Source organism: Apteryx rowi, unplaced genomic scaffold (genome assembly GCF_003343035.1).
Source record: "Apteryx rowi isolate R43461 unplaced genomic scaffold, aptRow1 scaffold_1136, whole genome shotgun sequence".
NCBI classification, from domain to species: Eukaryota; Metazoa; Chordata; class Aves; order Apterygiformes; family Apterygidae; genus Apteryx; species Apteryx rowi.
The window spans coordinates 7,652-78,872 of NW_020447349.1; the positions used below are offsets into that span (position 1 = coordinate 7,652).

The 71,221-nt window shown below is 41.1% G+C and overlaps 1 protein-coding gene across 1 annotated transcript; it reads right to left on the reverse strand.

The window, feature by feature from the left end:
• Positions 1–8,524: 8,524 nt before the first annotated feature.
• Positions 8,525–59,331, reverse strand: TPPP (tubulin polymerization promoting protein). Its single transcript, XM_026078926.1, has 3 exons — positions 59,021–59,331; positions 21,245–21,398; positions 8,525–9,637 (listed from the first exon to the last, which is right to left on the reverse strand). Exons 1-3 carry the CDS (start codon positions 59,329–59,331, stop codon positions 9,443–9,445), a joined length of 660 nt encoding a protein of 219 aa, XP_025934711.1. The 3' UTR covers positions 8,525–9,442.
• Positions 59,332–71,221: the final 11,890 nt, after the last annotated feature.

The window sequence follows — 71,221 nt, forward strand, 5'->3', positions numbered from 1 at the left end:
TTTATATTGGGTTGTTTACATTTGACCATTTATGTTTACATTCCAATGTACGTAGTAGTACTTAGTTATGGTACTTAGTTACTTAGTACTTAGGTACTTAGTAGTACTTAGTTATGGCTGGTTGTAGTTGCTAACCCAGTACTGCCACATTTCTAACACATCTCTGCCTGGGCTACTGTCAGATTATTCATTATCCATTACTCAAGCATTCTGGTAGGACTGTGACTTATCTCATGGTATCAGGAAAATAATATTCACTTTTGAACAAGATGCCCTTAAAACAGAAAAGTGTTCCATGTAGCAAATGACTTTCCCTGCAAATAAAACATTTTCAACACCACTCAGAGAATATCGGAGAAGTAGGTTCAGCTTTTGAGACTGATGGCCAATCTGGATTACATGGTTATTTACAAAGAAATTGTTTAACCTCTGATAGATCTCATTTGGTGTTTCACTGCACATTTTGAAAACTCTAGCATATAGTATGAAGATCATGATGAAGATGTTTAGCTTTACTCCTTTTTTTTTTTAAATAGGAAAAGAAATGATAAAAAGAAATCTATTCTGCTCAGAGCCAGAGAACTGGTTGTTCAGAGAGTACATTGATGTAATTTATATATTTATTAGAAATTTGCTTAACATCTAAACTGTAAAATAATTGCTGGTAACAAAGTTTAATAGCAAATGTCATTTACTTCAAGAAATCGAGCAACTGATGTAGTAACACATTTATTGATCACTTTACCAACTATGGATATAATTTTATACAATCAGTCAGCAGTAGTAACATACTTTATGAGAAGCTATGTTTTAAAAAATGGTGTTTATAATATGGATTTCACTACAACTTTTCAAGCCAAGCTTTTACAGTGCTAATCAGACAACTGCTGTACTTGAACTTTTTCTCTAAACATCAAGAGTAAAGTTGTAGAACAAAATAGCTTTTCCATTGTTAATGTGGTTTTAGAATTTAACAAGACAACTTTAAAAGGTTTAAAACATCCATAACATTGTCATTACTTTAACATTCACACTGATAAAGTGATACATTTAATACTTTCTAGCATTAATAAACAGTGTAAAAATATATTGCATATATATATATATATAAATTTGTTTCCTTTTCCTGAAAAAAACTAGTACAAACTAGTAGTATATGATCCCCTTTCAAGTTTCTTTTATTTATTTTAAAGATTGAATAGTAGTAGTTTTAAATTAACAGAAACAAAGATATGGGAATAGGGACTCACTGTCGTGCTCCCCCATAACCTCTGCCATGGTAACCAAGCACATAAACCCCTTGGCAACGGTGGTTCCATTTTTGCTAAAGCCAGTTAATATTTTAGCACAGTGGGGACAGGATTTTGTCCGGTGCACTTTGCACTGCACAATGTTCGGACCCCTTCATCAAGCGGTTAAAAATCTTTGCTTAGGATGTGTTTAGCTATTAGAGTTAAGATTAAGGAGTGCTATGCTCAAGTTGTTCATTCATAATAATGACAAAAGGTTCAGTGATAAATTAGTAGGAAAAAAAAAGTAAACTTGTAAGGTTAAATGATCTCATAAAGGTTTTGACCACATTAAAAATTTCACAGTGAACACAGTATGCTAGTACAGCTGAATGTTAATGTTTGCAATGTCTGCAATTATAAATATTGCAGGTAATTATTAGCACACAGCAGCTTCCTGGTTTTCTGGACCAAGATGAAAGACAAATCAAATAAGAACAAGAAATTGTAAAATTCACTGAAGCTAGTTATCATGCTGTACAGTGCTCCAAGGAAGACTATGTCAAGACCTATATCACATAAAACTATTTAACAGTTAGATTTTTATTAGTGCTGAAGATAACCAAAGACAAAGCAATTTTGCCTCCACACTTCATGATCAGGTCTTGACGGCATGCACATCCAGGTATGTGCAAATAACAGACCAAAAAATCTAAGCCAGACTAGAAGTGTATGTTGGACAGCATGGACAGATAAACAATCTAGTAAAGGAATAAAGCATAATGTGGATAAATAAATGGTTCATGACTGAAGAAAACCAACCTAGAACATTCAAAAATTGCTCTTCTATATAAATATATATATTTTTTCCTGCAATATTTAAATCTGTGATACTTAAAATCTTGCTAAGAAAAACCTTTAAGCTACTTATCCAATATTGATCATTTCTCTGATTTACAGAATGTAAAGACAAATTACTTGGTATTAGAAGCATTACACAAAAAAATATCTTCCCTGCTGCAGTAGTCTGCCAAAGCTGATATATGCTAAGCCCAGCACAGAGATAAACACAAACACACTCTTTTGTTGCATCCTATAACTTGTTTCTGTCTATGACCTTGTCATTTCATGCAATACGTTGCTAGCAAAAGTAGTGTGTCAACAGGTTTTATACATTACATTAGAGGTTAACTGCCCTTACACAAAGCCTTGGTAAAGAGCGAGTACGTATTAGCACGAATATTACAGAAATACAGCATTTCACAACCGCATTAATATAACTCTATTGAACAGAGCCCAAGCCGCATTATTTCACATTATATAATTACTTTGTTTAAAAATAGCACTTGAGCAAGTACAAGCCTACAGAAACTCAACTGATGTAAACTGGAGCTTACAATAATGCACCACTGTGGGGATACAGATTGCCTTCTTCCTTTCTTTTTCTTTTTTGCTAATCATCCATAACATCGCTCCTGATTAAAATGTAAAGATGGATGAAGTATATGAGCATATTTTTTTAGGGCTATATTTTTTAATTAACTTGAACACAACTTTATTCAAATTTGTGACCTATGCTGAAAAAAGTACAAAGTAATAGAAAAAATCTTGTATAGAGCTAACTGCAGGTAAGTGAGGGTTATCTTTAAGACCTTTAAAAATGCTTAGAGGAATTCAAGCTTAGAACAAAACCCACTTCCTTCAAGTGCCATAACTTTACAGTGATTCAAAAAAAGAGATGTTGTATGAATATATTTGAAAATGAGTTAATTGGCTGATTAGCTACAATGGAATGTGGTAAGTGCTTAGCATTTTTTAAGTCAGTTTAGTCAACTGGGAACTTCAATATCAATTTACAAATCTAATGTAAGAAAAAAAAGCCTCTTTTGTAGTTTTGTCACTCATATATATACTTGCCCCAAAATAGTGTGTGTGTTTGTTCACAAAAGACAAAGGGTTGGTCTTTTTATTAATCATTTCATTATTGCAAATATCTTTCAAGGATGCACAGTCAATATACTGCTTTTTTCTTTTATTTGTTATCAAGATTGCTCTGTTATAGCCAAAGCCTATCCAGAGTGTATGATCAATAACTAGTTTGAATGAAACAAGGCAATCCAAACGTTTTCTGAAAACAAAAAAAACCAGTTATGTCTAACTTCTTTTGAAAACCACCATCTCATTATGGGTTTCAAGCAATACAGCTATGGTAATATACTGAAAAACATGAAAAAAATACCAAGTATATTACAGTTATTTATCCCTGCAAAAACAAATCGCTTGGCTAATTAAGATTTGGAGGTTCAGTCTTTTAGCCTCCTGAAGCCCCATTCTTACCTAGGACATCTTTCAAAGYATTGCTTTTGGGGTTTAATGAACAAGCATGAATGCAACTAAAGGTCTCTCACTAGTTTTAGGATTCTGAAGACTTAAAAAGAACATCCCAGTCCATCTTTTCAAGCTTCTTATATTTAGTCAAGCGGGCACTTGGGTGCACAAAATGAGTAACTGAAGGTCTAAATGCTATTTTAGGGGCAAACACTTCAAATACAGGAGATACACATGTCAAGCTGAGGCACTCCAGATTGTGAGCATTTCACACAAGTCTGATATCTCTCATTATGCTTCAGGTATTTCATTTTGTTGATAAAGGTTTATGCAAGACACAAAGCCATAGGCATTGTAGGACACAAAGACTCTTTTTTTCTGTTCATCCTCCACGTACCATGACTTTGTACTTACCTGACTGATGATGAATTCTGTGTGTGACTGTCAACTTGGTTCACAAAGTTGGGCAAAGAAGTAGATAAGGCCCCCACAGGGCATAATTTTAAATGGTCTCCTGAGAGCACTCTGAGGAGCCGTTGCTTTCCCCCTGGCAGTTCTGCTTCCTCAATAGGAGGAATTCTTCTTGCCATAACAAATCTATATTAGAATCACTGAAGGGCACAATCAGATGCTTCCCTCCAAAAAAATAGGTACAAGGTAGACGTGTAAAAACACTAAAGCTCCTTAGAGCTCTACTGTCATGCTGTGGAGGAGTAGGGCAGCATCCCAACTGGCCAAGCTGAACAGCTCTAGCTGCATCAGGACCAGCGTTTGGCCCTACAGGATTTAAGGTTTGGATCAGCATTTATATGGTTTAAATATTTAGCTGGATCCAAAGATTATGTACACAAACACACGCACGTACGCATCTGTACACATCTTGTGTATTATATTACTTATTAACAACTAATAGAAAAGGCAATTACATAGTATTCACACTACAAACTATACACAAAGGTGTAGGTATTTTGGCACTCACTCAAGGCTAACAGTCATTTTAGAGGGCATGTACTAATAGTGCAACACATTACTTTTTCTCCCCTGTGAAAATCTGAGTGGTTTGTTTCTTGGCCAGTGCAGACAGAGACCTCTTGTTCAGGGATGCCACAGGCACATGCCCCAAAATACATGCATCACATCACTGTAAGGCAGGGTGCTGCTTTTCAACAGCTGATCCTTATCATACAGGCAGGCACAAAGAATGAAACTATCCTATAACTATAACAAGCCTTGAGGAAAAAGCACTAAGTTTTCAACTGCGTTTGGAGAAAGATACACAATGGTTTTCTCTACAGATGGCTATAGATGGCTGGGATATCTATCACTTGCAAACCAAACCCATAGGAATCATTTACCTCCTAGTTCTGGGTTATCTACAAAATTCTAGCTGCCATAAAGAGTATATCAATTGACCCAACAGAGGAGAAATATGCATAATTGAAATGTTAATTCATTAAGAAAGCTTTCTATAATTCCAAAAAGCTGCTAGAGGAATTTTTAATTTAGGTAAGGTCAGTAAAATACATGGAAAATACATACTTTAATCCAAAATATCTTCAAAGGAGAATCTCTGTGCTGATGAAAAACACAAGTTGTGACATATGAGTTGTTTGGAAATCTTCCCTCCCCTTCTCCAAAGTAAAAGGTAAAAAAGATATTTGTATCATTGATAAGAAATCTTGTGGTTTAAAAAAAGAGTGGCTTGGTCTTGGCCAGACTGCCCAACATTCAACATTGCCTTTGTTTGTTCTTCCAAATATTTGATTAAAATTAATGACAATTGTTCACATAGAATTGTTGAAACAATGTATTTTTTGTCTGTTTTCAGTAAGGTTATTATGACAGCTTTGATAACCGTAAAGAACAGGATAATACTTTTTGTTACTGATATTTCCATATAGATATGATTGTTGGAAAAATCTCAACAAATAATTACAGCATAGAGAGTGATTAGAGGGCATTACTAAACAAGCACTAATAACAAAACCCATTTGACTTCAGCATATTTTATTTAAAACTTACAAATCACTTTTTTAAAAACTAGGATTATTCCTTTGTTTCAGTTAGCATTTTTATTTCTTGTCCTCATCCTGCAAAGGCTTGACAGTCATGGATAGTGCATAAGGTTAAGCCTCTGTGGAGGCATAGGTAAGACTGGGTTTTGTCCCAGTCTTTAAGGGTTTAATTTTAAGTGAACTGTGTAATTTGAGTTTGTTCTTAAAGGCAATTATTGCTGTCAGCTACCTGAACTATCTGATCACGTTTGTCTCAATCTGATGCACGTTCAACTATAAGTGAAAGCAAAGACATGAGGAACAATAGTTTTTTTAAAAAAGATGTCTCATAAAAGAGTACTGGGTAGTATAAAATGCTGAAAATCAGATTGGATAGTTAGATGGAATGAGCTTAAATGCCCAGGAAAAGGATACAAGCGTAAACCCTTTAGGGAGAGATGTCCTTACTTGGGACATGCCATTAAGGTACAGTCTAGAGCAATGGTGCATGAGAAGAGGATATCCTCTAAAATGCTTCAGAGGGCAAAACGGGTCTCCTCCTACACCTCCTCAGCTACACCCTTCCCATCATCTCTGAGAGACCAGCAGGGCTTGCTGTCCTCAGAGTACAGGAAATGGCAGACAAACAAACAACAAAATGATGGTTACACCACTTTGCGTAGCTCTCCCACAGACCTGAAATGTTAAGCGTGGCTAAAATTCAAGCTTGTACTTCGGCTTTTAACTTCCCACAGATATTAATGGGAAAGTAGGACCTTCGTTGGTGGCTGAAGCCTTAATACATGGCTGCATGTGATGCTTTCATTCCATAGCACATATCCCCCAAGCCAAATGTAGTAAAAAGTAAAAAATCTTTCCAAAGTACTATCTTTCCAGCCACAGCTTCCCTTCTTCACTCTCATATCAGAATGACTTCTTTTCATGCCTCCATTTAATTGGGTTTTAAAACTTTCTAACTGAAGAAAAGAAGAAGGATCAAAGTGTATTCCTTGCAATAAAATACTGCTATCTAAAGGATATTCTGAGGTCTTGATCCAAAGCTTACTTTGTTACCGAAAAACCTTTGCATCAATCAGGTCCATACAAAGTGCTTTGGTTCTAGCAGGGATTTCATATTGTCCAAGTAATGCAAAATAGACTCTGGCAGAACCCCAACTAGTGCCATCAATCTCTTTGTGTCAGCTTGGACCAGTCCCCAATCCCAGCTTTGTTGTATGCCTTCCATCTTACGAGTGTGCTGGTCTCTCCCATACCCTGCACTAGCCACCTGAAAAGTAGTTAAACTTTAAAACCTTCTTCCTGTGTGTGTGTGACTCCCCCCATGTAGCAACAGAGACACTCAGTATTTGGGTACATCAGAAAGCCTGTCACTTGTGCACCTTGGCTTAAGTATCTCCTGATGTGCCAACCAAAGCAGCTGGATCGCAACAAACAGCAAGGTGAACACAGCATTGAAAGGGTTCTGCAGGATCCCGAATTTAGCCCCTCATTTGGGCTGCGCCCAGATCTTTTCAAATACCAGTGAGCTATGAGTCAAGTCTTAAAGTCAATGGGAAGAATAGGGACATTAGCTTTGCCTGTAACTTAGTTAAGGATTTGTCAAGGATTAGAAGCTTAGCCTTTTTATTCATAAAAATCAGGACCATTCTGGAGCCCCTTCCAGGTGCCCAGGCATCTGGGACAGAGCAAAAAGGAGCAAATTCTCTACAGCCAGCCAGTTCCTTTCCCTTCCACCACGAGGCTGGAATAATTCAGCCATCCCTTGTATCACAGTGTGCTATTTTCTGCATTTGAAAGTGTGACAGGTCACCAGTGCAACACAGAAGTGGATAACCCTTCCTTCCCTGGAAATTTTTCTTCAAGAACAACAGGTAACTCATGCAAAGGCTTCGCAAACCTGAAAGCTTCTCACCCTGAGCATCCTCACATACATCAAAACTCTTCCCAGGTAACCAGAGCCACCCATGGGAAAAAACAGCCATTTAAATCCTTATAAGAACATGTGCTGAGTTTTGGCAAACTTCCCTTCCTCCTCAAAACAAAAACCAAAACAAATTATAAACAAACAAAAAATCTCCAAGTCTATGAGGAAGTCCTTGCCTTTGTTTGTTATTGTTGTTTTGGTTTCAGGCTGATCTACGGGCTCACAGGGTCATTAGAGGCAAAGTTACAAGAAAGGCTCCCATTCAATGTCAGAAAAACAAAACATGAACTGTTCAAGCCAGTTCTCTGTCTCTAGACGCGAGCCAAATACAAGCTGCTGACCTGCATGGCACATGACAGCACATGCAACTCACCAAACACTGATTTTGTGCACTCTAAGTGTGAGGCTGATAAGGGCGGGGGGGGGGAGAGCAACAAAGTTATTAACCTTTATCCAGAGTTGAGCATTAAAATCAGTACATGAGCTCGTTTTGAAAGAAAGTAAAGTAGAACTGCTGGCAGCTGTTTTTAAATACTCAAATCCTATCTTTCATAATTTTATAGAAGCAGTGTAATATATTAGGGTGCTTGTTCTGCTCTCTTGAAAATCTGGATCAGCTTTTTCTTTCCTTATAACTAAAAATGAGTGATTTTTATTCCTATTAGCCTGTTTTGGCATTCTGTGCCCCATGCAGGTCATGCTCAGCTGCCTGTACCTTAACTCTATGGAGCTGGTTCTCCTCCTACAGCAGTGGAAAGCCATTCCCATCAATACTCTGAAGTAATTCCAATTACTCTGGAGTCAGGCAGCATAAGTGAAAGGAGAATCGAGTCCCTTGGCTTCAGAAAAAAACTACCAGGCCATGCAGTCCAACTTTAGCAGTATAATTTGGGGGGCAAGTCACACCTAATTACATGGATATTAATTTTAAGTGTCTTTATTCCAAGGAGCCATAAACTTTCATTACACCTACTATACGTTAAAGGGAATATGTTCCAATGTATGTGCATAAGTGTGCATAAGGACATTCACCTAACAATAGCAATCTGACTGGCAGTGTTTAGTCATAATTAATATTTTAAAGCATTATCTTAATGCCCCCTTCATTTCAAATGTGAGGCAGTGCAAACTTGAAAACACACTAAAAAAGGTTTTACAGACTTTCTTAGATATGTCTTGTGCCTCGTCTCCCAGGTTAGTACATAAGCTCCACCCAAATCCAGCCAGTCAGAACCATGCTACAGTACACACAGTAACTAGCAAGAAGTATAGACAGGAGGGAAATAACGGCTGGTATTTTCCACATCCTTCTGCTGACATAAATACATTAGAACCTAAATTGTCTCAGAAGGAGCGCTTTTTTTTCCGTTGTTCATAAATGGTATATGAAATGTACAGGATAGCACCTGTATATTACAACCACTTACTCCCCAATAGTACATTGTTGAATCTTTTAGGGGAGTGCCAGATCCCCTATAAAACATTGAAAAAAMCCCCAAACAGTAGTCAATTTAAACGCCATAAATAAAAGGATGCTTTTCAGAAAGGCTGCTATAGAAAGACCCTCTTTTCAAGAGGTTCTCTTCTACATCTTCAGGGCAGCTGGACACTTAGGAATGTTTGAAATCTTTCCTTAGAATTGACAAAGTGTGGTATAACAGCTCTTGGCTTTGGGGTTTTTGTCTAAAGCTCAACAGAATGGTGGGGTTTTTTGTATTGATACGTTTATTTTTGCCAATATATGCATGAGGAATGTAATGAAGTGGTGTTGTACTGCAAGTAGCTCAGCAGATGTTGAAATCAGTTCCAGTTCCTGAAAACAACTTCTTGACAACATAGTCTTAGCATTCACAATAACTGAAACATGTGGGATTCACCTACATCATTCTTACAAATATATTCTCTCTCCCCCTCTTTTTTTCCCTCTGTATTGTAAACCCTCAGCCTTACTTGCTTCCTTGGACTTTATGATCGTATGTGCCTGCATGCTTATAGCCAGATACATATCCTGAAGCATCCACCAGATCTTCTCGACCCGCTTTGCCTTTTCCTTTCCCACTGGGATCAAACCTCTCTTTGTGAGAACCTGTGAATTTTGATGTATCTGTAAGGCGTGATACAGTTGGAGATGAAATGGCTTTCTATTGGAAGAAAGAAAAGACACACAAAAAAGCACATCAGAAAACAATTACTATTAACAATATAGACATTTGTACATGCTACTGACAATTTAAATCTTTGCTGCTGATGGAGAGCATGTAAATGTCTACTCAGTTCCAGCAAGAAGAAACAAGAAATGCTCGTTTCTTACCATTACATGCAATGACAATGATCATTATATAGCCAAGAACAAAATGGTGCAAGTTACATCAAAAAAGTTTAGAAGAGATTTTCAGTATCAAATATTTCAGATCAATAATCGAGTTCTAACTTTCAAAGATATGAAGAAGCCACAGGGAACAGACATGTTCAAAACCTCTTAACTCATCCAAGCATAAAAGCCAGGCTCCACTAATACAGAACAAACAAACCAATACATCTAGAATTCCTTGCTTTAAGAGACTGAAATTTATTCTAAAATCTAGGAGTCATGAGAGAAGTTACAAACTAGCTGGACTGAAAGTTATTTTCAGTGTTAGCAAATTAGCAGTCTGTGCAAAGCCAAGACTTTCTCCTACATTGTTTCACTAAGTCATAGCAGGCTACTCAAAATCAAGGTTTTGCTATTAGTGAGACAAAGAAAATTTGACTACATAAACAGAATGAAAAATACACTTCACAGAACAATATAGGAGTACACTAACTTGTGTGCTTGGACTGGGAGCAGTCTCTTTGATATTTTTTAATTTACATTTTAAAATCTGAAGAGAAAGGGCACTAAAGGACAAAGAAAAACACATAAAAGATTTTTATATTGTAGTGGAAATGGTCTTAAGATGAACAAAGACTAGTAAAATTTGGTTCTCTTTCTTACATGCATCACCCTATTTTAGCGTGTATTTTGGAGACCAAAGTGCCACTGTTCTCCTTGTGCCAAAGTAAATGCTTTGGTAAACTTGTCCTTCATCAAAAACCTCATTCCCCCTCTACCTATCCTCATCCCAAATGAGAAATGCTCATTAACCAGATCTAACAAACAGGTTTTCAAAATAACACATTGTATAAACAATTGGCAAGTAATTCTTCCATATGACAACATAGCTTGAACGTGTTTTAATGCCGGACATTAAAAGGTCAGAGACCTTGAAAAGATGCTTGCATCTGTACCAAAAGGAACAACATGCTTGGATTCAATTAGACCAAAACTAGTAATGAGCTCTATAATTGACACTTATCCACCATGGAAGCCACATGTCCTTTGCACCATTTAAATAAAGGCTCTTCTGAAGGGATTTTTCGATCCACGTACATAACTACTTAATGAGACTCCCAAGTTATAAGCTTCTCCTCCTCTCCCTCCAAACAAGCCCAAAACATGCTACATACAATAAGAAGTTCTGCAATTTTGCCTTCAGGCTGGGTCTTGAGGGGAAAGCAATTCATGGGCAAGGATTTGGTTACTAGCTGGAAGAACATGACTGTTGGAGCCTTCATTTCTCAAAATAACATTGCGGAAAGTCCTTTGGGAACCTTTTGCTCTGCAGTGTTATTTTTCTAGACTGAAAAACAGAAATGAAGATGATGTCTAGGAAGTAGCAGTCCTTCTTAATAAAAACATGCATTTTTCTTGTCCACTTTGGCTTACTAGCACCTTATAACCAGGAAACCTGTAATCACAGCAGAACTAATTTTAAAAATACACCCTTTGATCAGCAATTGTGTTAGCAGCCCAGCTAGATAAAACAAAAACACAGTAAGAATGTATAAACTGAGACATCATAAGCAGCAGAGTAAACTCCTGGCCTGGTGCCCAACCAGGAATTTATTCTGTCTGTTCTTCAGAGCATTAGTAAATCAAACAGGTTGTACACAAAGTCACATAACAGAACTAACAGATCATCTGGCCACCTGACATTGCTCTGAGATCTCAGGAAAAAAAAAATCACTCCTCCATGCAAGAGTACAGGTCACACACCTCCAGGGAGACAAGGCCCAGCACAACTATTCATTTCACTTTGGGCACAGGCACTAGTAACTCCATGCTGTATTAACTCTTAATTGTGAACTACTATTTTGTTTGGCAAGTGAAGGGAAACATGGGGGCTTGTACCTTTAACAAAAATTCTGGCACAAACCAATTGGAAGAAGCTTTCATACTGTGTAGTGTTTCATATTATGCAGTGTTCATCAAGAACAACTCAGCTGCTACACGAAGACAAGCTGTCAGACTGCTTGACTGAACAAGAGCATCTTCCAACAGCCAAGGACATGCAGTTTGGACAAAGCATCTACAGCAGTGGGCACTGTAGGTGTCTCACCTAACTTGTATAAATACAGGGGTTCTCCATTTCATTTTCATTTTAAAACCTCAATAGGTCACAACAGCTGCAGAAGTGTACTAGCAAAGGCTGACTGTAGGACAAAGTACATATGGGGGAAGTTCTTTATGCTTGATTACAACTAGATCCTCCTCTCTCCAAAAGGACATAGGATGTTTCTTACTGAAAGCATGTTCTTGACTATTAGCACACCACTTCTTCTTTGTTCTTAACATACGTATTAAGAACATCAGGTTTCTGTAAGTGTGCATACACTCTGCATTCTCACACGCAGAGAAAAGTCTCAGGAACTCAAGTGGGCTTCCTTTTCCTTTAGCAAATTCATTTGCAGGACAGACTGCTATTTTGATAAGTTGTAATGGTAAATCTAATTCAACTGGTTGGAAAAAGAAGGGCAAAGGTCCATTTGTTTAAAAAGGGGTGGCATGATCAGTATGAAATTCACCTCCATATCCAAATTACAGTGAAGGTAAATAAGAATTTTGGTACAGTAGGGATTGGTAGCAAAAGTACTAAGACATGTATGAATGCAACCTGAATGTAAATGCATGGGTATGAAAACAACAGCAGAAAGAGCAAAACAAGGATTAACAGAATGGCCTGTGTTGTAACAAAGGATGTTCTCAGGACACTGTTCCCAGGACAGCATTCCCAGTGGCAAAATTGAGGAATGTGTTGTTTATGTCTAGACCAGAAGGCCCGCACTCTGATAAGACCACAACACAGATGACTTATCAGCAAGAGACCCTGCATCCTAACAAGAAGACTGTAGTGACAAGGTTGCAGCACACCACACGTGCCTTTCCTTTTCCTGTTGATCTACCAGGAAAAACAGAGATATTTCAAACCAACACAGGAAAGCAGAGGCTGCACAGCAACCTGGCCTACAATTTATGGCAACTGAACTAAGCAAGATGCTAAAGCAAAGGATGAAACTGTAACAACTATTGACTCTTAAAGCCTATATAAAACATCTATCCAAAAAACTAGTTTCTCAGTGTAAATCATGAAGATCCTAGGAGACATAGTGAGGACTCGATAGTCAGCACCTGTTGTCCTCTGTGTCCCACCTAGGTGATCCTGGCCAGACCACTTTTGCACACAAATCTTGGTGCTTGGGTGCAAGAGTGTGAGTGAATGAAGTCTATGAGAAAATGGATACATGTAGGTGAAAACTGACTGACTTAGAGATTTCATAAATAAATTTCACCTTCCTCTTCTATAAGGTCCTGCACTGAGGTTTTTTACACTAATTTCCTATGGTACTTCTTAACTTGAGTTTACCAGTCATCTGGCTAGAGACTTTTGCCATCCACTACTTTATCCAGGTTTCTATTTTGTAATGCTGTTACTTCCTCAGGAGGAGATTAATGCTAGGACTAACATGAAAGTGTTCTTTTATAACCCATTCTTTATCTGCTGGAGTCAAACCTGTTCCCAATGCAACAGCAATACAGCAAATGGTTGAAATGTGATAAAACAGCTCTATAGTTCAGCACCCCTTTCACATACCTTAAAAAAAAAGGATCACTTATTTAGCAGACAGCTGGGAGTATGGTTCAGATCTTTGGCATTCATATCTACTAATTGAAAGCTTTAAGCTCTGATGGGGGGGGGGGGGAAACAAAGTTCCAAATAAAGGCAATTAACACCACAGCGGGGAAAAAAAATCTGTTTTTCATCCTGAAAAACAGTAAAACAAAATGGAAAGCCCCAGCACAATGACCATCACAAATCCAGAGCAACAAAAACAGTAATCCCACATCATGTGCTCCTTCAGCCCAGGATGGGTCAGAATGCTATCAGCATCACAGGAGTCACAGTATATGGAATAAACAAAAAAGCAGTAGCTGTAAAGCTGAAATAATGAATATATGAATAGATTTTCAAACACCAAATGAACCAATCAAGTGCACTGTCCAAAGTATCAGGATTGCTCTGTCTCCAGGACTGCCCATTCTTCCCTTCACTCAGTTATCTTCATTAACACAAGCTAGCAGCTGTAATTTCAGGGTCTTTGCCTCCCCCAAAAGAGGAGATCTCTGCCCAAACACCTGTTCATTCACCAAGCTTGTATTTTTCACAGATATTTTGCTGGACCAATTTGCTCCCCCAAATCTCAAAGACAGGGAGCTTCACATAATTAAATGGTTGTTCACTGTGGGACTCCAAACCAAAGAGGTGGTTACACAACCTCTGCGCTGGTGGCAATGGCTCTCATGGGTCAGGAAAGGTATGTACATCCCTCTCTTACAAACAATCCTTCTCTCACACCAAAACCTCACTGAGAAGATCAGAAGAGGCTACAGTTTCTGAAGAAGCTAGGAGAGGTAAGAAAGAATTTTCTTTAGGTCATCCTAATTTGCTAATTTAAAATGATAATGTATTTTTTGTTAGTGGTTCAATATTTTTTCCCTTTTTGTCAGTGTGTTCAGAGAAGGGCTGCTAAGGTATTCAGGAGCCCAGAGCACAGGACATACAAAGAGAGGCTGAGGGAAGGGGACCTGTTCAGCCTCAGAAGAGAAGACAAAGGGGGGAGGTAAATCTTATACCAAAAGAGGGGTTACAGAAAAGACAAAGCCAGTTCAGAAGTGCATAGCAAAAAACCACAAACCAGTGAACACAAGTTGGGACATGGGAAAATCCAACTAGACATAAGTGAAAAAATTCTTCACCCCTGAGGCTGGCTAAGCACAGGAGCAGGTTGCTCAGAGAGAGTAGGGATTCTCCACCCAAGAAGACTTTCAAAACTTAGAATTACAAAAATCACATAACAATTAAGGTTGGCAGGAACCTTTGCATATGAGTCTGTACCCAGGGTAAACCCCTGCTCAGGGCAGGTCTCAAAGCAGGGTGCTCAGGGACTTCTCCAGGCAAGCCTTGAACGCCTCCAAGGACAGAGATTCTACAACCTCTCTCCGCAACTTCTTCCAGTATTTGACAACTCACAGGGAAAAAACCCAAACAACTACAACAAATCCTTACATCTCATCTGAATCACTCATGTGCCAACTTCGGTCTGTTGTCTCCCATCCGATCGCTCTGCACTTCCAAGAACAGTCTGGCTCCATCTTCCCCATGTCTTCCGGGCAGGTAGCTGGGGGCAGCAATAAGGTCTCCCCTTCGCCTTCTCTTCGCCAGCCTTCTCTTCTCCAGCCTCTTCTCCCTGCACGTCACATGCTCCAGCCTCCTGAGTGTCCTGGTGGCCTTGCACCTTGCTGCAGTATGTCAAGACCTTTCTGGCACTGGGGAGCCCCAGACTGGACACAGTACTTGGATGTGGTCTCACAACTGCCAAAGAGAAGGGAAAGATCACATCCATGGACCTGCTGCATTGGCCTTCCTTGCTGCAAGGGCACACTGCTAACTCACATTCAACTTCTTGTCCTCCGCAATTCCCAGGTCCTTTGGGACAGAGCTGCTTCCTAGACAGTCAGACACCAGCCTGTAGGGTTATCCCATCCCAGATCCAAGACTCTGCAGTTTCTTTGGTTGAACTTCATGAGGTTCCTGTCAGCCCCTTTTTCCAGCCTGTACAGCTCCCTCTGWATAGCAGCCACCGTCCTCCAGACTATTCCCCCTCAGGTTGCTGTCATCTGCAAACTTGCTGAGAGAGCACTCCGTCCCATCTTCCAGGTCATTAAGGAAGACATTCAATTGTACTGGTCCCACTACTGATCCCCAAGAGACGCCTCTACTTACTGGCTGCCAGCTGGACTTTGCACCACTGATCGCAACTCCAAGCACAGCAGTCCAGCTCATTTTCCACCTGTCTTAGGGTCTACTTAGGCAGCCCAAATCTCACCAATTTGGCAGTAAGGAGACTATGGGAGACTAGCTCCAAGGCTTGCTAAAGGCAAGGTATACTAACTACATCCACTGCCTACCACCCCTTGTCTACAGGGCCAGTCACTTCATCAGAGAAAGTAATGAAGTCGCTCAGGCATGACTTGCCCGTGGGAAATCCATGCTGGCTGCTCCAAACCACCTTCTTGTCCTTCGTGTGTTCAGAAATGGCTTCCAAGACAATTCGCTTCACAGCCTTCCCAGCAACTGAGGTTATGCTGACTGGCCTGGATCCTCCCTCTTTGCCCTTCTTGAAGATGAAGGTGATGGTTGCCTTCTTCCAGTCATCAGTCATTTTTCCTCCAACTGCCATGACCTTTGGAAGATGCTGTTGGCCAGCTCCTTCAGCACACTTGGATGCATCTTCTCTGGTCCCATGGGTTCGTGTACGTCTAAATGGCTTAAGTGAGCCCTAACTCTGTCTTCCCCTACTGTGGGTACTGCTTTACTCGTGGGACAGACTCTGCTAGCAGGCTCGGGGACCTGGGAGCCCTGAGGGCAAGTCCTGCTAGGAAAAAAAAGAGGCAAAATATCTCAGCCTTTTCCATGTCCCTTCTCACTAGGCCCCCTGCCCCACTGACCAAGGGGACCACGCTCTCCATAGCCTTCCTTTTGCTACCAAGGTACTTACAGAAACCTTCCTTGTTCTTCTTCACCTCAAGACTTGCTACTCTCAGCTCCAGATGAACATTGGCTTGCCTAACTCCGCTCCGTCATGCGCGGGCAACACTCCTCCCATGCAGCCTCTCCCTGCTCCCACCTTCTGGCTACTTTCTTTGTGCACTGGAGCTCAGCCAGAAGCCCCAGGTTCATCCAGGCTGGCCTGCTGCCATGCTTGCTCGACTTTCTGTACATTGCAGTGGACTGTTCTTGTGCTCTGAGGCGGCTGTCTTGGATTACCAACCAGCTCTCCCGGGCTCCTTTGCCCTCCAGGGCAGTTTCCCAGGGGATCCTGCCAAGCAGGGGACCCTGAACAAGCCAAACTCTGCTCTTCTCAACTCCAGGGTTGTAATTCTGCTGTTTGCCTTGCTCACTCCTCTCAGGATCTTGAACTCTACAGTCTCCTGGTTGCCCTCAGCCTTCACCTCTTTAACCAGTTCTTCCTTTTGTTTATGAATAGCATGTCCAACAGAGCATCTCATCTAGTTGATTCAGCCATCATCTTCATCAAGAAATTGTCTTCTGAATTGTCTACTCCCAGCCACTTTGACTGTCCAGCAGATTTTGGGATGGTTAAAGTCACCCATGAGTACCAAGGCCTGGGATTGTGAGGCTTTGCCCAGCTGCTGGGTACCAGGTCTGTATTAGGTACCTGCTACAACATGACCTGTGCTGGTCTGTCCTCTGCTCCTTACCTACAAGCTCTCTACTGGTTCATTACCTGCCCCAAGGCAAAACTCCATACATTCAAGCTATGCCTTTGCATAGAGTGCAACCCTTCTACACTGCCTTCCCACCCTGTCTTTCCTGGAGAACCTGCATCCGTCCACTGCAGCACTCCAGTCAGGAGAGCTATCCCACCACGTCTCTGTAATCCCTACGAGGTCATAGTTCTGCAACATGCACAGTCTTCTAATTCCTCCTGCTTGTTCCCCATGTTATGTGCATTTGGGTACAAGCATTTGAGATGGGTCCCAAGCTGTCCTCCATTTACAGAGGAAGAGTGAGATCCTCTGCTCTCAAGCTATTACCCAGGCACATCTGCTCTGCACTTTATGCCCTTTGTTCTCTTTGAGTTATGGTAACCCTCCACCTTCCATCCCTAGTTTAAAGCCCTCCTCACTAGGTTAGCAACCCTAGTTTGCAAAGACACTTTTGCAGCACCTTGTTAGATGTATCCCATCCCTCCTCAGCAGCTCCTCAAAGAGGGTCCCACGGTCATAGAAGCCAAAGCCCTGCCTGCAACACAAGCCATACAGACAGGTGTTGACCTGCTGGATGAGTCCATTTCTACTCAAGCCTTTCCTCCTCACTGGAAAGACTGAGAGGACATGGCCTGGGCCTCCATGTCCTTCACCCTCATCCCAGAGCTCTATAGTCACTCCAGGTTACCTCTGGAATGGTTGTTGGTACTATTGACACCCACAAGGAAGAGCAGCAAGGGGTCCATGTTAGAGGGCTGGACAAACCTTGGCAGTGTGTCTGCAACATCCCAGATCCTGCCACCTGGCAAGCCACAAACCTTCTGAGACATCAGGTCAGGTCAGAAGATAGGTCCTCCGCAGGATGGAGTCTCCAGTAACTCTCACTTGCCCTTTCCCCTTTTTGTGGGCACTAGGTTCAGGCTCAGCTGGCTCCAGTGAATCCCTGACAGTTCTTTTTTGTCCTCACCAGTACCCACAGATTCTGAAGCTGCAGATCTGCAGGTGGAGCAGATCTCCAACTCCTTCCGGCTGCCAGAAGTTACAAGCTTCCAGCCTTTTCCATCTTGACAGAATCCCTTTGCTATGGTCTCCAGCTGTCGCTCCTTCCTTGCCTTGCGTGGCTTGAACTTTCCACAAATATCATGTCAGTCCCCTCTTCACCTTCCCTGATGGTGCACAGCCTGCTGACCTCTTCCACCTTCACCTGGCACCTCAGCGTCTTGACCAGACAACATCTCCCACAGAAGAGGCCACTATTGCCCCCAGCTCCAGAGGTAGCAGGTGCTCTCCACAGCACAAAACCTGGACAGAGTGGGATCCTTCCTCTGGAGTTCCGTCTGGGTCAAGGCCTCTGATGGGCCAAGGGTGTTGGCACCAGTCTTTGAAGCAGGAGGTTGAATGAGATGATCCCAGGTCCCTTCCAACCTAAATTATTCTACAATTCGGTGTCAAGAATCCTGCTGCATATACACTGACATTCAAATGGTTTCATTTTAAGAAGCAGCAAATGTCCAAAGTGAATATCTTTCCACAGGAGGTGCAGGGTACACAGTTACAGCATTTGATACAGGGAAAGAGAGAAACTCAGTCCTGCGGCTCCTTTATGTTGGAGTGAGGGCAACTAAAAGGGCTGAGACCAGGTTTAGATGTCTGATTGTAGTCCTTAAATATGAGGAAATGACTGCCAAAGAAACATGACTTGCACTGTATATTCTACAGCCAGATCATTCCCACATGAGCTCCTAAAGCTATGGCTTAATTAACCCCCATTCCTTGCATGTTGTTTTTCTTCCTGTGTACCCAAGGCAACCATACACCTTCCATTGCAGATAAGAAATGAGCCCAAAATTTTACTCAGTCTCAGTGTCTGGCTGCTGAGCCTTCTCAATCACTTCAAACACAAGCAGTGTTTTTTGTATTTCCACAAAATTCTGAAGAAGAAGAAGAAAAAAAAAGAGAAAGATAAAATCTTTTATCACAGCATACTCTATAGTCTTCACTGCCTTATGTCAAAATAAAGACTTTCAGACCATCATGCTAAAGCAGTGGTTTCCCCAAGCAGTCATTCAGCATAGACATATCCCCTCCCAACAGAGTCCAGCCAAGACCACACATAAGAAGATAAGGTACGAAAACCTCCAAATATTGCTAAAGCCTACTTATCCACAAGTCTCACTTCATCATGCTCTCCACTCCCGTCCAGACATATTAGTGTGTCAGTAATCTCAGTAAAACTTTCTGGCTGAAACCTGACCCACACCTATGTGACCTACAGGAGAGAGCTATACAGAGCAAGGCACGTACTACACAGAATGACTGACTTATCCTAGAACAGCTTAAGAAAAGCTTCATATAACTCTGCCTAATCATGTAGAAAGCAGTGACTGTCCAAATTAAAATTTTCAGTTCATAGGCTTCCCAAAGCAAACAAATCATTAGAATACTTTTTGTAAGACAAATCTGTGAGTATGTATATAGATTTCATATCTGCATTACTGGGTTGCTGGTTTTTTTAATTTTTGTTTCTGTTTTTTACTTTGATGCCTGTAATATCCAAGTGTTAAGGTCATTTTTACCATCCAGGAACTAAATTAGCATGATAAACCCAAAATATTATTTGCTTTTTTCCCCTGCACTTCAGCCTGCAATCTGCCTGCATGAATGCATTTAAGCCCTGCCTCCTGCCCCTTTCCTTGCCAGTGGGCAGGAGAGAATACTGTGACTTGCACCATTTCTTCACATTTAAGAGCTCCCTCCATTTTTGGAAACTTCATTTCATCTCCACCCCTCCTCAGGACTGTTCATGAGCTTGAAGATTCACTGCAGACTACAGGCAAGACTCAGACTGCTGGCGCATATTCCTCCTCCCTTCCTCTCCCCCTGCTGCTGGTGCACTTCTATAGATACTTAGCACTTACATAACACTAGCCTGCATTCACAAAGCCCTCTCAGCACCTTGTCATTCATCTACAAAGAGCCTGTGCTTCTCTTAGCAGCCACTGATCAATCATTTCAGCAACTGACTGCTGAAATATCGAAAAGGAAAAGGAGTCTGGAGTCAGGCCAAAATGAATATGCACAAGTCAAAGGGAGAATCCCTGGATGGATGAACAAGTTATTCAAACTCACTAAAATAAGTGAAGGAGAAAAAAAAAAATGCTCTGTATCAAAACTACCACTTGTTCCAAATGGGAGCACAGAGTAGCAGAGTCAAATCTTGTAAAAATCTGACAAATTGCACAACTCAGAAGAGATGTCTCCAGTTGACATTTCCACTGTTCATTTGTGCAGAACCAAATTCTGGAAAGATTACGTACAAGCAAATTTTCATTCACAGCTCTACGTTTAAATTCAGGGAGACAGCAAATTTTAAGCAGATGAACTGAATTGACAGGACCATTCAACTTCATGGTACACACTCCAGCATCTCCTGAATTACAGAGCAAAAGATTGCCCAACCCGAGCTTTTAAAAAGACAACCAAGGAATAAAATAAATCAAACCTATCTACACTATGCTTTATAAAATTTCTTTTCCATATATAAAGTTTAATGACACCCTGTCAATATTAAAAACAAAAATGAACAATATTACAGTTCCATCAGACATGGAACAAACCAAAACCAAACACCAGACCACAGAAAACTGGTATTTTTTCCTGATGTTCTGGGGTCCACATGGGGTATTAGATGTATTTTAAGTTGTCTTTACTTTAGTCTTTGGGTACTTTACACCAAAGTCTTAGAGCTTCTAAATTTAAATTCCCCTCCCCTACTCTTTTTGATTTGCATACACCTCTCTTCATGAACTTTCTGTGTTTTGACCGCATGCGAAAGCGCTCCTTTGATGGCTCTGATGACCTTGGTGGGTTCCTAGCAGAAGCAATGACAGCGTTGCACAGGATTGCACAGCAGTGCAGTACTCCAGGGGCTGCATAAGCTTTGCTTCCACTTCTAGTTCAGCACAGGCATTTCTTCCAGGCCCCCCAAGACACACTGCTTTGACTTGGGGTTTGCAAAAGGAAACAGGTAAGCACAGCAACATGGGGACAGAAGGTGGACAACAGTTAAAACATTCCAGCCATGAAAACAGTAACATACCGTTACTCCAGATATAATTGGGACTTTGCCTTCAATTAGTTTATGTATTTCTTGAACTGCTTCCTCATCGCTCTTGTCTTTAAACCGCTTCTTGGAGAGTTCCTGAAGAGCTTCCTTAAATTGCTCAAAAGTGATAGTTCTGGAAGACTTTCCCCTGATGAAACACACAGAAATTGAAAGAAATGACAAGAGAGCACAACAACCATTCCAAGAATAGCAGAGCGCTTTCAGTTTACAATGGAAACCCATAACAGAAAAGGAAGAGCCGCTGAGCCTATTTGGGGTGCCAAATAAAACAGCTCCCAGGGACATTGCATTCCTTATGCACATCACTCGGGCAGTGCTTTAGAAACTTTATTTCTCCATCTTCACTAAGGACAGGGGAATGAGAGGGAACTGGCCTGCTATGAGAAGACCTGCAGCTCATCACAGCCCCACAGGCTCACCGCACTGATTACCTGTGAAGCCTGCAGGCGTAAAAGACAGGAATTGAAGCAACTTAGGTGAGTTTAGTTACTGAACAGTTTTTATTCCTCTTTGAATAACTAGTTATGACATACAATTTGTAGGTCACTTTATTCATGTGTTCATAAGTAAATTAAGGAACAATCCTGTTGGATAAAGCAAATCATTAAAAAAAGTCACTAAAATTTGAAATTCCTCCTCCTTTGCTGAACACCGGTAAATTTTAAATGATAAATTTAAATTCAATAGCCATTTCCTCCTTAGACCATTGCCTTCATAAAACATTCACAGGTTTTTGAAAAACACAGTTTAACAATCTGATAAAATCATAAAAGCCCCAAAAATTCAGATCTGAAGACTTCTTTGTCCTTTCAAAACTAATAGGAAGCCCCTGTTCCCACACTGATGGATAGGTTATGTTTACTTCCAGTGGAGAAGCTTTTGCTATAGCAGTGCACAGTGGGAAGCCTGGGAAGCAGAGTGGGAATCAACAGTTTACAAACCACCTCTATTTACAGTCACTCCTGCAGAGGTTTTACACCTGTCAGGCCAGCGGGCTCAACTGATAAAGCACTTACAAATAAACTCAATATTTATTGCAAAGATGTGTTTAGCCAAAAGGAGATTCATGCAAGTCTGTTTTCTAGCATTTAAAAATATTCACTTTAGACAGGAGAGAATGTAGCAGAGCACACAGTTCCTTTCTTTTACCCAATATTAAACTATTTTCAGTGTTCCTCATTTTAAAATTGAGGTACAAGGCCACAGCAGCAGTGAGATTGCCGCACCATAAATACACACACATACACTATATATATGTATGTATAATTTATTTTGGTTGCTATGAATTATATCAAACACAAAACACACGTTTTTTTGTTTGTTAAATTACACATTCCCTGATGCTTAGAAGAAAAGATTTGCCATATGTTTTAAACTAAAATTTAGCAGATCAGATAGAAATGTTTCAAAAAGATGTTCTGATATTTACGCTGCTGTAGCCTTAAATAGTACCATCTTTAATAGCAAAAGATGTTTTCAATTGCTTACGACATTAGGAAACTCTCAAAGTCAAAGAAATATTTGAGGGTCCATGTTGCTGGGAAACGTGCTACTACATCAGTTTTGTTTGCAGCCTAAGCATTTCTTTTTATGCCAATTTAGAGTGTGTCTCAAGCAAATTAGCAAAAAAACCCAGACCAGTCCTTTCACCAGTGACAGCTGTTTATACAGGAATAAACGATAGACTGCAAGGACAGAGAAAGTGTGCACTGGCAACAGAGAGATCAGGCTGGAAAAACTATGCATGGAAATCTCATTTGACTTTACTAACCAAGGGCCACAAAGAGCAACTCATCCACCTCTCTTCAGCTCCTATCTCACACACCTTCAGGAGTCAAATCACCCTGTCCTGCCTCCACTAGCAAAACAGGCAAGTAAGATTTCTCACTTTTAGATAGCAACAATTAGGGAGCAAATCCCAGTTTTTTATACCATAGTGAAATTGGTTATTCATAAGAAAACTCAGCACTAATGTAACACTTTTTATATGGTTCATTTGCATTATCTTTTACTCCAAGACAGCCCAACATGTAGCAAATTCCTATACCCTTCACATTCCCAATTTTAGACAGAAATAAACTTTATTTGTTTTTTTAACCAAACTTTGCTGCTTGCAACTACTTGCCTGCTTTAGGTGAAGCATGTGCTGGAATAGCTCATGGAATTAGCTAGTAGAAGACTACAGTGACAGCAGAAATGAAGAATATAATCCAATAATTCATTAATTAGAGACACATGAAACATACTGCAATTAACTACTTGGAATTTGTCCAGGACTCTCATTAATAGGATTAACATCCCTCTTTGGATGAAGCACACTTGAAGACTTTTACCTAACTCAAGAGATCAGAACTGCATTTTGTTTTGCTTCTCATTAAAAACAAAAAAACAAACAAAAAAAAGAAGCAGCCTGCACTGGCAATCACTGCAGAACTTTAGCATAAGGCCCCACCAAGACCCTTGGTCATTAGAGACTCGCAGCCAAGTCTGACACACAGACCTTTCAAATGCAATTTCAGGTAGGAAACAGGCTACTTGGAAGCCTCCAATCAGGTTTGCTACTGTTTAGCTTGGAGCATCAGTCAGGATCCCAGTGGGAATGGGAATGACCACAGAGAACTAGCAAAACCTGTGGTAGTTCATGCTGACTCCTTTCCAAAGGCTTTACATTCAGGCTTAGCCTCTTTTTTTGCTTTGCCTTTTTCTCCCCCCCCCCCTTTTTTCTTCTTTTTTAACATACATAGAATTCTTACTCCTGCATTTATCAGGTAAAAGATCAAAACATTTTTTTTTTCTGTATTGAAAGAAAAATACATATTAAGGATGGCAAGAGAGAAAAAGAACATCTCTTTCTGGTCAGAGACATGGCCATTCCCACCTCTCAAATTTGATCTGTTCCCTGCCACACTGATGTGGGAAAAGGGAAAGACATTTTTTTCCTGTCCAACTTAAGGTACAACCACAAACTAGATTATGTATGCACATAAAGCAATGTAGTATTGCTGCTGCAGCCAACAGAAAAAAGAAACATGCATCATGCTGCCATGATGCTATTCTACACCAGCAAACACCAGTCATTGGAGTGACAAGGGAAACAGGACTGGGGATGAAAGGAATTTTTGGAGATATACTCCAAATATAAATACCCCAAATGAAACAGCTTTCCTTCTGAAATACATTAACCTTTTCTACACTCCAAAAACTTCCTTCTGTATTACAATACTACCAAAGTCATTTGAAAAGTAGCATAATTCACTAAAAAATTCTACAACTACAATGAATATCAAGTCTCACAGCAAGACTAACTATAACATTGGAAAGCTACAGGAACATAGCACTCAGCTCCCAACATCTGTGGGCACTTGTGGACTGTATGCCAGGTAGCAGAGTACCTGACTCACCATGCAGTGATGCTGCTATCCTGCTGGTGCCTGGCGGCAGCTCTCGCAATCCCTCCAGCAGCTGCCCTCCTTGCGGCTGCCCCGCAGCACAGCACAGGCCGGCCTTCTGCTCTGCCTGTGCACTCACGGGCTCAACGTGGAGCAATCAACAGACCAAGCAGGTAAAATACAAACACTGCATGCTATGCAAGGCAGATACGCCCTCCGCTTATTCCTGCCATTTTTCTTAATGCCGTGTTCACATTAAAGATGAAGCCATTTCCTGACACCAGCCCACCAGGTCATGAAGTTAAACTAAAAAGAAAAAAAAAAAACCTTCTCTTTAGTAACTGCTACAAAGAATCAGCCTCTTTGTGTATGTTTGTAGCTTGTTTTTAGAAGCTCATTATAAATATCTTGTTTCCATGGGAATAACAAAACAAATGTATTAACTTTCATTTTCCAAGTGTTACAAGTTCAAATGGTCTGACTCCAATTAAGTACGCCAAGGATGATGTCTCAGCTATTAGCACTCTTCCCTTAGACTTACTGCTCCAGAGAGTTAATGGAAACCTAGGAAGAAGATAAAATACTGTATATATTATATGTATAAAAAACCCCAAGAGGAATACAATAGTAGGAATGCGTGAACAGCTAAAGAAACACAATGACTAAATCAGATAGTGGAAATGCAGATTAAAACTCTCTGACCAGGGAATAAGACAAAACACAAAATGGTAACAACAGAGGGGAGGTGGAAAAAAAGGCTTTTACAAAAACACAGACAGAGTAAGGGTAGCTACCTCAATGAAAACAGCAAAATATCTGTAAGATGGACATTAATGATACAATTTTTAAAAGCTCTGTGCTTGCTTATGGCATGAAGGAACCTTTACATTTAGGAAAAATACATTCTTATGTGCCATTCTAATTTAAGCTCTGCTTCTTACAACAAGCAGAACCACTCTGATGCATCATCCTTGGGGGGAGGAAACTGTGTACTCATGATACACTCACGAAATTTTGCTTCTGTTCCTACATTTGAGAAGAGACTGAATACATTCAGAAGAATTTTAGGAAGCTTTCCATCATCTCCCCTCTTTGATGGGGCTCTCCACACACCTGCTACAGGTGGAGAGATTCTGAACAGAAGTTTTAATTCCTCAGTTTGCTCTGTGGAGCCCAAGTTCACCTATGTAAAAGCCACAGTTTTGAGCTCGGACATCAACATACTGAACATAAAGTGTAAAGGATGAAGCACTGGCCCAGACTGGACTGTAACTGGAAATGCTGCAGTATTCATTTGCTAATATTCGTACTAACAGGGCATGGTGTTCACACGATGTGAACAATGCAACATGGAAGCTTACTCTTGCAACTTAATCCTTGTATACTAGCTGGACCCTTAAATCATCTCTGACAGCAAATTTTAACGGTCTTCCACAATTTTAGCTGAAAAGAAGAGAGAAGCTAGACAAACACAGTCCACGTATCCCATACACAAAATCCTTTGTCAGTATTAGAAATGTACATCTCTGTGGCCCTTGCGCAGTTCTGTGTAACACAGCTTCCACTTTAAGAGTCTTCCATCTTAACCTCTGAGCTCCCAAAAATCATCCTTTACCAACGCTCGCTTTTCCATTTAATTTTCTTAGATTGAAGAAGGGAAATAAGATGCAAACACAGCCAGAAAAGCTCCCAATTTCTACTCCTGCTATTCACCTCCTCTCCTACCCACTGGGGCACTGGTGTCAGGGAGGATGACAGCAGCATGCACTGGCCAGGGCTCCCCGGCAGTGGGAGCAGTCCTCTGCCCCCAAGCTTGGCTCTGAGAAGTACAGCAAGCCTGGCAATGGCCTGCAGAAAGCACAACTAGAGGAGGGTGCTCAACATGTTTTTGCATAAACTTTTGCACAAGGAGTTTTGTTTGTAAGGTTTACATAGTCTAATTTCACCACTGGGCATCTCAGTTCACCCAGGAATTGCTTAAAACTTGACTGCACTCTCTCATGTGAATCACAGCAATGAGGACCGAGTACTCCCTATATTTACCCTCTTCCCAGAGAGAGAGAAGTATGTTTTTTTCTTAAACATATTTTATTTATTTTCCTTAACTTAAAAAACAGCTGGATCTTGCTTAACCTGTCTGGAAATTTTCATTTCTGAGGAGCAGTCTGCCAGACTGAGAACTCGCTACCACTGAAACTTTTCATTTTCATACAAATAGAATTTTCTGCTTTACAGCTTTAATAATAGCAGCACCTCTATCATCGTTACTGTACTGTTTCCCAAAGTACTGATTCCTGTTCATTTAGCAGCACTAACCTGCCATCTTTTCTTACTACTTGTGCTAAAACGCCAGGCCTTCTTGAGGCACTCTGTGAACACAACGTACATTAGCAGCAGTGCTTAGTAGTACTTGCATTGTACCAGATGGCTGCGAAAAGGTACCAGACAACTTCCTAGAAGCGACAAAGGTTTGTACTGGCCTCTGAAAAACACAGGCACTCATCTAACAGCTGTTTTACTTTTTCCAAGGATGTCTGCACATTACCAGCACAAAGCCCAAAATTAACATGTTTCACCAAGAAGCAGATTACACCATGCCTCATAGTTTCTTTTTTTCTTTCTGGTAGTTTGGTGGGTTTTTTTCCTTTCACTTTCAGCTCTTTTGGGGGTAAATAGCTCAGCATTTGCACAGGCCATCAACCCCACAACTAACAGTAGTCCCAAACTGAAGTGGGATCCTTGGGTAGATAAACCGGGCCGCTGGAGCCCAACAACACTAATGGAATATTGACATATCCTGTGCAGATCCATTTCTTGCCTTTCTTCGGTCAAGAATGAAGCTCCAAAAGTTAGACATTAAATGCAGAAGACTTCCAAATGAGGAGAACAATACACTTCCTGGATAAAATCTGAAGAGTGCACGACTAACCACAAGTGGGGATGTCAGTAAAAGTTTAACAAATATAACTGAAGAGAGAATGAGGAAAAAAGGAAAGCGCAATACAACCCTTCTGGGTTCTTTCATTGCACTGCGTTATCTAATAGCCCTAAAGAAAGGCGCCAGTAATCAATAAAGAAAACAGATCCCAAGGTGTTGTCCTGCATCAGGAACTCCTGCCCCATTAATGGGGCAGAGCTGGGATGCTGAAATCAGACACCTGGATGTTGGTGTAAGCAGGAGATGACTGGCAAACAGCCTTAAGAAAGGAAGGAGGGCACCCTGAAGATATCCTTGGCAAAACGATCCTAGGAAGAAGCTTGTGTTCATAAAGTTCCAAGCAGAGATCTTTGGATAAGGCAGGGAGTGCTTCAGGAGTGCAAGAAGGAGTACCTGCGAGGGCATGGCTCTTCACCCACAGTCCCTTCCCTTGAGGGAAAGATTAGGACCAAACAAACAAGAAATCCAGATGGCCTTCATAATTACTCTATGAACATGCCTGGTTCCAGCACCTTGGCCAAATCAGGCATAAGGAGCTAAACCAAATGGCTTCGTTTACCCCACGATTGCTGGGCAATGCCACCACCAGCTTCCCCAGCACTGCAGGAGAGCAGAGCAACCGGAGCAGCACAGGCAGGAGAGCACAGGAGCAATGGGAGCCTTACTGACGGTGTGGACCCTTATCAGCACCAGAACTTAAATTGCCCATGTTCTCTCTGTACCAGAGTGATAGCTGTAAGAATTATTTTAGGTTCATCTCATGAAAACTTTCTTCTTTTATATTTTGAAGTTAACCATTCTTCTCCTCTTGGCTTCATTTTTGTAGCATTTCCTTCCTGTGTACTTCATTCATATTGAAAATTCATTTCCATTAAAATAAAATCTGATGTTAAAAAAAGCCAACCAAAACACATGAGCCAATCAGAAATATAATTAGGAAGGGAATGAAGAGGGAGACTGGAGAAAGAAAATAACTTGGCAATAACATTTAGTCACTAAAGGCTTCCAAAGGGGGAAAATAAAAAAGAAATAAAACAGAATGAGTTAAAGAGAATAAAAGAGATTAATGGGATTTAGGGAGGACAAGGAAAAGAAGAAAGTCCAGGCAAAAGGTAGGTCTGGTAGGTCCTTTATGCCAAAGGAGTTTGCTAATGCGTTTCCCATGCCAGGCATGTACCTGAGCCTAACAAGTTTGGAAACAGAGCGAGAAATGTGCACTCAGCAGCTGCCCAGCAGTACCAGGCAGTCTGGGAGCACTTCAATGTCTCCTTGTTAACTGGTGGCATCCAAAGAAAAGAGACATTTGTGGATTGACCTGATTGTGGATTTTCTGGACTCGACACAATGAATGGAGTAACTGCACATGCACAAAGCAATAGACAAGTCTCAAAGATATCAAATTTATCACAGGCACATTGCTGTTATGCACAGAGAGCTGTCTAGAGACTGGGAAAGAATCCAGGCCATGACATGCAACTTGCTGCCCACGTCGTTCAGGAACACAAAAACCTGTCGTTGGGAGGTCTGGCACTACTTGTCAGCACCCCTCAGACAAAGTTATTCCTCAGGGGATGCGGCTTGGGTGAGCGACAGCAGCAAGGAAGTTTGTCCAGATGCAGAAAGGTGCAGGAAACGGACAGAAAAGAGGGGCTGGAGGCAGGTCTTGGACAATATGGGCAAGCACAGGCCAGTGCTGCAGCAGGAAGACAGAGCCTGAGAATCGGGCTTCTGCAGACACAGTTTTTCTTCTTCTTCAGAGGGTTCAGCTTATCTGCAGTTCTCTTTGGTTCCTGCTGTATTAATGACAGGTTGGGAACACACACACAGACCACAGGGGAAGCGAGCAAAAACTTGGAAAACCACATGCAATTGCATAGACCTAACAGCCTGATACAGTTGGCAGCTGCCACGGACGCTGCCAAGCACATCCAAAACATGAAAATCCACACGGATGACGTCATGGTGCTCATCAAGTCTGCTCCATACCACTAATACAGGGATGGCTGAAGATTTACAACCAGTCTTCAATAGCTAACATTTTATTTACCAGTCTGCCCTAGGCTGTGACTGGCTTACACAAGCTAGTGTTAAGAAACCCCTTTCTTATAATAATACTTAGCATTTAAATAGCACTTTACCTTTCAAAGTGCTAAAGAAGCTGATAGAGCCACAAAGGCTCTTCCTGCCGACAGAGGCTTATGGCAAAAGGAATTGCAGCTGAAAGGACAGGGTAAAGCATCAATATCACCTGTACTTTTTCTGCCAGTTCAGTAGTGCACATGTCCTTGTTCCTACATAACACAGGGAAATAAAGGTGGAAACTACAAATAAGGCATCTCTCTAGAGCTTACCAACAAGTCCATATGAGCTGACAAATCTCATCCCTGTCACAGATGCATAACGGCAGCTAAATTTATTTTGCTTCTCTCCCCAGCAGTGTGAAAATGTTTGTTTAAAAAGGAGACCAATCTAGATACACTGAAAATATGCTCAGTACAAACACTGCTGAAAGGCAGCTCCAGTACTGTCACATGCTGGATACGGCCAGCGCAGCACAGCCAAACAAGCCCTAAGCAGGAGGGAGCGCATTTGACCCCAAGCATGCAAACCACAGAAAACTGCTGGTGAGTATATGAATGAAAAAAATTCTCAAGGACAGCTTTCAGATAATTTTTTATTTTTCAGGACTTCTGTTATTAATCTTAATTTGTATAAATACATGACAATTGGAGAAAAAAAAAAAAAAAAAGAGTCCTAACCCAATGAACATCAGAAGTGAACTTCACACCCAGCCCTCTCATCCAGCTTTTGGCAGCCAGTCACCTTGCTCACTGCTGTCCCTCCAATACAGTATCTATGTTTTGACTGCGTTGACATTAAAGTAAGGCAAGTCACCTATTTTGACGAGACCAGTTAACCAATTCCAAGAAAAGTACATGGGATTTCAGAAAGGAGAGAAAAATCAAATGTCCACAGTGGAAATCAAACAGTGCTATTTTAATTAATGAGACCCAGAACAGAAAAGCTCAGTACATCACTTAGGACGACTAGATATTATATGGTTATATGATATGACATCTTACATGATTTAGACAAAATTCAAACAGAACTATAGGCAGTCAGACTCAAAAAAAGAACAATAGCATTATTAAATAGGACCTGCCCTAGTAAGATCTTAACTATTTAAGTCTTAAGATATTAAAGCTTAATCCCCAGGTAGGATCTTCACATCCACCAAATGACCATTGCAGGTATGTTGGGCCACTCCACATTAAAGGGGTGTGAAAAGAGCAATGCACAATGGTTGCAAAGGGAAGAGTGTGTGCACGCATGCATGTGTGTACGCATGTGTGTGTGTGTTGGGGGGCAGATTCTTAAATCACTACTGAGCCAAGTAAAACTACAAGTGCAATTCGAATATTTTGTTTGTTCCTATAGGGAAGAGTAATTGGTACACTTGGTTCCAGTGGGGCCTTTGACAAAAACTCCAGTTCTAGCTCAGAAGTTACATAGTTTAGTATTTAAAAAAAAAAAAAAAAAATCACTGACTGAAGACAAAAAATAATGAAGGGAAAGGGAGGGAAAAAGCAACCTTTAATTCACATACAGCATATTCACTGCTGCAGGCACTGCAGCTGTTTGTTAATGAAATACTGCCAACACACAGTGAGTTTATTCATATTTCACAGCCTAGAAATTTAGAAAGCCCTAGCTGAGAGCTCAGGTACCCAGCTCCCCTCCTTCTCCACAGGACATTTCCCCCTCCTCTCCAAGGGAATATTCCCACTTAGAGATAGGTTTGGGGCTTTTTTTTTTTTTTTTTTTTGAAAGAGAGAGAGAGAGAGAAAGAGAGGGAGAGAGATGTATAATATCATTTAATACCATGCATAAACGTCCCTTGGCACAGTCATTTCTGAAACAACGCAAACAAAGCAACGCAGCTTGACGTATTTGGAGACTGTGATGGCAGTTCATTGCTTACAAAAGTGCTACTGTGGAAACGAGAGCATCAATCTGCTCTAATCCAAGGTGAGATTTTCCTTTAGGGTTTAGTGACACAAAACTGAAAACCAACAGACCTTTATCAGACTGGTCCAAATTGCTAATGCAAGAAAACATCATTATCAGATGGTTTTACACCAGCAACATTCTAATTTTTCCACAGGATTCTACAGAGTTGGAAGGTTCTCATTATTTTTTACATCAAATCATATACAAGCACAAAAGCAATTTCTAAACCCAGTGACAGTTCGATGAGAGTGAACCCTCCTGAGAGGTCAGATCGATTCAGGTAAGGAAAAAAAGTGTGTGTGGGGGGGGGGAGCGGGGAATGGAAAGACAGGCAGACCGCAGCCAAAAACAAGTCTCTCCAATGATTTACAATGACAGCAGGAGAATATTTTAAGAGAGATCCAACATGAAATCACCTGCAGCCAGCTGGATTATTTAAAAAAGGAAAACAGGAAACCTATTGTGTTTTGATGTGCAAAGCATTCCTCCTAATCTTAGGCCACAATTGAAGAAAAAAAAAAACACACAGAAAAAAAGATAGGTTTTACACATATTTGAGATGTAGGCAATTAAAATTTCAACACTTTAAAATATGTTCTCACTTTGGGTGATCCACCTGAGCAGATAAAGCAATGTTCGATCAGCTACAAACTTGCAGAAATATCAAGGTGCTTCAACCAGGAACAAAGCCAGTTAGTCCACTCAAAAACTAAATGCACAAAAATTTGCGGAAAAAGTATTTTTCTAGCATTCAGAATGAGGGTGGGCCCCTCTCCCCCAGGAAACCTATGAGTACAACCTAAGTTTTGCTGATATAAAAAAATCAGGAAGCAAGCTGGATTTACACAAGTGTTGTAGGATTTTTTTTTTTAAAAGGCAAGTCTTGCATTATTCCCAGTCAAGTATTTTATTCAATCTTCTTCTTATGACAAAACAAACTAAAACCCAAGTGTACCCTGGTTCCAAGTTTTCCCAAGTAGTCTCTAAATTTGCTCTTACAACTTCACTTCTGTTTATTTGGCAGACAGCATGCTTTTTAGTTCAGATTATACACAAGTCAGCTAGAATAGTATGCACATAAATCCAGGCTTTGGAACAACAAAATTTTAATTTGCTGAACTCAGTATTCTGAAGAGCACATATGCAAAATTGCAAACAGCTAAGAATTTGTGCTGAAAATTGACTCTCGGGGAGGGGGAGGGTCTCAGAGAAATGTCAGAAGGCAAAGTCTATGTCAAGAGCACAAGCTTGTTCAGCTCACCTTTCACTATAGCTTTGACGTGTCCTTACCACAGAGAATGAATAGGGGAATGCAAAACACACTGGAATATAACAAAAGGCCCTCAAATTAACCTGAAACTGAAACATAGTGAAAAACAGCTCAATGCAAACAAACAGGCAGATATTTTTCAGAGAGGTGAAGCTGGAATCAGGTGACAAGAAAACAAAAAACCCAACAAACCAAAACCATAAATAACCATAAACCAAGGCTGCTTCCATTCAAATCAAAGAATAATGTAAGATAATTGCCATGACAACTGGTCCTTACTTAAGCACGGTCCTTTAACTTTTCTGTGTGGATCCAAAGAAGTTAATTTGGCTTTGGGTGGTTTAACTTCATACATATCCTGCACTCTTGGAAAAAGCTCAGTTGCAACACTACCATGAAACAACAAGGCATATATGTATTACAGAATTTTCTTCTCTCTGCTCACTCAAGCATCACTGTGGTTTCCAGAAAAATCTTTTTGTTATTTYGCTGTGAAATAACCTCTGTAAGAGAATACAGAGTGCTGAGTATTTACTGAGTACTGGAAAGTGCACGATTTTTCATGTAGAAGATGAAAGGGCCACTATTTTGCAAACACCTGTAGCTGGTCTTAAAACTTTACTGTCATGTGTGCCATGAAGATAAACACAAAGCAAGAGGGAAAGAGTGGCTTTTCTGCCACTGGTGCCTTCCGGTCAAGTACCAGTTCTCACCTGTTCCCCCCCTTATTAATTCCTCCAGTACCAAATTTCTTTCCTACATACTGAATTGAGGTTAGGCGAAGTTGTCAATGCAGATGGGAAGAAGTCACCAAGCTAAATTGTATAGCAGCAAAAGCTATCTAATACTTGAATATGAGAAAGGTAGAGTCTTATTTCCCCTATAGATGCCCAGAAGCCTAAAGACAATTTCATGTGTATGCTACTGCCAATGTAGAGAATATTCTTTAAGAAGCTCCTCTGCAATGTCGCTATCATTTCTCCTCATTGCAAGTGCCTTGTGCAGATATCCACCTTTGCACAGCTTAGGGGAAAAAAAGCTAATGCATCTGCCTACTTACATATTCCATATATCTCAAGAACCAGCTGGTTCATCTTTATGTGATTCTCAACCCTCACACAAAGCCGCAGTAAGCAATCGGCAAGGCCACCATCAATCTAAATGAATCCTGCAAGTCATAACAAGGAATTTCTTCAGGAAGCACAATGTACCTTGCAAGCCATAAACGCAGGCCCTTGAGCTCTGAGACCAAAACAGTTCAACACAGGAAAAGCAGAGATTGAAAAGAAAGAAACGGAGGGTTTACAAAAAACAGAGTTGTATCCGTTTCCTGATACATTGAGGGCAAACTCTGATGGAATGGATGTAGTTGAAAACCCTAACCTAACCCTAGCAGAGAAAATCTGCCATACAAGCAGATACAATAAAACGAACCCTAAATTTAGCTTCAAAAATAATCCATTCAGGTTCTTATACAGTCCTCAGGGTGATTTTGTATTTTTTTTTTTTTTCTAAAAGGAGAGATCGATCTTCTCTATCTGCCCAAAGAGGGAAACATGTTCTGGTACTGGAAGTCTCCGTTGTACCAGGGATGCTGCAGAACCATCCATGCCAGCAATGTCTTGGCACTTTGTGAAAGTTATAAACCGACAGTGAACAAATTCTGCATGGAAGAGTATCTCTTCCCCTGGATTAAGAACTTGTTTACCGGTCTTTATGGTGCTGAGTGATGTGCATCTGAAGCTAAACCAATCCAAAAGAATTGCAGAAGATTATGACAGTTAACAGCAACACACATATTCTTTCATTTATGTCACAGTCCTCTCAATTCAGAATGAAAGTTTACAGAAAGGTTTACAGTTTTACAAAATGTTTACAGTAAATGGAGGTTTACCCACAAAATTATCCATCTTGAGGACATCACCACCATGAACCAAAATGACAAGAAACACTTGGGAATCCTCCAAGATGATGCTGGAATGAATAGTGAAAGCAGAGAGGAGACTACGAAAGAGCAAGTGTACATTCTTCTGGAAATCTGTGACTTATTTAGATCATCAGCTCCTGAAGGAAGGTATTGAGCCAGTGCTGGGACAGATTCCAACAATTTTTGAGATGTCTGACATAACTTGAGTGAGTGAACTAAGGAAGCAGCTAGAGTTACTGAACTATTAGGAGAAACTTCTGCCAAATTTAGCCTCTTACATCTGCTGCAAAATCTACTGAGGACAAGATCCCCCTTCATGCCAGGATGAAACAGAAGCTGTCTTTAGAAGAGTCCAGTTGAACAATGTTGTTGTGATCAGACACACCTAAATAATTAATAGCATTTAATAAGCTCGAAACTCATTAGAAGTCTTTCTTTCCAAAACAACTCACACAACATAACAAGCCATAGCCATTCCACACATCAAAAACCTTCCTGAAGTGGAAACAAACTCCCTTTCAAGCCTTCTCTTTTTCCCTCTCTGCAAGGCCACATCTCTCCAGCTTTTGAATGCAAACTGCTATATATGTGCTGCCCTCTCTACCTGTGCTCTGTACAAAGGGCACTTTGTTTGATTTCCAAACAGAAATATCATTAGCAATACCTAGCAGTTCTTGGATCCTCATTTGCAAAATTCAGAAACAAAGGCTTCACTTTTTTTTTTTTTTTAATTGTCTCAGCTATGAAGACTGGCATTTTCCTCAAGGCCACTGATTTTATCAGCTAAAGCAAGAAAGCCAAGTATTTCTCCAAACTGTCACTTGCTATTATTTATATGAAAATGTGGTATTTTATAGTGAGAAGGATGTTCAACACGGTACTACCTATTCTTGTAATGCACTAAACCAAAGCACATTGCCATCACAGCTGTTATTAACTCAAATTCCTTAAAAAAAAAAAACAAAGTGATCTTACATATTCAATGAGATATGTTTTTTAAAAAGTTCACTGCCAGGACACATACTGCAAACAGAACGTCAAACCAGACTCAAGGCCAGCAGTAGAAAGTCCACAGAACAACAAAAAGAAAAGAGAAGAAAAGATCATTCAAAATAATAATGCTATTACCTAGGTTCAGAGTAAAAAGATCCATTGCATAAAGGACCACAACAACAGTGGTTTATTTTCCAGAGCAGAGTGTAAAAGCCAATGAACTTCTGTGCAAGAACACTAAGATATAACAGCATTCTACATGCATCCTCCCTATTTCCTCGAAGGCACAGAATCAGGTGTGTAACAATCACTTCCTAATGTGCCTTCAGGAATTACTAAAAATTAGGTTTGGGTTTTTTATGGATGACATAAAAGTTAAAAATACATCAAAGAAAATATCTCCTTATCATCCAAGATGCCAAATTTACTCTTCCAGTGTGAGCATGTATTCAGGTGTAACACTTACTGACCTGATGCCTCTATGTATGCAAATAAAAACCTTTACCATCCTCATGTCCTAAACTGAACTTTGCAGGAGGTAATCCTGGTAAACAAAAAACAGCCACTTCAAAATTCTGAATCCAAGCACTTTTATCTTTTCTGTGGAAATTAACTGTGATTTAAATGCTACACTGGAAAATAGGTTTCTAGCTTTGCAAACTAAACCAATTTCAACAGGCCATAAAGTCTACAGCTGTCTTATGTTCCAATGATAATTTAAGACCAAGACCACCTTTGATGAATTTTACAATTAAAACAAAATGCAATGGCCAAGTAATACAAGGGTTAAGGACAGTTCGTATGGGAAAGAAAATTAGAAATGGTGGTACCGAAGAATACAGATTCACAACTGAGCAAAACAAGATTAAGCCAAGTTCCCAATATAAATGGTACAAGCCTGCAAAGTAACTTTTTGCAGGGAAGCATGGCACTGGGATTCAGTTCAATAGGAGGAATCAGTACAAGACAGTGCCAATATGTTTTCATAATTACAGTAAAACACATTACCTAATCAATAATTACTTTATATTGGATTGCAATGACTCCTGGATTCTCTCAGACTGTCAGTGTCAGCCAGCACGATCTCCAAAAGGAAAAGCCCCCCCTCAGCCCAGCTGACAGCTCCTGTGCCTGCACAGCCATCACATGTGGTCTTGCTGGCACAAATCATGCCTGTTGACTCTCCAGTAAACCATCAGGAAGATCAGAAAGATTTATTTGGGTTAAAAACCCAGGGAGGGGAAGACCTGATGTCAGCTTTATGCTGGTTAAAGCCATTTGCAGAACTACAGTGTTACTTGAATGCTCCATTTTAAGTCTGCAGGTGAGCAATTTTCTAACTTGCGGCCAGTTAATGCTGTAGGTAGTGCTGTAATTCTGTGCTCTTATTCCAGGGCATATGTCAGTAGAATATGGCCTGATGTACCAGATCCTTATATAGCTATTCATTTGGAACATTTGAGTGATAACTGATGGCTTTCTATGGAAGCCTGATTCAACATCCCAGCTCTCATAYTCCACTAGTACTGGCTGTAAGGTAGATTGCTATTTTAGAAGCAAGTTGAAAATATCCTCATAGTCTATGTAGCAAAAGTGCAAAATGACTGCTGCAGGAAAACAATACAACATAAAAATAACAGATTAACACAACATCATGTACATAAACACTGTTAAACTCAGCGTGCTGTGCAGCACATACCAGCCTGTGCAGGTCTAGTGTGGGAACCTCCCGTAACAAGCAGTGGACAAACATCTTTCCAAGGCCACGTGCCAGTCATTTTTATCACAAAGCCTCTATTTGAGGTATGTTTATACTACTAGTTAAAGTAAAACTAGTTTGAGGATTTGACGCAATTATTTCTAGTTGAATTAACTTCTCACAGTAGTGATAGCAAAGCCAGGAGGAGCTCAGCAGCAACTGCTTCAGGCCAGCGCTCTGCTTTAGCTGCTACACCAAGACTAGAGTCAGACACAGCTAAAGCAAGCTCCATGCACTGCTAAACACCTTGTCCTACACCTTTTAGCCCCAAAGGTCAACATAGCTCTGTGTGACCACAGCTATAAATACGAAAATGTGCCTTTCTACCCTGCAACATAGGTTGGGTGTCCACCTATTCAGAGGCATCTGAAGTCAAATCTGCTCAGTCTTCACAGTTCCAAGAAGTCTGACCAAAGGAAGAAGGCTCACAGAAGGAGCTCTACAAAGACGATGAACAGAAATGTCAGCCAGAATTTTTCTGAGTGGGCAAATCAGGCACATTTTATTCACTTTATTTCCTTTAACGACAACTTCTGGCAATAAAGGCAAACTCAACAAAGCTGTTGACAGGGTAGTCAACACTACACTTCCTTGAAAAGTCACCATGTATGCAGGAGATGCGGTGTTGGCCAGTAAATGATTTTTTTCAAAGATTAAGAGGTAGGACTTGCAACAAGCACATATAGGGATCTGATCAACATTTGGCATAAATCATTTAGATAACTGTCTCCAGACAATACATGTTGTCATCTTCTTTATCTCAATGCTTTGACAAACCAAGTTGAAGCACTTCCAAAAAGTGCAAATATCATGGCAGATAACATCAAGCCAAACTTACTTCAGTGTCTCTAACATTAAAGAAATCCAGTTCTCTATAAGTAGTCCCCAAGTCAGACAGCCCTTCATGTACTTATATGATTTTCACTGAAGCACCCCCAGCAAACTTCAGGTTACTGTTTCATGTTAGATGGTCCAGCTCCCCTATGCCTTTCCAGAGTTATTACTGAGTGTCCCTGGAACTTGAGGAAAGCCAAAGACTGAGACACTTTGTAGCAGCTAAAAGGGGAAATCTCCCTTGCACACAAGTACAGTATTGAGGGCCTCAGAACACAGGACCAAATCAGAAAAGAAATGATTAAAGCCAGACCATATTGATTGAAGCTATAGCCAGGTAGATTTGGAGGTCAAACTCAGAAACAGTACAATACTATTAAATCAGCAAACAGACTTCATGTTATCAGTACAGCAGGATGAAAACAAAACAACTTATTTAACTGACTGCTTAGCATCCCTTTAGAAGAAAGTTCTACACACTTTCTTAATTTGGCTGGAAGAGAGACAAGCCACAGTCTGTTGTCTTGACAGAAAAGAAGATCAAGCTAGTTCTGTTCATTTTCTTTCAACTACTTTCCCAGCTACTTCATCCACTTCAGCATAATGAATAGCTTTTCCATTATTCCCATTTGTGGAGAAGTGATGAAAGAAAAGCAACATGCCTGAAAGAGGATACCACAATTCCAGCTTTTCTTCAAAACTAAGTAATTTCTGTTGCAAAAAAATCAATTCATTTTTACTATAAAAGCTTAGAAAACCAACAATGCTATTTGTGGTTATGTTGATAAAGGATGACCTTATATACTATATATATACGCTTTTATATATGTACATATACACACACATATGCACAAAAATATAAATATACATATAAAAAATAATATCAAATAAAGGAACACAGGGCAAATGTATTGGTTCTCTCAATAAAGAATTAACAAACTGAATACTCCTCATTGTTCATTTTCAGCTAGTACCAGCACTTACTGGGAACAAAAATGTTTAATCAGATTATGGTCATTACCCTCAGATTTGCATGTACACCACTCATTATGCTTAATTATTAGAGTAAAAGTGTCCTAGACTCAAATCACAGACACTCTATTACCATATTCATCCAACATCTATTTTTAGTACAATGTTGAAAAAGTTTCAGTGTTCTTGACTTTTGGATACACGTTAAGAATACCATCTAATAGATTGGCTATTAGCTACCATATAGGATATATATTTTCTTTCATCGTAGCTACCTTTCAGTACCTTCTCCTTCCAGTCCAACTGTAATTATTGTTTTCTTAGATTTGAAACTCTACCAACTTACAAAGCACTTCCGATAAAAAAAGTAAGACTCCTGAAATGCCAAGTCACTCCCTTTTTTACTTCCCCACCTATAATTTCTTTAAAGAACATCAATTCATCTGCTAACTTCTTATTAGCCACATATTGCAAAACAAAACAAAAGAGTACAGCTAACAGAGGCAGCAAACAGATGCAGCGGTTTGCGCAGCAGTTTGCACAGAAGGGCGCAAGAAGGCACCTTCGTTTCCAAACCTAGTAGTGTACCCTTCCTCAGATATGGTCATGACATGCCACAGAGCACATTCCCCAGTAGCTGTTGGAGTTGCTGCATCAGCTGTGTCAGAGGCTTGGACCCAGACAGACCCTCTGACAGCAGATGCAGCTCTACAGGTCTCAGGCTGCAGGGAGCACCTGGGGCCTTTCTGTGAGGCCTGGGCTGACAGTCAGCTCTCCTGCAGAAGGTGTGCTGTTGTTGGTAAGTTGTGTTGTCAGGTAAGGGAGTTACAGGAGGAGATCAGTAGGCTGCGTAGCATCCAAGAGGATGAGCAAGAGATAGACGGGGTATTCTCAGAGACCATACAACTCTGGGAGTCCCAACCTCCCACAGCAATGGAGTTGCCGGAGGGCTCTGTGCCATGTGAAACGGTACATCATAACACTGTAGAAGAAGGCTGGAAACTGGTCACTTCTTGTAGGAGGAGAAAGGCTCTTACTCCTCCTGAAGGCTTGCAGTTGAGGAACAGGTTTAGTGCCCTCCAGGATGAGGAGGAACTGGGCATGGCTTCAAGGGAAACAACTGGGCTGACAGACCCTGTGCCATGTGGGAACACCCGGAAGAAGCGGCAAGTGATTGTCGTGGGTGACTCCCTGCTGCAGGGGAAGGAGGCACCTATCTGCCGACCTGACCCCTTGTCTAGAGAGGTTTGTTGCTTACCAGGGGCTTGAATACGAGATGTCATACAAAGACTGCCAAGGCTTGTCCACGCATCTGACTATTACTCTCTGCTGCTCTTCCACGTGGGCACTAATGATACCAAGGGCAAACTGGAAACCATCAAACAGGATCTCAGAACTCTGGGGATGGTGATCAAAGGTCTGGGAGCCCAGGTCATTTTCTTCTCAATCCTGCCAGTGAGGGGGAAGAATGGGAGGAGCAGGAGACGGATTTTCCAAGTTAACAACTGGCTGTGCTGCTGGTGTTGGCAACAGGGTTTTTGTTTCTATGACCATAGGACCCTGCTTGAAGATCAACAACTGATGGGGGGAGATGGGATCCACCTCACTAAGTGGGGCACCCGTGTCTTTGCCAGCAGGTTGGCCAGCCTGGTAAGGAGGGCTTTAAACTAGGAAAGATGCAGGAAGGGGGGAAGTTATACAGACAGTGCAGTCAGCAAAATGTGGCTCAAGTTGGGATGCCACCAGCGGGTGCATGCAGCCAGGGAAGTGCGCACAGGACATGACTATGGAGGATCCTCTTGCACCCCTCCTGGGAAACCTGCATGCTTGATTACCTCTCTGAAGCACCTGTACACCAATGCATGCAACATGGGGAATAAACAGGAAGAACTAGAGATCTGTGTGCAGTCGCAGGGCCATGATCTCATTGCAGTTACAGAGACATGGTGGGATAGCTTGCATGACTGGAGTGCTGTCATGGATGGCTACATGTTTTTTTAGGAAAGACAGGCCAGGAAGGTGAGGTGGTGGAGTTGCTCTTTACGTGAGAGCGCAACTGGAATGTATCAAGCTCTGCCTAGGGGTGGATGAAGAGCAAGTTGAGAGCTTATGGGGAAGGATTAAAGGGCAGGCTAGCATGGGGGACACTGTTGTGGGTGTTTACTACAGGCCACCTGATCAGGATGAGGAAGTTGATGAGGCCTTCTACAGACAGCTGGAAGTAGCCTCACAATCACAGGCCCTGGTTCTCATGGGGGACTTCAGCCATTCTGATATCTGCTGGAGAGACAACACAGCTAGGCACAAATAGTCCCAGAGGTTCCTGCAGAGCACTGATGATAACTTCTTGACACAGGTGGTGGAGGAGCCAACAAGGAGAGGTGTGCTGTTGGACCTTGTACTAACAAACAAAGAAGGACTGGTGGAAGATGTGAAGGTTCAGGGCAGCCTTGTCTGCAGTGACCATGAGATGGTGGAGTTCAGGATGCTGCAAGGAGGAGGCAGGGCACTAAGTAGGATCGCAACCCTGGATTTCAGGAGAGCAAACTTTGGCCTCTTCAGGGACCTACTTGGAGGAATTCCATGGGGTAGGGCCCTAGAAGGAAGGGGGGTCCAAGAGAGCTGGTTAATATTCAAGCATCACTTCCTCCAAGTTCAAGAGCGGTGCATCCCTATCAGCAAGAACTCAAGCAAAGGAGGCAGGAGACCTGCATGGATGAGCAAGGAGCTCCTGGCAAAACTCAACCAGAAGGAGGAAGTATACAGAATGTGGAAAGGGGGACAGGCCACTTGGGAGGAATATAGTAAGGTTGTCAGAGTATGCAGAGATGCGACGAGGAAGGCCAAGACCCATTTGGCATTAAATCTGGCAAGGGATGTCAAGGACAACAAGAAGGGCTTCTTCAAATACATCAGTAGCAAGAGGAAGACTAGKGAAAGCGTGGGCCCGCTGCTGAATGGGGTGGGTGCCCTGGTGACGAAGGATGCAGAGAAGGCAGAGTTACTGAATGCCTTCTTTGCTTCAGTCTTTRCTGSTMAGGCCAGCCCTCAGGAATCCCAGACCCTGGAGGCAAGAGAGAAAGTCTGGAGAAAGGAAGACTTTCCCTTGGTGGAGGAGGATCGGGTTAGAGATCACTTAAGCAAGTTTGATACCCATAAATCCATGGGCCCCAAWGGGATGCACCCACGAGTGCTGAGGGAGCTGGTGGACATTATTGCTAAGCCACTCTCCATCTTTGAAAGGTTATGGAGAACAGGAGAGGTGCCTGARGACTGGAAGAAAGCCARTRTCACCCCAGTCTTCAAAAAGGGCAAGAAGGAGSASCCAGGGAACTMCAGGCCAGTCAGCCTCACCTCCATCCCTGGAAAGGTGATGGAGCAGCTCATCCTGGAGGCCATCTCCAAGCATGTGGAGGAAAAGAAGGTGATCAGGAGTAGTCAGCATGGCTTCACCAAGGGGAAATCATGCTTAACCAATCTGATAGCCTTCTATGATGAAAGGACTGCCTGGGGAGATGAGGGGAGAGCAGTGGATGTTGTCTACCTTGACTTCAGCAAGGCTTTCGACACTGTCTCCCATAACATCCTCATAGAGAAGCATATAAGAAGTGTGGGYTAGATGAGTGGACAGTGAGGTGGATTAGGAACTGGCTGAATGGCAGAGCTCAGAGGGTTATGATCAGTGGTGCAAGGTCTAGGTGGAGGCCTGTAGCTAGCAGTGTCCCCCAGGGGTCAGTACTGGGTCCAGTCTTGTTCAACATCTTCATCAGTGACCTGGATGAAGGCACAGAGTGCACCCTCTGCAAGTTTGCTGATGATCCAAAACTGGGAGGAGTGGCTGATACACCAGAGGGTTGTGCTGCCATTCAGAGGGACCTGGACAGGCTGGAGAGGTGGGCAGAGAGGAACCTCATGAAGTTCAACAAAGGCAAGTGCAGGATCCTGCATCTAGGGAGGAATAACCCCAGGCACCAGTGCAGGTTGGGGGCTGACCTGCTGGAAAGCAGCTCTGCAGAAAAGGACCTGGGAGTSCTGGTGGACAMCAAGTTAASCATGAGCCAGCAATGTGCCCTTGTGGCCAAGAAGGCCAATGGTATCCTGGGGTGCATTAGGAAGAGGGTCACCAGCAGGTCGAGGGAGGTGATCCTCCCCCTCTACTCAGCGCTGGTGAGGCCACATCTGGAGTACTGTGTCCAGTTCTGGGCTTCCCAGTACAAGAGACATGGAGCTACTGGAGTGAATCCAGCAAAGGGCTACGAAGATGATTAGGGGACTGGAGCATCCCCCCTATGAGGAAAGGCTGAGAGAGCTGGACCTGTTTAGCCTGGAGAAGAGAAGAGTGGCCGGGGGGGGAGGGGGAAATCTTATCAATGTATACAAATATCTGAAGGGAAGGTGTCAAGAGGATGGGGCCAGACTCTTTTCAGTGGTGCTCAGCAACAGGACGCGAAGCAACGGGCACAAACTGAAACACAGGAAGTTCCATCTGAATATGAGGAAAAACTTCTTCACTCTGAGGGTGACAGAGCACTGAAACAGGTTGCCCCGAGAGGTTGTGGAGTCTCCTTCTCTGGAAATATTCAAAACTCGCCTGGATGCAATCCTGCGCAAGGTACTCTAGCTGACTCTGCTTGATCAGGGGGGTTGGACTAGATGATCTCCAGAGGTCCCTTCCAACCTCAACCATTCTGTGAACACAGAGGTATGCTTCAGATGGCTGTAGACATGTATTTGGAGTCACCTACAACTTTCTCCCAAGATGCCCATGTAGAGCTGCAAACATTAATCAGTGCATCCCATCTGCAAGTCGGCCAAACCCTCCACTGAAATCATGCCAGCTGAGAACGCTGCGATACATGCTGTTTTGCCCAAAAGAGCACATGGATCCCCACCTACATTACAAGTGCCCCAGGCATCTGTTTCTATACAGCATCCATCTTAGTGAGAAAATGTAAATAGCTCATGTCCAGGAGAAAGGTTGACACTATCTGCTCCAAATGAAGACACAATGAAGAGCAGGAGCATCAAAAGGATAAGCATAAGGAGCGTCAAAATGGGATTCATTACGTTCCCCCAGTGTCACAAACTAGCCTGGCATGCAACAGCTAGTACTATACAAGGGGAGGTGATTGGACAGGGCGGTAAACAGTGCAGTCACCACCTTTCCATCTCATACCACAGAGCCTCATTCTTGCAGAAGGGAGCACACCCCACCTTTTTGTGAAATACAGACTGCAGGTGACAATGACCCTGCAGCAGCCCATTGCACTCCTGGCAAGAGCTGCCTACCTGCCAGGAATCCTCACTTCTGCAGCCTCTCATATCACTCTCATCCTGGTCTGAGTCAGAGTCAGCTAAACCCTCCATTCTCAGCACTATCAATGCCATTAACAGACAACAGCCCAACTGGAGTAGCAAATACCTTCAAATGTAACAAAGCAGACAAGCCCTGGACTAACTGGGATTGCACTGGGAATTATAATGAATATATCTGGAGATCTTGTGTAACTGAGTTAGATTCCAATCATTAAGCACAGACCTACCACACTTTCTCATACTGATTTTTCAATTGTGGTGTAATAAGCTACTGCCATGTTACAGAATCACTGTGCAGCTTTTCTGTTCTTAGCTGGAAAAAACAAAACAAACAAAAAAAGCTTGTTCTTGTACACTCTTTGATGATGATACAAAAGCCATGAGCTGTATCTTTTGCATAGCCTAAGAAAAATACAGCCACTATTGCACAGCAACTGCTCCTCTCATTAGCTTACTTTCTTTTTTTAAACAAGATTTGCAACTGTAGGGCACAGAATAAAGATACGAGACATCTGGGCAGTGAAGCAAGTGCTGTCATGTGTCATGGGAGTCACCGCCTAGTGCCAAGAATCACCACTGCTCTGCAGCTGCTGGTACTCATGACCACAAATGGCACTAAGTAACACAAAGCTAGCTGTCTCAGCAGGGACAAAGGGATGAACAGGTCTACAGGATTCACTTCTCCCACCACATGATGGTGGCTCATCCTCTTCTGTAGGGCCTCATACTTTTAGGGCTGCTGCAGCCCTAAAGGGCTGCAGGAACCTTTTGGAAGCACACACATCCACAGATAATAATGAGAAAGTTTCTTCTGGCTTCTTCAGAGTACAGAGACTTTCCTGGGCTTAGGGTACTCAGGTTAATAGACTGCCTCATCATTCTTCTCACTGTTTCATCTGCTAGAAGAAGGCCCACTCAGAGAACCTCGCTAACAGTTCTCAGCAGACTTCCATTTTCCTTGGAACAGAAACAGCCCTCAGACCAAAGACAGGAAGTAAAAGCTGTAGTTTTTTAAACACAGATACACTTCATAACAGCGCAACATGCTTCCCTCTTTCTTTCTTATGAAAGTTGTCTCTGAGAATGCTGGCAAATCTTGCCTTCTCCCTCAAGACAACAGACACATCGGAGAAGAGAGGTTAACAGAGCAAGGAGAACTGAGAAGGGCCAAACATCCTGTTTCTGCAGTCTTGAGAATTATTTCTAATGAGCTATGGAAATCACTACCAATTCTTATACAACAGTAAGGAAGTATAGTTAAAAGGCAATGAGGGCATAGAAATCAAGAACACACATTCCCCCAATACTACTGCAGAAGAACATAGGAGTTTGATGAAGAAAAAAAATGCATCCACTGAAAGCCATGCACTTTCACCGGTTTGGCCTGTTTGCAGCAGAAAACTTGGCCTGTTTGCAACAGAAAAACTGCATCAGTGTAGTTAAGTGAACGTGAATTTTCCGGATTCAACAGGACCTCTATGTCAACTTTGGCATCAAAGGCTTAGAAGCATCCTAAAAAATTTGTATCACAATCTTGCAAGTCGAGTAACGGTGCAAGACTAAAAGATCAGAACAAGGCACCATACCCCAAAGGATCTCCAGAATCAATTAATGGGAATTAATTGCAGCAAGAAAAGCTACTGGACTTCAGTAATATTACACATTCGAAACAAATGAGGTGAAATAGTTTTCACAGTGAACTCATCTCACCACTGAAACAACTTATTTGACAATATTTTCTACTGCTTGCCATCATTGACAAAGATATTCAGATTTGATTTAAAGCTGTTCAACAGCTTAAATAGAAACTTACTGGCTTGATGCAAAACATTGCAATAAGTTTTTTTGGCCTGAGTTACAAAGAAGGTCAAGACAGTACTGTAACATGCCTTTCCTGCCTTAGTTATTGTGTCTTTTTAGTAACAATGAGCCAAATGAAATATTGGAGGCAAGCATTACTCGACAAAATGGCAGACTGAACACTGCTTGTCCTCCCTGCCTTAAATATATATATATAAATAAATAAAATAATAAATTAAAAAATAATAATAATAAAAAAAGCATCTTTTTCCAACTCGCGCTAAATGATACTAGTGATAGGAAAATTACCAAAATTACTCAAGATGCACTACTCAATGGCTACTCAAGATACGGGTATTACTCCTCACAATCACTAGTAGCCCAGTAACTGTAGTTCTATGTAGGGAAGCAGCAGCAGCATGCTGGGAACAGTTGCGCTGCTGAAAACGCTGCAATGATGGGCATTAGACAAAGTGATGACAGCATTCCTTACCAGAACAGTATATGTTTTAACCATGGTATTCCTGGTTACAATCCATCAATTTTAATCATCTTTCCTTAATTCTTCATTTAAATGTTTTCTGTATGTGCTCCCTTTACACTTTAGCATCTAATATTATTTACTCCCAGAAAAGGTTGTCATAAAGATTTGCATATATAATCAAAATGTTCTGGGAGCCTTCAGAATCAGCAGTGTTAGCAATCTTAGCACGTTTCTTAAAATTATTTATTTGATGATAATATCCAGAACCTTAATAAAAAATGAAAGCCTAAAACCAACTATTAAATGAGATTTTTTTTTTCTCCTCAAAGGAAATTCTATTTCTTTTTTCTTTGATTATATCAGGACTCCACATCAAAACAATTTCTTTTAAATTCATGGACATACAGGCACATACCTAAAAACATTGCAGAAAGTCAGGAACAGAGATCAAACTTAAAAGAAACATCTAGATTTCATTCATGTTTCTTCAGCTTAGCACAAAACAGAACAAAATTTGGAAGTGGTAACTCCAATCTAATAAAGTCAGGGTGATGACTTTCAAAGGAATAGTTTCTAGTAACATCAACTTGGGTGTTTTAACACTGCAAGCCCTAACTCTATATATAGCACCCAAACCTTCTCACTGATTAGTAGTCACACTGGAGCATGATCAAAATACATTGAGAAGGTGCTTTCTATCTGACATCGCTTCCAGTAACAAGTTCAAATTAGTAAGTTAAACAGTGCCTGATTGGCCTAGGTCTAACACCATCAAGACAAGATCACGTAGTGCCCAACTTTAAGGGGCAGATCATGTGTTGCACACTTAGCATTTACAAATGACCCTTTCCATTCCTCCTCTGTAATATCAGCCCCAGGCTCCAGCTCCCTCGCATGCCAAGCTCCAAGCAACCACAAATCATGGCATCTAGTAGACTGATTAACATGACCTTTCATAAAGTTGAAGATAATATGCCAACACTTCTCTAAGGAAGAGTTCTACATTCATATTGGTGATGAAACAAAATGGGGAAGATGTACAGTACAGATTCCCTAGCTTTTTTTAAGTTGGAGTTTTGGTGAGTCCTTCTTCTACATAATGTTACCAGAACTCTTTGATGAAAGTTGTTCTGATTCAGTTGTAAAGTAGTCCTCTCAAAGCCCTGGATAATATGAAGAGCACAAGAATCAGCAAACTGGTTTAAAAAAAAAAAAATCCACAAGAAGTTGAAAGAAGATGACAAACTACCTCAAATTCTGTGTCCTTCCATTTACCAGCATCACACTTTCCATTGACCTAAGTGGACCACATCTTAATTCTTTTAGCAGCTTTATGCACACAGGCATCTTAAATACATCTTAATTTCAGCATTAATGCTTTATTAATCTTCTTTAAGAGATGGATAATTTCTAGTCAATGTCCTTATTCTGTGAGTCAAAACACTGTACATACACACACACACACTTTGTTCCTATAAAGTGTCCCCTCTAACTTCAGAATAGAACTTAATTATGGTTCTATATATAGGAACAGGACGAAACATGCATATTTTTGGCTGTCACAAGCACTCTTACATATAGTACCATATGGCTGCAAACTGTGTTGTTTAGCAATGTTTTTCTCAGGGTCGTTCAGAATAAATACAAGTGCAAAAGGTAGTCTATCAGTAATAATAATAAATCCTAGATCAATAATCACATGTAGCCTATCCACATTTATGATCACTGCCAGTAACACTCTAGTCAACAGTTCAAAAGTGACATGAATTCAAGCTTTTTTTCCTTCTCTAAACATAAAAATCACAGTCATGCTTAGCAATAGAACAGCAATTACTACTTTTGACAAGAAGTGGTCACAGAGAACAAAAATAATAAATGAGAGAGGCAAGCTACCTGCTCAGAGTCAGTCCTAGTAGATTCTATACTCATACACTAATGTCTGTCAAGTTCTTTACAACACAGTCAACACTGATTTATTTAGAACCATAAAAGTCATGTAACAATTAAGGTTGGCAGGAACCTTTGCATATGAGTCTGTACCCAGGGTAAACCCCTGCTCAGGGCAGGTCTCAAAGCAGGGTGCTCAGGGACTTCTCCAGGCAAGCCTTGAACGCCTCCAAGGACAGAGATTCTACAACCTCTCTCCGCAACTTCTTCCAGTATTTGACAACTCACAGGGAAAAAACCCAAACAACTACAACAAATCCTTACATCTCATCTGAATCACTCATGTGCCAACTTCGGTCTGTTGTCTCCCATCCGATCGCTCTGCACTTCCAAGAACAGTCTGGCTCCATCTTCCCCATGTCTTCCGGGCAGGTAGCTGGGGGCAGCAATAAGGTCTCCCCTTCGCCTTCTCTTCGCCAGCCTTCTCTTCTCCAGCCTCTTCTCCCTGCACGTCACATGCTCCAGCCTCCTGAGTGTCCTGGTGGCCTTGCACCTTGCTGCAGTATGTCAAGACCTTTCTGGCACTGGGGAGCCCCAGACTGGACACAGTACTTGGATGTGGTCTCACAACTGCCAAAGAGAAGGGAAAGATCACATCCATGGACCTGCTGCATTGGCCTTCCTTGCTGCAAGGGCACACTGCTAACTCACATTCAACTTCTTGTCCTCCGCAATTCCCAGGTCCTTTGGGACAGAGCTGCTTCCTAGACAGTCAGACACCAGCCTGTAGGGTTATCCCATCCCAGATCCAAGACTCTGCAGTTTCTTTGGTTGAACTTCATGAGGTTCCTGTCAGCCCCTTTTTCCAGCCTGTACAGCTCCCTCTGWATAGCAGCCACCGTCCTCCAGACTATTCCCCCTCAGGTTGCTGTCATCTGCAAACTTGCTGAGAGAGCACTCCGTCCCATCTTCCAGGTCATTAAGGAAGACATTCAATTGTACTGGTCCCACTACTGATCCCCAAGAGACGCCTCTACTTACTGGCTGCCAGCTGGACTTTGCACCACTGATCGCAACTCCAAGCACAGCAGTCCAGCTCATTTTCCACCTGTCTTAGGGTCTACTTAGGCAGCCCAAATCTCACCAATTTGGCAGTAAGGAGACTATGGGAGACTAGCTCCAAGGCTTGCTAAAGGCAAGGTATACTAACTACATCCACTGCCTACCACCCCTTGTCTACAGGGCCAGTCACTTCATCAGAGAAAGTAATGAAGTCGCTCAGGCATGACTTGCCCGTGGGAAATCCATGCTGGCTGCTCCAAACCACCTTCTTGTCCTTCGTGTGTTCAGAAATGGCTTCCAAGACAATTCGCTTCACAGCCTTCCCAGCAACTGAGGTTATGCTGACTGGCCTGGATCCTCCCTCTTTGCCCTTCTTGAAGATGAAGGTGATGGTTGCCTTCTTCCAGTCATCAGTCATTTTTCCTCCAACTGCCATGACCTTTGGAAGATGCTGTTGGCCAGCTCCTTCAGCACACTTGGATGCATCTTCTCTGGTCCCATGGGTTCGTGTACGTCTAAATGGCTTAAGTGAGCCCTAACTCTGTCTTCCCCTACTGTGGGTACTGCTTTACTCGTGGGACAGACTCTGCTAGCAGGCTCGGGGACCTGGGAGCCCTGAGGGCAAGTCCTGCTAGGAAAAAAAAGAGGCAAAATATCTCAGCCTTTTCCATGTCCCTTCTCACTAGGCCCCCTGCCCCACTGACCAAGGGGACCACGCTCTCCATAGCCTTCCTTTTGCTACCAAGGTACTTACAGAAACCTTCCTTGTTCTTCTTCACCTCAAGACTTGCTACTCTCAGCTCCAGATGAACATTGGCTTGCCTAACTCCGCTCCGTCATGCGCGGGCAACACTCCTCCCATGCAGCCTCTCCCTGCTCCCACCTTCTGGCTACTTTCTTTGTGCACTGGAGCTCAGCCAGAAGCCCCAGGTTCATCCAGGCTGGCCTGCTGCCATGCTTGCTCGACTTTCTGTACATTGCAGTGGACTGTTCTTGTGCTCTGAGGCRGCTGTCTTGGATTACCAACCAGCTCTCCCGGGCTCCTTTGCCCTCCAGGGCAGTTTCCCAGGGGATCCTGCCAAGCAGGGGACCCTGAACAAGCCAAACTCTGCTCTTCTCAACTCCAGGGTTGTAATTCTGCTGTTTGCCTTGCTCACTCCTCTCAGGATCTTGAACTCTACAGTCTCCTGGTTGCTGCAGCCAAGGCTGCCGTCAGCCTTTACATTTTCAATCATCTTCTACCTTAATTCATACAAAATGAGGAACAAAGTCTATATTCATGGTCAACAATCTTGCTTGTTATTCAGTAAAACATTTAACTTTGTAAATAACACAGATTTTACATAACTTCTTTTACAGACACGTAACAGGCAATTGCAAATGATGGTGCAGTTATATGAGTAAACTAGGCTGACTTGCAGGAAAAAAAAACCCATGAGGCAAGATCTCATACCAGAGCCCTACTTCTACTCTAAACCAGTAAGTCCTTGTTGCCCACCACTAGCATATGTGACAAATTGTAGCAGATTCCAAGTGAGCTGGTATATGATACTGTGTACAGTATCATATAGCATCCCAAACTGACTGGGAAACAAAACACCTGCCAGTGTATCTCTAGGTTTTAATGTGCATATGTTTAAACACAAAAAGGTGTTAAAAATCTGCAGCAACATACAGCACTTTGGTGTGACTGTTCGCTTGCTCAGGGTTTGGGCCTAACAGACAGCTCATGCTAAAGCCAGATGTATGCTGGGAGCAGCACCACTGGGCTAACGCAAAAGCAACATGTACACTGGATACTCAAGGACACAAAGAACAAGGCCTCCTGTCCTTGTGGTTTTATAAGTAACTGCTTGTTAATACCTGATAAGACCGAAACTCTTTGGAATTCAGTAGTGTACTGTAAATTTGAGAGATCACAATGAACTGTGATACTTTGGGCAGAGAACTTATCAATTTTACATGCACAAAACAAGCCTGCACAGCAGCAATTGAATCCAAACCCATCTCTTTCTTTTCAAGCGATCACTGTTATACTTTTAGAAGTTAGGTCACTTGGCAGGAAGGGGAGAAGGGCTGCTTTGTTTTTACTCATAAAGAATCTCTTCAAGGCTAAACCACAAAAAGCAACCTTACTGTTTGCTTCTTGGACAAGAAAGGAAATTGGATGCTAATTTCAATTAAAATAAAGCATAGATGGTATGGTAAAGAAGAAAATGTTCCTTGTTGTAACTTACCTACCTTGTCATCTATAACTGCACTGCTTTGAAATCTGCTGGAAGTGAGAGAGTTATTAGCACAGATTATGCCCTTGCATACTGTTCTGTACCTACGTAACACTTATTTCCTGACACAGACATACTAAAGTACCCAAGTTAACTGTTCTGTCTACTTCATGCATAACAAAGGATTATACAAGCCACATTCTGGGCCACTATTAAAAGAATCCCTCCAGTAGGGAAGTAAAATACAACTTAAGACTATACTATGCTTCATATATTTATAAACACCAATTCATACATCACACTGCATCATGAAATGTACTTAAAAATTTTAAAAGGGACCTCAGTAAAGCATCTATTAAACAGAAGACGCTTCAGAGCAACTTCATGGGCAGATACCTGTTCTGAATGAGCTCAGGTTTCAAAGTACAAGTCCTTTCCAATACACAAAGAAAGGAAGAAGTATCGTTATCATTCAATATAATAAAAAGACAACAATTGTATTACAGCTGGCAAATAGCAAAAGCGTATACTCATTCTTGCCAATAGTTATCTTGCCAGCTGCTCAGTGCAAATATCATCTGTTTTAATTCTTCCACAGTCATACAGCAGTGGTGCGCTGCTACTGAATTAAGACATGGCCAGTCTCAGCCAGAGGCATCGCTGCAGCAACCTGCCTCGTCCTGACTGTGGGAACTAGGCAGACCGCTGGCTGGCAAGATGTCCTCAGAACAGAAAACGGGTGGCTCCCTACAGGAGTCAGGGCACAATACAGTGTGTTGTGAGGATTCTCCATGGAAACAAGAACTTCCTTTCTTAAAAAGATGGAGGTAAGTTTTCCGGACTTTCGAACACATGGCTTCCTCAGCAACAAGGAAACATGTCAAAGCAACATAAGAAACTATTACTGGAATTTAAGGGGACAATTATGCTTTCACTTGATCTTTTCCCAAAAATATTTTTAGAGGGTAGGGAGTAAGGTATATTTACAGAGCTTCTGTAGATTAACTAGTCTTCAATAACAATCCAGTATAGAACCACAAAAATTTGTCTAAAATTTAACACATAGTAACATCAAAACAAACAAATGTTTCCATGGAGACAACTACCTAAATAAATGCTCACAATGGATCCAAGGCGTGACATCACCCAGGCCTGCCTGCAACCATAGCAACGTGCCAGTATAAACAGAAATATTTTGATTTTTCAATCTAATAATGTCATAGAATTAGCAGTTTTATGGCAGTGCTTAAACCATTTTCTTGCAGTGCTGAGTGGTCACACTTCTAAAATAAGAGCAGAGGTATTTATATCAGGGATATTACTATTACCCTATTAACTGCATCCAACAAGTGGAGTATGTGCATGGCATAGCTAACATATCAAATTGCCCAGAGCAGTTGTTGACCCCAATAAACAAAGAAATTTATGTTCCTAAAGCAACACGCCAATATGCTGGTCAGAGATCAGTAACATCTATTCTTCTCGGATATTCTGCTTTCCTTAATACAAAAAAATCAAGTTTTTAGATCGATGTGTTGTGTCTCACTGTCTTGCTGGATTAACAAGAAGAATGCAGCCACATGTTGCTTTTCATACCAAACTCAGAACATTTCTGCGCCCTTCTCCTGTGTCACCAGTGAGCTTGCTTTCTGCAAGGCAACAAGATTCACTAAACCCATATTATACTCTGCAAGCGCACTGCAAGACRCACAGCCTCCAAACTTGTACAACTCTGCCATTAGCAATGGAGGAGCAATATAAAAGGAGCAGTCAGTTAATGAGGAAAATTAGTAAGGAGGAAGGCAACTGCTTCAGCTACGAAAAAGATGCCCACAGAATCCCCAGTCCCATGAAAAATACCCATTTCCAAATGCTGCTGCAGGTCTGCAAGTTATATGTCTCTATATTCAGCATGTTCAGATTGAATTACCACTCTTAATATGCCAAATACAAAAGAAAGATGTCTATATAAAGTTCAGCTAGTATATGAAAAAGGAATGCTTTGAGAGAGCTAATATTACCAAGATATTTATATCAAAACCCTGTGTTTTAGCAGAAGCCTGAACTACAAGGAATAATGGAGTTGTTACAGTTACAAAAATGGTGAAATACTATTTTTGTTTCATGAAAATTTCACATCTAATAATCTGTGAAATGTTTCCTTCTCCTAGAGCATGACTGCGACTTCAACCTGTCTTCAGGTACGGCACCAAATGCACTGAGAAATTAGGGACCAGTTAAAAAAACTACTTTCCACAAAGTATTTTCAACCTTCTTTTCTTACCTATGGTATGAGCAGATTTCTCAGAGGAGAGGTTTGCTTCATTTTTGCCACATTAAGGAGAGAAAGCTATCTTGACAGGAATTAGCAAAAAAGATTTTTACATAACTTTAAGCAAGGAGCTAGCTTTGAAATGAAAACGTACCCCACAACCATTCTGTTACTGTTGTATGCAATCCAATGAGGATATGAAGAAAAGAGTCTAACATTTCAAGTTTTGACTGTGAAACTATAAAACACAACTAGGAAAGCTTACTATATAATTGCATTTACAACCATATAAATTTTTGTTGGTTTCAATGCATTTTTTAATAGATTTAATTCCATAAGACACTGTAAGGCTTTATAATTCACTAATCAAAATTTCTTTTGCTTTTCCAGATGCAATATGCATAGAAAGGTAATGATATTGTGTAGGGTATCTTTATATGTTCTTATGACATACCTAAAAAAAATTTTACTTTTCTATTTGTTATATATTTGCCAGTCTATCCCAACGTTATTAAGTTAACCCAATTATTTGACATAAATATAGGTGGTTTTCCTCTGAACAGAGGAACTTATACAAAAAGCAACTTATACAAAAATATTCATCAATGTGGCCACTCTCTAAACCGCACTTCAGCTGTTCATTTCAAGTAATTCCAGTGCAAAATTCACTGCTGCTTAATTTTTTTTTATATTTTCTTAGCTGACAATATAAAGCATTTTAAATAGAAAAACAACAAATATGCAGAAAATGACACATCCATTAAATGAAATTTTAATATAGCAATAGCTTTAATAGCAATATGTATTAAAATCCATCAAATTGTTAGGGGTTGTGAACACTTTTCTTAAGAACCTCCAAATCACTGTTGAACAGAAATACTTGGGGGGGGGGGGGAAATCACACAATTCACTTCTTTTCTTACCAAAGAACACTTCCAGCAATTCTTCTATTGTGCCTACTACTGTGCATTCTTTTCATTAGACCATTTCCTTGCTCTTATCCTAAAGTACATAAAAATGTCATACTTATATGAAGACTTTCAGTGAATCTTTTATGCAAGATGAACAGACAAATCACACTTCAGTCTGATCTCATGAAGAGGAAAAACAGCATACTACAGCTATTTTCTTATTTGTAGCAAAGCTACATCAGTATTTCCTCAAACTTTATAACAGCATAAACTTAACCTTAATTGAACTAAGGGCTGAAAGACAGACACACACTTTCAGCTTTACACAAATACCATGGGCTAGTCATAACTTTCAGAAGTTTAGTTCACCTATTCCAGAGGGATTTTGCATCTGGAAAAGTGTTCATTATTTCTCAGGACTGAACTGATAAACTCTCTTCTGTAGCAGAAAAAGCTATCAATCAATGAATTAAAACCATCTTTTAGGAGCTCTTGAGTAAATGTATCAGTTGCTAATTTCCAGAAACCAATCTTGGCCCTATCAGCAACACAGTTCCTGCCTAGCGTTTTGATAGGATCTGTAGCAGATCAATGCATGAAACCAGGGGAAGTTAGTAAGATGACAAAGAGAGGCTTTACACATAGACATAATTCATAAATCCAAAGAACAATTTTACAAGATTAATTATTTTCTAATGTTCAAACCACATGTTCCATTCTCATAAACAACAAGTACAGCTGGCCAGCAAACAAGCCCTGCCAAACATGCTGGTTTCACAGAGAAAGACCAACTGAAAACCTGTTTGGAAAGTCTACCACCATCCTAGATGACAACTGTAATTTGGGTATGACAAACATCTCTTCTGATCTAGGGGCTGTGTTCCCTGACCAGACTACAACTCCCAAGATCCACCACAATCCCATCACTGAACCATCATGACTGTAAGAATCCCAGGCCAAAGTCCATCCTGCAAGATGGACTTTGAAGTCTATCTGAAGAACCTAAAAACAGCAATGAAGAATAGAGCTGTAAGATACCCATAAGCATAACTCATACTGAGGCGAGGAAGCACCATTCTGCTAAACAGGATTTTTTTGCTGGGGTGTTAGAGATTCTTTTACAGAGTTTAATTAATGTTCTTCATGTAATACAGACAGTGAAAAACTTGGGTTGTCAAGAAACTCTAGTGTTCTGCTAGGAGAAAGCTGCTTGTGAAACGGAAACATGTAAGAGTTCATTTTGTGAGTAGGCCTTTCTTGATGCATCACCAAATTATCCTTATCCTATAGCTTTGAGTTAAATGTGAAGCAAAACAGAAAAAAAGGAAATGCAGTTGTTTGAATATACTCTAGAAACCCCCTATACTCAGCTTATACGGAAGCCTTCTAGGATGTGGCATATCACCAATGCTTGAACAACCGAACCCATTAAATCTTTCCTTGATAAAACTTAAAATACTATATGTGAAATCAATGTGATTTGGGGTAGAAAGAAGAATTGCTAACATATGCTCTTGAAAAYAAAATCCTAAAATACACTTAAGAAAATCTGGAAATATATCTATTGAAAGCATGAACACAAAAACCAGACGCTCCTAATAAAGTGTGAGATAGCAAACCTCAGCTGTTGACAATTTACCTGTCAAACACTGAAGTGTTATTAATTAAAAAAGAACTTAAAAAGAGAAGAATGTAAAATGCATGCTACATGTGCAGGTAAGAAAGAGACAAGTAATTATTAAACAATACATTAAAATAACTTAATCAAATGCAAAATTATTTTTGTCTTCCAACCATTAAATATTGGATGGAGAGAGGAAAAGATAACATGCTTCTTCAGACAGAAATGACAGAACTTTCCAACCATCAGGAAACAAAGTGCTAAGAAAGCATCACGCCTGCTGTACAGACATGGCCCCAAAGAGGCAGAGACAAGGACCCTGAGCTACACAAACATTGCAAATATTACAATGGAGACCCTATATGCTGATGTTCCCCTTTGGCCACAGGTCCCCAACACTTCCCAGCTCACTCTTGTAGAACAGAGCTGGATTCATTCTGTACCAGAAGGCATCGAAATGGACACTGCTTTAAATCTGCTTGCACATTTTATGCCATACCATGGGGCTGCTGTATTACTAACTTGCCCAGAACCTACTATGACAAAGTAGCTCCGAGATTTGTTATTTCCTGTGATGACAGAAACAGAGAAATATTTAAGTTGATGAAAACCATAGAATATTTGAAAATAAATGCTGACATCTTCCATCACAAGTCAACAAAGAATCAAATAACCCTACAACCTAAACATCCCATTCAAATGAGCTAGTTCACTGACAGTATGCTTAGCTCTGGCGATACAACTTTCAAAAAAATATCAGTAGACACTCAAAAGAAAAAGAGACTAATCCAAGAACAAGAGTGTTGGACTGTGCACATGTAGTGTTGTCAATGGCCTAGATAAGATCCTGAGGAAAAAGAAAGAATGAAACAGCTGTGAAAAGTAACATACTTGCCACAAACACCACATTTTTCGGCTCCAGAGATGACAAATGTTAGGAAAAAATTACGGATGAGGTTGTTATAAACAATGTAGTCATTAGCAAATCAAGTAAGTAATGTCCTGCTAACCATGCATGTTACTTTGGACAATTTGTGAAGGTCAAGGGCCTTTTCTTCTTTGCCTTTCTATGCCTTGATGCACTCTAAAGGGTCAGTACTTGTAGCAGGTTTTCCTAACAACTCTTGTAAGCAATTCTGTTTGCAAGCCCTCTCCTCAGCATTACACCACAAGGATTGAGAGCACAAGCCAAATAAGTTTTCCTACAAGGTGCAAATACAATTAAGAAGAAGCATGCCTCTAAATACAATGAGGCATGGAACAATTTAAATAGTTACTGTGGTAATAAAAAGCAGAAAAGGCAAGGCTACCAGATCAGTTACAGGGTGGGGTGTGGGGGGGTGAAAATGATCCCGTCATATAAAGTGAGAACAGAAAATGATTTGGGGTTTCATACAGAATACACTGAAATAGCTGAATGTCTTCCCTTTGACTTGAGTACTTTCTGGATCAAGTCCTGCCTAGGTTTTCAACTTGGACAGAAAGTTTCACTAAAGCTCCAGCCTACATGCAAGAATATGCTGGGACCACTAAAACAATACTAACCAATGAATCACAGCCATGGGGGTATGCATCCCAACCTCACCATCAGTTTGGTGTCCCTGGTACCTTCTACTTCAAACCTGGGCAGGTGTTGTGCTGGACATCAGGACTGTGCTTGGAACTCAGGCCTTAGTACATATCCAACCTTAGCCTCAGCCTTTTGAGGCTGAGTTTTGGAAGGACATAAGACTACAGCCTGACTTGCTTCAGATACCCTTCAGCAAACATTCACAGCATTTAGTGCAGTCAAAAAAAGCATGTGTCTCAGAATAACATGCATTTGTCTTGATCATATGAAACCTCTCTCCACACCTTAACACCTGCAACACTGAAGTCAGTTTAAGATATCAGGACAGAAGCTGAAAGGTGTATCTTCAGGTGAAGCAACACAATTTCAGAAAGGAACATGAAAGACAGATTGTGACAAAGGCATACAGTGCACAGCACAACATCTGTGAGCAAAAGAAGATAAATTTAGATGACGTCTACAAAACATGTGGGAGGACATAAGAAAATGATTGCAGAAAGGAACTTACTTGATTTTACTGAAGACAATATCAACATCTGTGATTGTCACATTCTTCCCATCTATCACATGACAGTCCTTGCATAGCTTTGACCAGTTCTTCCCATGCATTTCTTTTCCTGTGGCTCTTGTATCGCCATGGATGGCAAATTTTCTAAAAGCCTCTTCCAGAGCACTTATTTCTCCTGCCACAGCTCCCTCATGGGAGCTGTTTGAGTCATATGATAATCGTTTTGCTGCTCTCTCCTTTGCTGGATCTGAAGGAGACTTTGGAGGAGTCTTATTCGCAGGTTTGGTCGACTTTGCTTTATTGTCAGCCATTGTGCTACAAAGAAGAGGGAAAACTCATTACATTAATTAGCACTAGTTTACCTTTTACTAAGCTGTCTTTGAGAACAGGACAGGCTACAGTCCATGTCACAACATATGAAAAATAATTAGACTATAAAGTTAGCAAGAACTTAGTGCCCTCCACCATCCAACAACAATTATAGCTATACACAGAACTACATGTAACTTTCTGCCCATCTAGACAAATATTCCAGTATAAAAAAAATTGACCAGGAAACATCTGACATTCCAAAATAAGGCACAAATCTACTTTCACCACCATTTTACATCAGTCAATAAGAGAACACTTACCAACTGTGGGGTTTTTCTGTTTTTTTTTTTTAGGATGGCAAGCTGAATTCACTACAGTTCAGATACTATCCACCATGGCACCCTAGTGGCTTGAGTAGAAGTTTGCCTTTTACGCAGTATATATTACAATCTAGGTTTATTTTCCAAGGAAAAATAAACAACCCTTTATTTTCTGGACTGTGAGTTTTTAACAACTATTTATTGAAAATGGAAGTTGCAGTGAAAACATTAATGTTTCAAAGGGCTAACAAGTAAGGAAATTCTCAGAAATTCTTGGACAAAACTCTCTTGTTAGCAAAACCAGTTGTTTCTCAAATTTACACCCAAAGAACTGTAGCTTCAGTCCCTTGGAATGAACACCTCCAGAATGAAGTAGCACTAAGAAGGGATGTCACTACTGCAGAGAACAAACTTCAGATTACCTCATGTTCATATTGGATAGGTTTGCCCTTTAAAAGAAATCTTAAACCAAGGAACAGAATGCTAGCACCTATTTTCAGGTGACATCATAAAATGCAGGAAAAAAAGGAAGACTGAAAAAGAGGAAGACAATTTCGTACTCTTCCTTCATTCATTCATCCATGGAAGTCACTGTCTGCAGAAGAAGAAATGTACAATTCCACCAGAGCTGAACACTCTTCACATGAAGCAGTGATGCCCAAAGGACATACTACAGCCCACAAACATGCCATGAGAGCACCAGCAGCATGCCACAGAAGCCTATGCATTCTGCCCATCCACTCACAGAATGGCTGAGGTTGGAAGGGACCTCTGGAGATCATCTAGTCCAACCCCCCTGATCAAGCAGAGTCAGCTAGAGTACCTTGCGCAGGATTGCATCCAGGCGAGTTTTGAATATTTCCAGAGAAGGAGACTCCACAACCTCTCKGGGCAACCTGTTTCAGTGCTCTGTCACCCTCAGAGTGAAGAAGTTTTTCCTCATATTCAGATGGAACTTCCTGTGTTTCAGTTTGTGCCCGTTGCTTCGCGTCCTGTTGCTGAGCACCACTGAAAAGAGTCTGGCCCCATCCTCTTGACACCTTCCCTTCAGATATTTGTATACATTGATAAGATTTCCCCCTCCCCCCCCGGCCACTCTTCTCTTCTCCAGGCTAAACAGGTCCAGCTCTCTCAGCCTTTCCTCATAGGGGGGATGCTCCAGTCCCCTAATCATCTTCGTAGCCCTTTGCTGGATTCACTCCAGTAGCTCCATGTCTCTTGTACTGGGAAGCCCAGAACTGGACACAGTACTCCAGATGTGGCCTCACCAGCGCTGAGTAGAGGGGGAGGATCACCTCCCTCGACCTGCTGGTGACCCTCTTCCTAATGCACCCCAGGATACCATTGGCCTTCTTGGCCACAAGGGCACATTGCTGGCTCATGSTTAACTTGKTGTCCACCAGSACTCCCAGGTCCTTTTCTGCAGAGCTGCTTTCCAGCAGGTCAGCCCCCAACCTGCACTGGTGCCTGGGGTTATTCCTCCCTAGATGCAGGATCCTGCACTTGCCTTTGTTGAACTTCATGAGGTTCCTCTCTGCCCACCTCTCCAGGTCCCTCTGAATGGCAGCACAACCCTCTGGTGTATCAGCCACTCCTCCCAGTTTTGGATCATCAGCAAACTTGCAGAGGGTGCATTCTGTCCCTTCATCCAGGGCATTGAAGAATAAGTTACTCTTAGCCTGGCAGAAGTAAGAGGCCSTGGAAGGCCTAGGTATAGGGTCCATGGTGTGCCTGCCCCAGCAACTAGATGCAGGCTTTTACCAATTTAGCTACATAAAGAGGTGCTCCAGGTATCACAAGCTTGGCAAACACTGGCATAAAGGCTGGAAAGTCCACTGTACTACCTCACACACCCTTCTGAAATCACAAATGTCTCTTTAGCACACAGTCTGTGGTTAATATATGCAAAGATTGGCATGTACTTCTAGTTAACATTTTATTTCTGCATCAGATGGGAAGTTCTTTTGATTTATATACTGTACTTTGATAGAAGTTCCACAACTATGGAAACAATTCTCAACTTCTACCCCCTCTGATTTTGCTTAACCTCTATTACTTGAACAGCCAAGACATACTCCTTTCTTCTTCCATTCAGTCCTGCATGCTGCAAAAGAACTAGCCATTCTGCATCCACCAACTACTGCTTGCTATGCAACAGTTATTGCTAAGCTTGAAGCCCTGAACATGGAGAGACCTCTCCTTTGTGATCTTTGACTGTAACATGAAATGGTTGGACCACACGAGAACACATGATCAACACCAAAGCATCACACTACTAGCTAGAGTCTTCTATCTTAAGCAAATGAAAACAGAACTCAATTTTGGAACAATAACTCCACCCCCTTCCTTTAGACTTATTGCTATTTTTCCCAGAATATAACACTGAAATCATGTTTTTTTGAACAGTCTGTCTTAATTCAATTCCCAGCCAACAATCACTACGTCATCTCCAATTTGACAGTGGAATATTCTACTTTTTAAGAACATGTACTTAAAATAAAGCACTGGCACTGGACCAGATGAATTCCTAGGAGCTCCGCTATTATCTTGGCATCATTAACAACAACCATAAACCCATACTTGAAGTATTATAATCTACTTGTACTGAAAAGAGAAACTCTGGTGAAAATAGGAGTGACAACAGTCTGAATTTCCTGAAATGAGATTTACAGTCCATAACTAGAAACACCTTTTAATAAAAGTTACTTCAGTAAAGGACCTTTGTCCTTTACACTTGAGCAAATGCAGCACAGCCAAAGCAGTACTGCATATTTTGAAAATGTTTAAGTAAATGCTTAAAAAGCTAGTAACATATTAAGCCTGGGGATTCTTCCATCTTGTTTATATATTCAGCACAAGTTCTGGCCAAAAAACTGAAATTCCAATTTAAAATGACAGGAATTTACTAACTGTACCCTGAGAGTTATATGTGCACCTATAAAATAATAAGAAAAGCACAGAATCAGATTGAATAGTTAAAACTCACTAAAAAGCTAAAAACTTAACCAGTTCCTACTTCCCTTACCTTTTCACCCTGTCTGCACTTGGAACAACTAAAATATTTTTTGCTGAATGTCTCCCAGCACTGAAATTCTAAGATAATAAGCACCTCCTGGGTAAACTGTAAGCTGGTACAAGCATTACATTACATACAGATGTATACTTTAAATATATATATATATATATATATTTTATATATATATATATAGTGTCTAGACCAGCCTAAACTTTCTGATTCAAATGGCTACACACATTCTTTTGCTACCAGAACAGGTCATAAGATAATGTGCAAAGAAAACAAAAACACTGCTGATATAAGTTATGCAAAAGAAATTACATTAAAAATCAGATCATAAGACCTATAAACTACCTCTGTCCTGTGGAAAGCAGGACTCCAAAAGCAGAAGTCTCTTCAAAGCATACACCATTTCAAATCCATAGGAGCTGGAAACTAAAACAGAAAGCCTCCAGGCTAACCTAACTGGCTAGACAAAGGAAGAGAGCAAGCATCTGCAAAAAGTCTGTATTTTAATGTCTGTATAGGATTTTAAAAAACAAAGTTAACTCCATAAGCAAATAAGAGGACAAGAGAAAGTAGAGGTCTGCTATAGTAAGTAGTCATATCAGTTAGCAAACTCACTGCGCATCAAATAAACCTTTCAAGAGATTTTCAGGTGAAGCCTCCTCTTGCTTCCAGCAATCCAGTCTAGAAGCCATGCTCAGCATCAATACACTCAAAAGGTAACAATTGTATAGTTTACAAACTATAAGCGAGAAAACCTCCATGCCACTGCAAATATCTGAAACATATTTTTTCAAAAGCATCTAGTGATTTCAAATAATCAGATGAAACACTTGAAAGGGTTCCGATTTTCTGAACCAAATGTAATTTTTAAATCAGCTACTTTTTCTCTGCCTGTACTACTGTCTTATGCTGTCTGCAGTATGATAGCTACATCTATTTAAAAGCTTTTTTACTCGTTTTCAGTTGCTGCCTTTTCCCATGCCCATTTCCCACACCTCGAGACACCTACCCCTTAAATTAGATGTCTAAGCAAGCAACATGAATTTCCCCATAGCATTAAGCATACATAAGAGATCAAGCTCATACAACTCTGTAAATCCCTGCTTAGCCCAGCCCCCAAATTTCACGTACCAAACAACTTCTGCAACTATTAAAAAAATTGTGTTTTCAAACTTGCTAGCACATCATAGACAAATATAGAACTAAGAAAATTAAAAGCTTATAAACTTGGTATAGGAAAATGCTTAAAGGAGCATATTTGGCCTTGAGAAAGTTCCCTTCTAGAATTAGTTCTCTCAGCCACCAATAAACCAACTTCATATGAGTGTGTTGTGAGGAGTTCAGGGTGGGGGGCAGTACCCTGTAGAGAAGGCTTCAGTTTTGACTGGTGAAATCTGATATGCAAAACAGAGTCATTTCAAAGAAACCCTCACTACCTAAAGCAGAAGTTAAAGGCTAGATTCACCAGGGTTCTGCTCTTCCCCTGCAGCTGGCAAAGATTGTTACAGATGCTCTTTGTTTTGTTGGACCATAGTTACAGTTTGTCTGTTAAAGATCCCAGTAATGGGATGGACTAGATGATCTGCAGAGATCCCTTCCACCCTCAACCATTCTGTGTTTCTGGGAAGAGGTATGAACAGATGATAAGAACTCAGGAGGCTCTGTCCCAACTAACCGAGTTCCAGAAATCCCAGAACAGTCAGGGAACTGGAAGATGTTATGTTATGAACTGCTGTGCATAGTCTGTACCTATAATACTCCTTTATTCATATCATAAACCAACAGTTTTTGTCCCTTCTCTCACTCTGCAATAGGTGAATACTACAGCACATTATACAGAGAGAGACATAAAGCTAGGGATCTATCTGATGGAAGTCATGCTAAAACTAGACTGAAAGTGCATATCTCTGTTCTTAGGTGCACCTCCATGCCACTAGAAAAAGTTTCCTCATATCACTGAGCTTCCTTTCAGCCAGAGACTGCAATATCTACTCATCTGCAGATGGACAGCTGGGCAGAAAACTCCCCTAGATTAAGCCATGCACTAATCTAGAGTCCTTCAAAAATCAGGGGACCAGCAGCTATTGCTTCTGTGAATTCCCGTTTGCCAGTTCTCAATAGCTGTATCCACACAAGGAGCATAAATAGGCCAGAGCCTCAGTACTGATAAACAGTCAGCTCTATAAAAGGATTTACATCAGTTTACATTCTTTCACTTTATCCACATCTTCTCCAGGTGGCAACATGTTGTGGGAATGGCTTTGTTTTAGATTTGGGGGAACTGCTCTTGGAAAAAATTCATCCCTCTCAGTACCAACAAGGAAGATCTGAAGACTTTGTAAAACCCAAAGTTTCTTTGCCAACAGTTTCAGTAGCTTACACACCCTAAAATATCCATGGAGTTAACTTGGTCTTCAGATTTTACTGCAGTTTCTGCCCTGCCCAGTCCATGACTGTATGGAGTGCTTAGAAGACCAATGCTCGTAGTACAAGTTCATTGACTCTACGGACGCAAAATAGTCTCACTAACTGGCAAGGTATTACCCCAGTTTATGATCTCCAGACCAAACAATGCTTTTCTAAAAATTAACAGGGAACCCTCCCAAAAGTCAGGGTGCCTAGGTTTTTGGGGTGTGCCATGTACTTTCTCATCTGCTTTGTCTAGCTAGCCTCCAGCCTGCTGGGAACATGCTGCCCATTCAGTAAGCTGAACTGCTTTCACTTGCAGCATGTGTTACAAAACCAGTTTTTAATGGAAGCCCTGTTGCATTATTAACTGCTACAGAAACAAGTAAGAGTGCATTCTTCTCCAACAGCACAAAGGACTAGAATAAAACAACTTATCTGTTCTGCTAGCACTACAATAGAAACTTATTAAAGCCTCAGACATAATCCAATCAATAGAAAAGGTGGCAAATTTTAAAACCAGGTGTTCTTTAGAATATTTACGAACATAACCAATTGGCTAAGATGATGTCAAAAGTCCTGTGAACTAAGCAAAACCTTCAGTTCAAATTTTATAAAGAAAGAAAGAAAATTTTAAAACAAATATAAAAACATACAAGCATCAAACAGACTCTATTCAGGAGACTGCTGAGATTGACAAAATTAAGGAAAAGATTCAATAGCACAATGGCAAAGTTGCAACGCAATAGTGGTATTACTAACATCTACTCCTTCCTATAATGCTGGCTTTTGCATATGCCAGCCTTATTTCTCACCTGCAACACCTAGGTCCATTGAAACTTGCAACACTGCTCCACTGGTTCCCATAGCCACATTTATGCTGAGCATCACGGTCACCCTCAAGCAGCTCATCCTGGACACCATTTCCAAGCATATGAAGGATAAGAAAGTGATCAGGAGTAGTCAGCATGGCTTCACCAAGGGGAAATCATGCTTAACCAATCTGAKAGCCTTCTCTGATGGAAAGACTGGCTGGGTAGATGAGGGGAGAGCAGTGGATGTTGTCTACCTTGACTTCAGCAAGGCTTTTGACCTTTGCTAGTCTGGAGCCAAGAATCACCATGAGGCTCTTCAGACTCTGTAACAGGTATTCAGAGCAAAAAAATTCCCTAGTTCATGCAGAAATTTCACCTGACTGATCCTCCTTGCATCCTCATCTTCCAAAGGCAAGGTAAGAGATTGACATAGACCTGCAAAAGCACCTGTATATCTATTTAGTTGGCCAAGAAAAATAGCATTCTACATTCAGTCAGGTGGCATGCTTGTAACATGCATGTAATCATGTCTAACATTTGAGTGAATGTTCAAGAAATCAGTAGCCATAAATCTGCTGACTTTGTCAAGAACCAGAAAATACAGTAGGGTGAGAGGAGAGAGATGGCTGATCCCTGGCAATGCAGTTAGCAGAGCCAGAAAGTTGAAATAAATCTGTAATTACCATAAAAATTCAAAGCACTGTTGGTTGCTAACATTAATAATTCTACTTTCATTTTAACCTCATAGTAAGATTGCTCTTTCTGCTTGATCCTCCTATCATAAATGCATCAACCTCTACCTCTCCACACCTACATTCTCATCTTCTGGGCCTAGCTGAACTATAAGCATTCATATTTCTTAGATGGTCTTAAACCTTAAAGGTCATTTACCTTTAAAAAACAGGTAAATCACAAAGAACTCTGCCCACAGGCACACAGCCTAGTGGTTTTATGTTAACTGTTACCTGTTTTTACCTTCCATTCTCCTTCTAATCCTTCCCTCCTATCAAGTGTTGGTAAGGATGTAGTTGCTTAAGGTTCACTTTTTAATCAGAATCTGTTTCTGCATACTTGACGAAACCATTTCGAACGCACCAAAAATAGGTACTATCCAATATGTCTAAGATCTGCCATTCAATCCAAGTGGAAACCAAGGTGACAACTTTTCAAAGAGCATGAGAGGTACTACTTTTGTATGAGTGAACTGGATTCATAAACATTAGCAAACTGCAAAAGGCATTACACTTTAAGTGTATCTGTTTTATTTTAGTACTTGATCTATGTTTTAGATCAAATTTTTAAAAATGTTAAAGAATTAAAGGGAATTCTCATTTATTTTCTGTACATAATTATTTATGCCAAATAACAACAGCAGAGACAAAGCACAGCAGATGGAATCTTTTTCCCACATTTTTGCATAAACATTCAAGCTGAGGAACAGAATAAACAGCTGGAGAAATGCAACTTCCTCCTAATAAGATGTAATGCTTTAGACAATGCTCGTAAAGCTTCCCTTAAACTTCCTGCACAGCTATCAGTAGGAATCAGAGTTAAGGTGCTCCTTTTTTGAGTTCTGCTCTGGGCACATTTCTCTGTGTGTGGTGTTCAAGTGAATGAGAACCACGCATCCTCCCTAGCACATAACACAGAAGGAAAAAGAGCAGTGGACACTGCAGACCAAGCAAAGCTATCAAAATTTTATCCAAATCTACTTATCTATATTTATTTGTACAAAATCAAATCCTTTCACAGGCCTTTTGAGGAACTGCATGGCTAAATCATTTAAGAGTTCTCTTAACAACATGCTTGTATCTAGCACTATGGACAGGGCAAGGCTGCCTAGATTATAGAGCTGCATTAAGACTTTCACCTGGATACACACACAGTTACAATAAAGCTGGTTACTCAAGTTGCCCAATGTTTTTCTTCAGCCAACAGTATTTCAGACTCTGATGAAGTTACATATGTCATTAAAGGAACAACCTTGGAAAAGACATTGTCACGCACAGATTATTTTGACTATTGACAACAAGCGGCTCCTACCTTTTTATTATAAAAGTTGTTGCTATTCACCTATATAGTCAATGCTACAAGATCACTGACCCACAAAAACTAAGTTTATTTCTTAGTAAATTACACTCCTCCTCTCCAAAAGACTACTTCATAAAAATCATCTCTTTATGTATGCATAATTGATGCACCTATACACACATGCACAGACCATTAAGAGCAACAGTTCCATTAGAATATATTTTTAAAAACATGCTTTCACCCACCAACACTTACAAACAAACAAAAATTCTTTCTACACCTGAATAACTCTTAATTAGCTCTATAATACGCTGTAATACCAGCACATCCCTTACATAAGGTTTTAACTATGATGACAGCAGCATCAACACATGCATCCATCAGGAATGATGTACTGGCGAACTCTATCCTGTTGTTGTGGGTTTTTTTTTTTTTTTTTTCTTCTTTCTTTCTTTCTCCCCATTATGTAGCCCTATACCATTTGAGGATCCCACTTGCTAGGTATTTATTCCCAGCTCTGCTGGGCTACCATCTTTGTCAGATGAAGAAATAAGCAGGTCCCAAAGATTCTGCTGTTCCACACACTGGCAAGGATACAAGCCAGTGTCCAGAACAGTCCTCAGAGAAGAAAGTGAATGTGGCACTTTTGAAAAGGAAGAAGAAGAACTTCACACTGATTAAAGCAAAACACAAGAGAGGCCTCAACTGCTTAGACAAGATATTTTCTCATGGCCTATCATGAAAAGACTGGGCAATCAGATGTACAGTAGGGAGATCTCCTCAAACACCAGTAAGACAGGGAGCCATTGAATAGCACCTGCAACTAAACATATCAAGAGAACCAAGCTGATGCCATTGGCAGAGAGAAAATTTGATCAGAGGAAAATTGAGTTTACAGACACTTACAGGGACTGAAAGCACCCTGAGACTTAATACTCACAGCTGACCACAGCTCCTAGACACTAATGCAACACAAATGATGAGCAAACTGTCTCCTTTTAACCAGCTGGCAGAGGCACCTAAAAGCATTTACGCCCAGGCTCAGCACATAGCACAAGCCTGAACTGAGGGGAGAACAAGTAAGTCTTAAGTCCAAAGAGAGCTTCCACTGCTGAGAAAAGGGGAAATACAAGAATATAACAGTACTAATACTTAACCACAGCTGGGCTACAGTTTAATAGTGCTATAGTCCCCACTATAGTTCTATTAAAACAAATGTTAAATGTAAGTAGCTGAGAATTGGTAATTCACAACAAGCACAAGGGATCTTAGTTACTTCTTTAAGCCTCTAAAATGGAATAGTCACACCAGTATGACAGAGAAACACTGGGGATGAGAATTACACACCTGCATTTAATTTCAGTCAGGCACTCCAAAGAAAATGGCTTTGGAGAGAAAAAATACCCCTGTAATTGCTTGCCGAAAATCAAGAGTCTGTTTCACTTATATAGGGCAGCAAGCAGCAGTTTTGCACTAATAAAAAGGACAATACATTAACAAGTGACTACCTCACAGGAAAGAGTGTTCTTGCTACTTCTTCAATGCAATGACACAGTCTTGCAGATACAGTCACGTCCTCACGCTGAAGACTTATATAATCCAAGCATGCAATGAAACAAAAATATTTGATGGATTATTTTAACTTATATCTTAGTCTATTATCTAAGAGCAAGCTATCAAGTTGAAACATTAAATGGTTCATCCTCTAATGAACTCCTAGATACGATATTAAGTAAAATTGGCTGTCTCTACATGCACTCAGAATATATTTATATTAACATAAATAAACAAAGCTGCCTGCCTCCCTCCTTCCTTCTTAAAAGAGCCTTCTTTTCTAATTAAGCTCAAGCTTCAAGTAAAACAATTTCTATCATACAGCTGCCTACATAGAGAATAACTGGAATGAATCTATCTATCATTTAAAAAAAACAAAAAACAAAAAAAACCCCACTATTTTTCAGCACAGTCAATCCACAGTTTAAATCAGGCACAGAAACAACTAACTGCTAGATGTATATTTCCATTTATAAAGACCTTTTCTCACATTTACAAGGGTCAAGTGAAATCACTGCAGGAGATTCCTATGCGAACTTTATCTGCAATTTGATTCTTGCAAGGCATGCTGTCCAAGCATTACGCTGTGCTATGATTTAACACTGGACATACACTTCAGCAGTTACAAACGACAGGCTATTTGCAGGCATATGACTGTTACGCAGAGAGGCACAAAAGCATTCAGTACAGCTTTCTGGTTTTTGGGGGTGAGGGGAGAGGTCATGGGGGGGAAGGATCTGTAAAAATCTTAATTAAAAATCTTAATCTTTTCTTAATAAATATAAGGATATGCAAGCCTCTGTCAAAACAATAAGAATTTCCCCCACAATCCTGCCCATGCAGACCATGGGAAACATCAATAGGAAAATCGCTTTGTCAGCTGGCAATCAACTGCGAGATTCAAAACTGTCAATGTTTAAGACACATGTTCCACATGTGTATTCAGCGTCTTACAGTACATCCCCAGCTTGATCGAGGAAGAATTGCACCCAGGTACAATAGTTTTCACCCAGGATTGAAGGAATATTTACAACTACTGCTGATTTGCTTTTTTTTTTTAATTTGTTTTCAAACTAGGCAGCTGCGGTTGGGGAGAGCAGATTAATTCACAGGATTTTATCTTCCGTTTTCCACCCTAGAACATGGTGTGTGGCTTTACACCTGCAGAGCTCACACTGCAGTCCCTAAACCACCTCCCACACCAGATGCTGGCTTGCATGGAGGACGCCATCAGGAGCGCTTCGGGGTGGCAAAGTCCCTTGGACTAACACTGCGGGTTTTTTTGTTTTTTTGTTTTTTAAGGCAAAACGTCTTTACCCATCGATCTCCCTAAAAGGGGACCGCTGGCTCCGCACAGAAGGGGAGCGGGGGGGCATGGTTTGGGMGGCGGCCGGGCCGGGCCGAGCCCCGAGCCTCCCTCCTGCCCGACCCGTGGGCCGCGGGGATGGCAGAAGCGCCTCCGGAGTCGCGGGTGGGGGGAGGGCGAGAGGCAGGCGTCGAGCCCGCAGAAAGCAGCAGCCCCCGCCCGCCGCCCCCCGCGGGTGTTATATAACGGGCGCGCCGGGCGCGGCGCATCTGCCTCCGCGGCGGGGAGAGCCTGTCGGGGCGCACCGATGCGCGCAGGTGGCGGCAGCGCCTCCAGCACGCCCGCCCCCTCCCCTCCCCTGGCGCCTCAGTTAGCCGCGGGGGCATTAATTAGCATTAATTAGCCACTCCGCAAAAAAAAGAGGGGGGGAGA

Bases quoted from the DNA above. Each gene is read 5' to 3' on its own strand.
- TPPP (XM_026078926.1), bottom strand. From the start codon at position 59,331: ATGGCTGACAATAAAGCAAAGTCGACCAAACCTGCGAATAAGACTCCT. The intron at 21,399-59,020 runs GTAAGTTCCTTT...GTGTTTCATCAG, and splicing joins ATTGTCTTCAGTAAAATCAA to GGGAAAGTCTTCCAGAACTA. The intron at 9,638-21,244 runs GTATGTTACTGT...TTCTTCCAATAG, and splicing joins CAATTATATCTGGAGTAACG to AAAGCCATTTCATCTCCAAC.